A 72,089-nucleotide genomic window follows, 5' to 3' on the forward strand; every position below is an offset into this window, starting at 1 on the left:
AATGTCTAAAAATATCCTGATTTCCAAAAATTTTAATCCTTTAAGCTGAAAGAATGTTCTTGAAATCCAAAGTATTTCACGCTAATTTTTCTTATTTTAAATAAGTTCGTTTGTTTATCTGATACCTACTATGCTTAAAACTGTTTCATTATCTACTAACGTATATTTGTCGTTGTAATAAATGCTTTCGTAGTAATAAATAACAAAAATTTGAAATATAATAAAATAACCTAATCTAATCAACTCTCAACCCTTCTTTAGTAGCCCTAACCTAACCTAACCAATACATCTGACAGCTACTTTATTATCATCATGTAATATACCGAGTAATGTATAGTCATTGGAAGCATATATGAAATCCCATGCAAATTTTAAACTGTCCAATTATTGGCTCCCATTTTAATTTTACAGCGAAGTAGTAAATAAGGTTTTTAAAGGTCTGCCTATGCTGAATACACATGCAAATGAACAATTTCGAACAAACCGATTTTAAATAATTTAAGAAAAACTTCATCTATTTTTAATAACAATGCAAAACCAGGCAAATGCCAACATCCCTTAAATTGTCAAGCGAGCTTTATGGGTGTTAATTACGGATGTCAAAGTTACTGTCTCGGACAATTGCCCGAGGTTATACATACGTTTTACGTTGATATTATTTCTTATTGAATTTAATATATTTTTGTCCCATTTTAAAACGACACAAATATTGTATTTATCTTATAATAAGTACTTAATGTTTTGCAGATGACATTATTTTAATAACAGACAACATACAGGAGGCACAGAATATGCTGGATATGCTGAATGATGCTTCGGAAAAAGTCGGTTTGAAAATTAACTTGTCAAAGACACAATACATGACAAACCTAGTACCAAGTGAAAATTTAAACATTAATAACATACCTTTGGAACAAGTGCATATATATAAATACTTAGGGCATGAGATCGGTATTAGAAGGGATAATCAGACCCACGAAATTCTACGAAGAATAGGTTTGTCGTGGGCGGCATTTGGCAAACTAAGGCATATATTGAGATCTGATATTCCCATATGTTTAAGAAGAAAGATTGAACCAGTGTGTCTTGCCTGTCCTCACGTATGGAGCTGAAACGCTTACTTTGACAAAAAAGAACATACATAGAATACAGGTCATGCAACGGAAAATGGAAAGGTCTATGTTGGGAGTTACACTCAGAGATAAAATACCCAATCATACAATACGAAATCGAACAGGAGTAAGAGATGCGGTGATATCTGTCTTACATCTTAAATGGAATTGGGCAGGACATGTGGCTAGGATGAGAGATGGACGGTGGACAAAGAGACTTGTGGAATGGAGACCGAGACAAGAGGCTTATAGAAGCAGAGGACGACCTCCTAGTCGATGGACAGATGACATTAAGAGGGTGGCTGGAAACTGGATTCAAGTGGCACAAAATAGAAGGAAATGGCTAGAGTTAAGGGAGGCTTTTGTTCAGCAGTGGACGGTATAAGCTAAATGATGATGATGATGATGATGAAGTACTTAATAAACCAAAAATATTAAACAAAACCTTGTTCGATTGTGATACAAAATACAAGGTGTTCCATTTAACACAGTAGAGAAAAATGCAACATTTAGTTCTGACTCGCCCTGAACATATAAAAACAAGATTGCAAATTTTAGCAAACCGAATTTTGAAGAAGACACTATTACACAGTACTCCCTGTTAAAATTTTTCAATTATCGTTATTTTTCGTTTCATAATGACAAGGCGGCTTTGGTGATTATTGTGTACGATTGAATATGCTTCTTAGAGTCAAAGATTGTGCAAAAGTCATTGATCTTGTTGAAGATGGCCGACATTATCAATATTCGCTTGGTCCTTGAAGAAGAATGTGAACACAATATATTTCCAGCCTCATTAACAGTATGTATCGACGTCTATAGGCAGTTATAACAACCGGGAGAGGCAATACAAAGTATTAGAGTATTTTTTACAAGTTTTTGTTCGTTTGTACACTTAGTTATTACAGTAATTTTTTTATTATTATTGGGTTATTATTCTTAGTTCTGTTAGTGTTACTAATATTTATTATAACCTAGCCTGTATCGTTACTTTTTATTACATTTTAAAACAGAGACCTAATCAGTGTCGGTATAACATTACAACGATTATGAAGAGCCACCAAAATACCTCATATTATTAAAAAATAACGTCATAAAATAATGATGGTAGAAAAAAATGCAAATTGTTGGTGGCAAGTTCACTTCGCTCTGAAAGACATGTGTTGACCTGAGCCAAAGAAGAAAATACTCAGGACATGGTTCTGATCGAAAAATAATGTTTTAGGAAAATTTACTCAAGAAGTTATTGCCACAGGATGTTTCAAAATTACGATAAAAAACAACCCTTTAATTAACTCTGTATAATAAGCCAAAGCTAAAGTTGCGTTTTTTTCCATCTGTTATATCACTATTCAAAATCTCTCTCTCTCTCTCTCTCTCTCTCTCTCTCTCTCTCTCTCTCTCTCTCTCTCTCTCTCTCTCTCTCTATTGTTTTTCATGGTTGCTACCTATAAAAAGTAGAGGGAATTATGGCATCTGAAGTTCCGTTAGCAATGTCCCAAAAAAGCTATGACCATGTTATGACTCTATTTATGGTTAGCGTAATTCAGTAAGAAATAAAATCCTAGCCAAGTCGAAGACAGCCATACCATCCTTCTCGAAGGTATTAGCGGCATTTTGGACCACTTTTTGACCACCCTTAACCACCTTTTTGGTAACCCCCTTTTTGATTATAATGACTTGGCAATTGCACGATATAATATTCTATTCTAATTAAAAAAAATATTTTTAAGGGCACTGCTTAGATTTACTTAGTAATCGAGATGGTAGATTATTCTTTTATAATTATGGTACTGTGCAATTGCTAAGTCATTATAATTATTATTACAGAAATAATGATGACTAATATTGATACTAACAATTTATAACAAAATTGTTGAATAGGTGCTTAAAGAGAGACTAAATAAAATAAACTGTCTTGGTTTCACATGAGATCTCACAACTTTTGTATAGTGAAAGAATTGTGGTGCCAGACTTGGCATTTTTTTACATTCTATGTTTTTGATGGGATTAAGTATATATTTCCAAAATCTATACTAATAGGTATATAAAATCCTTAAGTGACTGACTCACTGATTAATCACGATCCTGCTCAAACCACTCAACGTAAGAAGCTCAAATTTGGTATACAGGTTGATTCTAGGGTGTAGAGGTTCGATAAGAAGGGATTTTTCGAAATTCCAGTTCCAAGGGGGTGACACCACCCCTCAAATATTACAATATTTTTGATTTATAAAACGGTCAAGTTTCCGAAAAAACGCTTAAACACGTATATTTTATTTTGTTTTTTTTAATATTTTAAGATTTTTTAAAAATGTATACAGGGTGTCTCAAAAAATCTGGTCATTGATTAATTACGATCCTGCTTAAAGCGGTTGACGTAAAAAGCTAAAGTTTTGGAAAACGGATTGACTTTAGGGTTCCTAAAGAGTAGAGGTGTAGAGGTTTGATAAGAAGGGATTTTTCGAAACTCAAATTCTAAGGGGGTGAAACTTGGATGAATATACCCTCAAATATTAGAATATTTTTTATTTAAAAAATGGTGAATTTCTTAATAAATGGTGATTCTGCTTAAACTGCTTGACGTTTAAAGCTGATTTTTTGCAAACGGATTGACAGTGGGGTGTAGAGGTTCGATAAGGAGGGATTTCTCGAATTTCAAATTCCAAGAGGGTGAAAACGCCCCTCAAATATTACAATATTTGTTATCTAAAAAACGGTTAGTGTTTCGGGAAAACGCTTGGACACGCATAATTTATTTTGTTCTTTTACAAATTTTGAAACTTTTTAAACAATCATACAGGGTGTTTACAAAAAGTTGGGTAATTGATTAACCACGATTCTGGTTAAACTGCTTGATGTAAAAAGCTTATTTTTGGCAAACGGATTTTTCGAAAGTCAAATTCCAACGAGATGAAACTATCCCTCAAATATTACCAAGTTATATAATAATATCGCCATATTGTTTTTTCTCATGCTGACATAAATGTGAGAAAATTTTATCCAGTTGGTATGTTAATGGAAATTCTTCGCGATTAATTCGACGCTACCGAAGTCGTGGGTACACGCTAGTAGTATATAAAAGAATTATTGCGTTTAAATGAACTAAAAGCAAATCTCTCCTTGAACAAGTAAATAACGTATTAGAAAACTTTTTCTCACTGTACCATATGGAATTTTTATAGCTTTTTATACGCTATATTATACCATTTACGCTTAACCAAACAATATATAAACAATATTCCAAACAGCAAGTTTATTAATGAGTAAATCTATAAACTAATTTACCATGTTTATAGATATTTACTATAGGTTTCGGCATGAATCTTTATCTTTTTACCATCTATTTGAGTGTCCTGGTTTATAGGAGATTAAGGCATCTTGGGCACTTTTAGTTTAGACCGTGACCAACTCGGTTGGGGGATCATTAGAATAGGTTAATTAGAAATTATAATTATACTTTAGAAAAATGTGGACTTCTAATTATACGGTTTGGTGTGTTGTGTTTTTTGGATCAGTTTTTAGGGATATATTTTGCCAGACAAGGTAAGCTAAAGGATTTTGAGTTTACTTTGATTTATAGAAGTTATTAACTTATTTGAATTATAGAAATTTTAGTATTCAGTTGATATAGTATCAGAATCCTAGAGTTCTTTTATTATTTTATATTTATGGAAACAATGCTATAAAGTGAAAATAACATTATATTATCGATTACAGTTGACAAAACACAGATTTTAAAAATCAATACAAGCGTAAATTTATGTTGATAAAGTATCGATGATTTATTGTTTATACGGGGTGGTTGTATTGTTCGAAATGTGTCTGACTTCGGGGGGCAAGATATTCTGCAGATAAAAAAATGTAAAAAAGTTCGTATCAATTTATGTCCTAAAATGCTTTCTTTCGGAGATACAGGGTGTAGAAATTTTATTTTATTTCGATTTTTTCCATATAATTTTTTAATTAAGGTCGATATTTGGTTTAAAATTGGTGTCTATGGGGCGCGACCTACATATTTTTTTAACTAATTTGTAAAGTATTTTTTTACGTAAAAAATGACTCTTGATAAAAATCGCAACGAGGAACCGATTTCAAGATATTTGGAATGGAAATAGCCAATACATGTCATTGATAAAAAATAAACATGTTAACTATACAGGGTGCTACAAATTCGAGCATTGGTATATCGGTAACCGTAATAGATACGATCATGGTTAAATTGGGGCAAAGTTGCGCTTTGGAATGTTCACCAAGGTGCCATTAAAAAAGTTTTAAAAATTTCAAGGATTGTTGAGTTTCTTGGAGAAAACGGATTTTTTTGAAAATTAATTTTATTTTTTCCTGTCGTTACTTTTAAGAAAATCAAAAAACTAATTGCACATTCTCATAGCCACTTTATTAGGGCTATCTGATAGTATTTTTAGGTTTTCAAGTTAGCTGATAATTTGTGAGCTACAGAGGCCAATTTATTTTTTTTAAATACGGACCTGCATTTTTTATTTCAGATTTTGAAAGAACTCGGTCTCCTGAGTACAATGATATGCCACACTTAATATTTTTTTTCAGACATTTGAACACAATTTATTTAAACTTATTTCAAGTCCGGCTCTGTTTTTTTTAAATATTTAATCTATTCATCGTTACAATATCGATAAGCTTTCAAACTTAAAAATGACGTGGGGTAAAACATTGAATATTGAAAATCAAATGCAATAAAATAATAAAAAATAATATACAAATGAATACATTACTTCACGTCATTTGTAAAAGTGAAATACAATATTTACATCAATACATCTCAACATTTAGAATAAAGAGTATAAAATGCTTTCGGAAGTATAAGAAGAAAGTTCAAAGAGCTATAAATAAAATTGAACGAAAAATAAATTTGTGCAATAGGGAGGGTTGTAACCCTTTCGTAGAACATTAGAAACTAGTTTGTAGAAGTTTATTTATTTATAATAACTACCATGAATATTACGCATATTATTAGATCGCCACACTGATATTTAAAATTCACAATAAAATAAATAAAAATAATATCTTTAAATTGCCGACCTGGATATAATTTAGTTGAATCTTCCAATTGGCTCGATTTTCCTTATTCAATGTTAATTAGCGCTGATCAATATGTATATTACGATGAATATAATCAGATTAAATAATTAAAAAAAAACAGAGTCGGACTTGAAATTATTTTAAATTAGTTTTTTGTTGTTAAGGTACCAAAACAAAAAAAGTATAAAGTGTGGCATTTCATTGTACTCAGGAGACCGAGTTCTTTCAAAACCGAAAATAAAAAATGCAGGTCCGTATTTAAAAAAATTAAGTTGGCCTCTGGTATCTCACAAATTATCAGCTAATTTAAAAATCTAAAAATACTATCAAATAGCCCTAATAAACTGGCTATGAGAATGTGCAATTAGTTTTTTGATTTTCTTTAAAGTAACGACAGGAAAAAATAAAATTGATTTTCAAAAAAATCCGTTTATTCCAAAAAACTCAGCAATCCTTGAAATTTTTAAAACTTTTTTGATGGCATCTTGGTGAACATCATAAAGCGCAACTTTGCCCCAATTTAATCATGTTCGTATCTATTACGGTTACCGAGATACCAATACTCGTACCTCGAATTTGTAGCACCCTGTATAGTTATTTGACTGAAATAATAAATAAAACTTTCTATTTCTTTAAAGCTATATATATATATCAGATACTGGCGAAGTTTCTCGAATAAAATTCGGATCACCCTGTATAGTAATTAAAAAGAAACGCATTCTATTGTTATAAAACTTGAGGCAAGAACAGAATGTTACTACCTTAAGAAGTTTAAGTTAAAAACCAAAATAATGATTTAATACTTTTTTGCCGTTAGTGCTTATAAATATAATATTATACAGGGTGGTCCAAACTGTATTCCGGAAACTTCGTCAGCATATTCTGCAGATAAAAATAGGTAAAAAAGTTCTTATAAATTTATGTCCTAAAATGCTTAGTTTCGGAAATACAGGGTGTACAAATTTCATATTTATCTCGATTTTTTCTAAATATAATTTATGAATTAACGTCAATATTTGGATAAAAATTGGTGTTTGGGAGTTTTTTGACAAGAGAAATTTGATTTTGATGTCAATATGACTCCCACTTGTAGAGGGCGCCACCTACATATTTTTAATTGGTATGAAGAGTAATAAATTTTCGTCCGTACCTGTATAAAATTAGTGAGTAAAAAAATATAAATTTACGACATTTTTTGCGTAAAAAGATCTCTTGGTAAAAATCGATACAAGGAATGGTTCTCGACATATTTGGAATCGAAATTATCAAGACCTATCATCATTGACATAAATTAAACATGTTCACCCATGGGGCCCTGTTCCCGAGCCCCATGGGCCACCCCTCTCTATCCGCCACTGTTGATGCCTGTCCATTTCTCTGTGCATAAACATTTGGAACGATAATATATCACCAGATATATCGTTCACATCGTGACAGTTCAAGTCTCTAAACTATTATATCAGAGAGTTAAAAAAATGCTTGAACACGCGTCAATTTTATTATTATTTTAAGTAGCTTATATTTTTACGTAAAAAATATTTCTCGAAGGCGACTCAAAAAAGAAAGATGACATCATTTATAGTTTTCAATGGTAACCTTGACGTTTTATTAGAGGTTTTTAATGTGCCTTTGTTTTTTTAAAACGTTTCCAGAATTTTGTTTAAATATTTTTAACCGTTTTTTTCAACCGATTGTCATCTTCAACCAATATATGTAGATGAAACGAGTAAAATTGTTTCCAGTAACAGCTTACTGATGTAGATATTGTTATCGACGAGGGCTTATGATCAAGAAAAATCACAGATCTTCCTGGGTCTGAGTAAGAACAATCTTCGGATTGTCACGGGGTTTTTAACAGGACACTGTCTCCTCAATGAACACCTCAGTAGATTGAAACTAAGAAGAAACGGCGAATGCAGATTCTGTGGGGAAGATGGTGAAACACCAGTACACCTCATCACTGAGTGCGCCGAGACGACAACCATTCGTGGATTATCAACCATTCAATTATTGGACTACTGCAGTAGGAACACTTCAAAGTTAATACGCCTAGCTTACAGAAAAAATTATATTACAGTTAAAATACAGAAGTTAAGATTTTTTTATGTGTAGCCATTTAGTAAAGAAATAAAGTGCCGTGATATTATTATGTATCCTTTGCGACAACGATGTGTGAGAGAATAATTTTCTTGCTAAATTTTAAAAAAATAAATGTGTATTAGTTCACACATGCATTGACAGAAATTGGTGTTTCACTTCCCACTAGGGCATTCAATCCCGAAAGAAATTTTCAATCCCGGGATTTCGGGATTATAATTTTTCGATCTCGAGATCCCGGGATTGGTCCCGGGATTCACGAAAAAATTAATTACGTTGGAATTATATTTTCTTTCTTTACAAAATTTTATTGAACAAAAAAAACATTAACATAAATTAAACGTCATCCCCATTACAAAACAACATAACATGTAAGTTTATTTAACAAAAAAAAAACATAAAAGGAACTAAAATATACATTTTTTATTTAATTTACATAACCAATCGAATACAGCATAACACAGGATTACTAAGATACTAAATAACAACTTATGCAGTAATAGAAAATGAGGATCTAAACTTGAGTTTTTGGAAAAAAGTCCTTTTAAAAAAACAAGCTGTAGCAGGGACCCCGTGACGGAAAATATAAGGTACATTGTTGCCATACATTCAGGGTTGTTTATAAGAGCATATTGTATTATCATAAAAGACTTGTGTACGATTTAAATTAAGGAAAAAAATGTAATGATGAATCCCGAAAATCCCCGGATTAAATAAAAGACAATCGCGGGATTTCGGGATTGAAAAAATGTCCGGGATCCCGGGATACCGGGAAACAGGATCCCGGGATTGAATGCCCTAATTCCCACGCATACTGGGCACATAAAATTAACAGTTTCCAAACATGTGTTGGGTTATAGTTTGCAACTGGTCGCATGAATAAAACGCAGATATTTAACTGTTTTTAAATTTGACAAATGTGACAAAATATTGCTCATTCTGAATGCCCTGTTGGTAGACCCATTACAGCTTTGACTATCTTTCTCTCTTTACTTATCAAGTCTGCTGTGAATTTTGGCAAATGTTCTACTATAAACTACTACCCTGGTGAGTTTCTCCACCATTCTAGAGATTTGTTGGCCACTGGCCACCCATCGTTCCGTGGCTATTCTCGTGACAGCTTCTACAAGGCTGCAAATGGGTTCTGGGCCAAAGAATGGCATTGATGAGCCTTGCTTGGCCATTTTATCTGCCTTTTCGTTTCACGGTTTTCTTTAAATTTTTGTTTCTTCCAATACCGTTTCTTGTAAACCAATCATGCCTCTGGCCACTGGTTTTCTTTCAAATAAAACATTGATTATTTTTGATTAATCAAAGGAACAATGCGCTGCACATATTTAAAGATATACCCAAATAATATTTTCCTTTTCTTTTAAAGGATAGCAGAAAATTGTCCACCACTACAGCCGCCAATGGATAATTTAACACAAGAAGAATTTTTAGCTGCTTTAACATCAAGCTGTCGATACGATCGATTGATTCGTCCACCTTCCGAAAATCGATTAGATGTCGATTTTCAAATTGACGTAAAACATATTGAAAATGCAGGAAACACTGTAAGTATCATTGCTATTTTTTAATGTGTATAACGGGTGCGTCTCAAAAGTGGCTCTTTAACTTTTTTATTTCTTTCAGATAAAATAACGAGATTTGGTATGTATATGATATAAATTAGGATTGATTGATATATTTGATTGTTTTTGGTCACTTCCTGTTTCACCTGAAATGACTACAACTTTTGATTTTTGAATGACACACAACCTGGATATTTTTTTACTTTATTCGATAGAAAATGACACTCTGCAGTTCATAACGACAATATGACTGGAAATACCAAGTGTGTGGTACCAAATTATTCGTACAAAAATGTTTTTTCCAAATATGCTAACCCTCGTTCCATTTTAAAAAAATGAGATACGATTAAAAATACGATTTGGTCATCTTTTAACTGGCCAGGACAAGACACTAAAAATATTAGACAATCAAATCTATTTTTGCAAGGCTTCTTGATTAAAAATTAGTGTTTTTAACACAGATGTAGCACTATGGAATTATGGAAATTTAAAATACAATTTTTTAAGCAAAATGTCAAAAGTTGACATAATAAGATATGTCCATCTATTCAGTATGTCATTTTCTATATACCGAATAAAGTAAAAGAAAAATACCGAGGGTGCCATTTAAGAATCAAAAGTTGTAGTCATTTCCAGTGAACAGGAAGTAGCCAAAAAGAATTGAATACATCAATCCTAATCCTAATTTATGTCATATATACTAACATACCAAATTTCGTTGTTTTATCTGAAAAAAAAAAAGTTATAATAGGGGTGAACCACTTTTGAAATGCACCCGGTATACAGTAAGTAACAGCTAAATCATATAAGTATATTCAGAACAAAAATGCTCAAACAATTCAATCGGTGTTTCTAGTTTCGTATTTTTTCAACCAATTTTTTTTGTACATGAACAAATCATGTAGCAACTTTCATGTTTTAAGGTGCGTATTCACTTGCAACAAAACACTCCGAACAAACCAAACGCGCCGCGCACTCCAAACAATCTGCAACAAAACATTTTCCGGGAGCGCCCTGAACGACCTGCAACAAAACATTTTGCGCGGAGCGTTCCGCCTGTTTGCAGTGTTCGCTGCGTTCCCACCAGTAATCAGTGTGTGAATCAGTGTTAGTGTGTTTGTCGATAAGGATGCATCTGATATTACCATAGACCCTGGTGCTTTTGTAATTATAGAGGCATTAGCAGGTAACAAAAAAGAGAAAAAAAGGAAAGGACGAAAAATGTGGGCAAGACGCCTCTTTTAACGCCGCCAATGGCCTTACTTAGTGACCAAGATTATATGCATAAGAAGAATTTAATTAATTTAATAATTATTAATTTAATAAAATAGGCCGCCTTTCAAACTCATAAATTAACCCAAGTAGCATTTTCACGACTTGCGACCACATGTTTACTAAACACAACGTTGGATTAGTTACAAAAAATAGTTAGCTCCCTACCTTGGGTATTAAAATAAATTTAAACGTTTTTATAACGTTGTGCCGACGTTGGACTAGTACTACAGCAAAGTAGAAGCTTCTACGACGTCGAATAAACGTTGTCTTGTAACCCTTTTTGCTTAAGTGATCTTTAGGTGATTCGGACAACGTAGTTACAACGTTGGACAATATAGAGTTTTCCGCCGTCAGTTTCAGGACTTATTCCAACGTTATGCAAACGTCGTCTGTTTTACTAATTCCAACGTTGTTTAGATTTCCTTATTCTTACGTTGGTAGGACGTCGAGTCACTACCTTTTTGCAACTGTATTGAACCATAACCTTAAATCTTAAATTTTCACTTCATTGTTCTGTTCAGTCAGACAGTTCAGTGCTGTTTTTGTTTTTATAAAAAAAAACTTAATTAAAATGGGACATAAGAAAGGTACATATAAAACTAAATTTAAATATACATCGACATATATTACCGATAATTTATCCACTCCCTCGTTTATTTAGATTATAGAGGGCGGCACAAGCTAGACTCTAGGATGACTAAATTAGGCAATCTTGCGACTAGTATACTACCTGTTAAGGCCGAACTGCGACTTTATTAGTCCAGTATGCGACTACTAAAACTACTTCATCTTAATCTCCAAAACAACAAAGTGAAAGCCGCCATGTTGCTAAATAAGAAAATGTTTCGTTCCTAAAATAGCAATTCCTGCTTTTTGAATACATTAACTTGAAATATTTGACCCTAAAAAACACGCGGAAACAATTTTTTCGACTGCGAATAAATTATTCTCATTTTACTAAAAAAAAAATTCAAGAAAAATTTTAAAACTTCTTTAATTTTAAGGCCCATTAGTATTTTTCAAAGTAGAAACAATACATTTATCAATAAAGTTGTTTGCGTTTAACTTTTTTGCCTTGGGTAACGAGTTACAGAGTCGGTTAAAGTGTTTCAATAATTATGATCTTCAAACATCCTCCACACTTAAATACTTTTGTTTTGTTTTCCTTCACTGCCATCTGACACATGTCTCTAACTAAATCATAAAAATAATATTTTTGCTATAATTATCCCAATTTAGGATAAAACGCGACTTAGACGCCATATTAGTTTTGTATTTCTGTGAATTAGGATTTTAAACAACGTTGCAGTTTGTACTAAATTAGGCTTCTAGCCAACGTCGGTATCCAACGTCGTTTCGACCCAAAAATTATTCTCCAAACTAGTGCAGACTAGGGTTGGCACGAGGTTGTGCCGACGTTGCGCCCCGACGTTTGGTCGCGTGACACAACGTTGTCCCGACGTCCAAATGCTGCTTGGGAACTCTAAACACTTTTCTCTGTTCCACTCCATAGCTAGGTACAGTTTAAAAACACCCCAAACACGACGAACATTCAAAACTGCCGTATCCACTGAACACCGGCCAACGAACAAATTCTTTTGAGCAAATCCCGTTTACCGACAAGCTTCGGAAAATGTTTGGCGCGTTCGGTTCGGTTCGGCGCAACGTACTGACTACACAAACTTGTTACAGCGCGCGCGGCGCGTTCGGTTCGTTCGGAGTGTTTTGTTGCAAGTGAATACCCACCTTTAAATACATACCGTCTATATAATTCAGTTTTGGATTCTTCAGAAAATTCTAGCCATCTTTCATGTCTCCCATACCTATCTTCTAGTGTTTCGGTAATATTAAGGGACCTTAGCAAAGTTGTTCTCTCATGGCAGGACAGTAGTTACTAGTGTTGTACTCATTTGAATTTAGTTAAGTGCATATCAAATGGCATCTTTAAAAGAAGTGCATGAAATAACCATTCTACAAGTGACTGATTATGGAACTAACACCCGATACGAATGGAAGTTATTCGCCCAGAATTCAAACAAAATCGAAATTTGCCATCTACATTGCAGGGACAATTAGCACAATAGAAAAGTAGTTTCGCTAGTTTTGGCTTGTAAGATAGATAAAAGCAGCTGCTAATGCATTAAGTAATTATATGAGATTAGATATTATGCTTGACAAAAGCCAAAACAATAAGACTCTAAGTCAAATCAGGTCTCTTTGGGTTCAATGGACGCCTTTTTTAAATATTATGTTTGAGTTTGAGGAAATCTAACAGTTCTGACATTTAATTGAGATATTACGAGGTTTTCGAATTCAACTCATATTATACATTTCTTATGACTGCAACTCTATTGTGTGCTCCTTTCTTGAGTTAGAACTTATCATATAGTCATTACATATCATATATGACACTCATCATACATGATCACAAGTTATATATTTTCCTCTAGATTCAGATAATTCAATTTCTTATAAACTCATTCCCGTTCTTTTTTTAGCAATTCAAATCGCATCTTTTGGTTCAAGTTTCTTTCCAAGATGACCGATTGAAATTCGCAGACCTTTCACCTAATAGAGGTAACATTCTTGGACAGGAAACTCTAAGAAGTAAAGTTTGGGTCCCCCATATTGTGGTCAAGAACGAACGAAATTCTGGATTAATGGGTTTAGACCAGTAAGATTTCGAAATTATATTATTGTATTTTGTTTTATAATACGTTTTTTTTTTATTTAGGAAAGATGTATTTGTTAAAATAAACCCTTCTGGAAGAGTTTTGTATTCTTTCCGAATGACCACCACGTTTTACTGCGCTATGAACCTTAGAAAGTTCCCGTTTGATAACCAATTGTGTGAAATAATCTGGACAAGCTGTAAGTAAACAAAAACTAAATAAACCACTAATTCAACACAACCGCTAAAATTTAACACAAGTTTTTTATAGTGTCCGTATGCTTGAATTTCAAGTATACTTTGTTTATTTACAGAAATGTGTTTTATAAATCAAGACATTTTTGTTTTGCAAAGTTATCTACCTTATAATTAACATTGCGTTCCGAAATATCCACTTTAACAAAAAAATTATAAATTGAATTGGCTTTGCAATATTTTTAAGAAAGCAAATATCTATTCCTATTATAAGCGCGATTTTAGGGATCGATCACACATCAAGAAAAAAATTAGGAATTTTACATTAACTTAAACGTCAAATAAAAAAATCCCCTTTATCAATTACCTTTTTTTTAGTTTCAGTATTATGAGCGTCGTCACTAAACCATAGGACTTTAAAAATTAAAATATTTGTGAAATATAAAATGACTCTGAAATTTTTAAGTATTGATCTCACTACAAAGATATAAACAATATGTAGCAATTTTATAGCGATCCCAGTAACATAAACTCTAAATTTATGTAGTAAAAAGTCATTGTATTAAAAATCTACAGAGAGAAATAAAAAGGACTAATATTACATTCCTATAACTGGATATCATTTAATAGAAACTTACAAACAAAAACACAAATACAAATTGCATTATTTTATAGCTTTTTGTAACAATACCACATTTATTTTATAGCCAACGGATAGCAATTGGATTTTAGTACTTTCAAATCAAATATTTACAATTTTTATGCTATACTTAATCAACAAACCTATTTTATGTGATGCAAAATAATAAACTTACCTGACCGCTAGATTCGTCATTCAGCAGATTTTAAATTTATTGAAAAATAAATATAGAATCTTATAATAAACAGTATGTGTCTAAATAGACCCAAAAGTACTACTTTTATATTATATCCCATCAAAAACATAGAATGTAAAAAATGTCAAGTCTCGCAACAAAGTTCCTCCACTATAAAAAGTTGTGACAGCTCATGTAAAACCAAGTCAGTTTATTTATATAGTTTCTCTTTAAGCACCTATTCAACAATTTTGTTATAAATTGTTAGTATCAATATTACACATCTTTATTTCTGTAAAAATTCTAATGACTTGGCAATTACACATGGCACCATAATTATAAAACAAGAATCTATAAGCAAGATAAAACACTAAATCACCACATTACACCAAAACACTTTCCTTTTGCACTGGATGCGCGTGTCGCTGACCATTTTAGCATCATTTGCTGATGATGCTAACCATTATGCAAAAGTAAAGCATTTTGGTGCATTGTGGTGATTTAGTGTTTTATTTTTGCTGTTGTAACATCAAACCGTTCCAAACCCCAACTATAATAATCTATCATATATCATTTCGATTACTACGTAAATCTAAACAGTGCCCTTAAAAATAAGTTTTTTTAATTAGTAGAGAATATCATATCGTGCAATTGCCAAGTCATTGTAATTATTATAGAAATAAAGATGACTAATATTGATACTTTATAACAAAATTGTTGAATAGGTGCTTAAAGAGAAACTACACTGATGGCCAAAATTATTGCATATAACGATATTTTTATTTTATTTTGAACCTAATACGATTCTTTTTATATTTTTGGACATATTGGTTTACTACACGACTAACTAATATAAAATTAAAAATCTAAGTCTAACTAGGCTGTTATTATAATTTTATTTCATAATGAGTGAAAATCAATAAAAACAAATTTCATTTTAAACAAAAAATATTGAAAACAATTTTAATTATTTCTCACAACTAATAGTCTGTATTGCGTCTTCGAGCTTCAATGCAAGCTGTGAGACGACGTGGCATGTTCTCAATTAAGTTGTCTAGAAGATGTTGAGGAATGGCTTCCCATGTTTCACGCGCAGCAATTTTTTGAATTCATTTAAGGTACCATATAATATAAGGTAATGGGGGATCATTCCTTTTGACAATATGGCGTTTAAGCATGTCCCAAGCATGCTCGATCACATTCATATCTGCGAACCGCTAAATTGCGATGGGGAGGACCATTATCGTCCATGTAAACAAATTCATCCCCCACTGCCCCTCGAAATAGACGCACAATAGGCTCTGAAATGTCTCTAAGATATGAGGCACCTTTCTTTGTGTCATCAATAAAAACAAGAGGAGTTCGAGCTCCGTGCATTATACATGCCCATACCATAATGCTTCCCCCTTGGAACGGGACACGGGGTTGAGCTGCATTCAAGCGTGCTCGTCTTCCAGATGCTCTCCAGACCAAAGTTCGTCGCGAGTCTGACACTAGGCCAATTCTTGTTTCATCACTAAACATGACGAAATTCCAATTAGGTCCATTTGCTCTCATCTCCTCAGCCCATTGTAGTCGCGTAATTTTGTGCTGTAAATTAAGCTTCGGAACACGTAGAGGCCTCCTTAAATGTAACCCTCTATCCTGGAGTCTTCTTTCTATGGGCTTTCTTGAAATATTTACTTCTTCAAGGCGAGCTAACTCATTTTTAATAGCAGTATTAGAAAGCAGGGGATCGCGTCGTGGCAATAAGGGATATTTGACGGTCGATTGACGGTCTTGCACAGTAGTAATAACTCTCTTTCTATCTCATCCAGGCCGATCTGTAACCTCGTTTGTCTCCCTGATTTTTTTTAATATTCGCAAAACATCGCGTTGGTTAACTCCTACAATTTAAGCTATTACAACTTGCCGGTAGCCCTGTTGAGGCATTATTACTATTCTGACTCTACTAAACTGTGAAATAATGTTTCTAGGCATTTTAAGGCTAAAAAAATGGTCAAATTTCTTCTGAAACCCAAGAGACTACAAATCGAAATGTGCAAGAATTTGTAATAATATTGGGTCTGAACGATAAACATTGTTTACCATATCCATTTTAACAAAAAAATGTTTATTACAGATTATCAAAGCTATGTATAAAAAAAGATTTTTTAACGATATATGCAATAATTTTGGCCATGTGTGTAAATAAAATAAACTTGATTTTACTTGAGATCTCACAACTTTTTATAGTAGAAGAATTCTGCTGCAAGACTTGACATGATTGGATCGGAAATACCTTAGAATTTTGATGACGGTGAGTGAGCATATGAGTGAGTCACAGTCGAAGTTAAAGAAGTTTGAGTAGCACAAATTCATAATCCTTGAATTATTGTTGTTACATTCATATACAAATAAAATCAGCCGAGATCAAATCGATTAATTCTAGTTTTCTACCTTTTTCTCGACTGGAAAGCCAGTTACCGGTAGCGGTTAGACAGATAACTTTTAATCCATAAGGATATTTTGAGATTTTTCATTTTTTACTTTGGTTATAAGCTTAAAGCTACCTAAAATTCAAAATTTGAAGTTTGTAACACATCTAGAATTACCTTAGAATTTTGATGATATCTCAGTGAGTCAATGTCGAACTTAAAGAAATTTGACAAGGGATAATTCATTAACAATGAGGTATAATTACTAGATATTTTGGCAATCTAGCCAGCCCTAGTATCTCTTCATCTTTAGTGAAAATTAATTTATAATAATTAAGTTACAGGGTGGTCGAAACTGCCTCGACTTGGCGGGGACACTACCGTGCCCTCGGATATTTTATTATTTTCCGTTTTAAATTTTATCAAAAAAATATTACTATTTTTAAAGCTGTATAAAAGTATATACCTATACTGCGAAAAATAATTCTAAAATTAACTGAAACATGTTACATGTTATTATGTTTAACGTATTTATAATAAATTACTTTAACTTAACAGGAATATAACTCTAGTTTATTACAATGCACCCAAACACTTTACTTTTAACAATGGGTATGCACTTTCCTAACTATGTTAGCATCATCAGCAGATGATACTACTAATATTTTTAGCAAAACGTACGTCCAGTGGTGTTTTGTTATATATGGTGAACTAGTATTTTATTTTTCTGTTGTAAAACCAAAGGACTGTTAAACTGTATAACAATGACAGTTATTAAACTTTCTGATTGCATATTTTTGATATTTTAGGGGCGTACAATGATACAAATCTACATCTGCAATGGGTGAAGTATGAGCCATTCACCATAGCAAAGAATCTTCATTTAACTGAATTTTCCTTAGATGACATGTGGGTAGAAGATGCTACAACTCAAGACACCGGCACCGATAAATGGGGTCAGTAATTTATTATATATGTATCTATGAGTGTATATTTGAGATGAGATATATCTAAAGTAAAATTTAAAAAATGCACTAAAAATAGATTGACAGATACGTTCAATAGAAGAAGTGATTGATGGAGAGCTCTCTGCTGATTAAATATTAATAAAAATTAAATAATTATAAGTACTTGTTAATAGTAGGGCGCCTACATTAAAATATATCTTAAATTATCTCTTAGGTGATTTAAATAAAAAAATATAATAAAAAAAGATACCCTATAGAGAAGAAGATGGGTAAAAACAGTTTTGTTTATTAGAAACAGATTTTAATTATTTTATATATATTTTTAACTACTATAATAATAAAAAGTATTATACAAATTTGTGCTGTAGATAAAATATACGAAGGAAGGTCCCCCAATTAAAACTATAAAATAATCTAAATCATCTGTCAGCTATTACAAGTGTCTCAGTATTTTTTCATTCACCTATTTATAGCTTCACAACACTTGATAATAACAAATACGTACATTCTATGTTAATATAAGGCAGTTTTACTTCTAGATGATGGATACAGTTCTTTGGTCTTTAAGTTTAAGTTAAAGCGTGAAGTTGGTTACTACATTTTGGACTACTTTTTACCATCAATTTTGCTCGTCATGATCTCATGGTTTTCGTTCTGGATTCAGACAGATTCAAGCCCTGCCAGAACAACTTTAGGTATGAATCAGTATTAAAAATCGTTAAACTGGTAAATACACGCCAAACCAAAATTATTGCATATAACGCTATTTTTATTTTATTTTGGACCTAATATGATTCTTTTTATATTTTTGAACATATTGGCTTACCACACGACTAACTAATATAAAATTAAAAATCTAAGTGCAACTAGGCTGTTATTATAATTTTATTTCATAATAAGTGAAAATCGACAAAAACAAATTTCATTTTAACCAGAAAATATTGAAAACAATTTTAATTATTTGTCACAACTAATAGTCTGTATTGCCTCTTCGAGCCTCAATGCAAGCTGTGAGACGACGTGGCATGCTCTCAATTAAGTTGTCCAGAAAATGTTGAGGAATGGCTTCCCATGTTTCGCGCGCAGCAATTTCCAATTCATTTAAGGTACGGGGGAATCATTCCTTTTGGCAATACGGCGTTTTAGCATGTCCCAAGCATGCTCGATCACATTCATTGAGACATCGGTGGCCACCACAGTTTTCTTATACCCTCTTCCTCACAAAATTCGCGAATCGCTAAAGTGCGATGGGGAGGAGCATTATCGTCCATCTAAACAAATTCATCCCCCACTGCCCTTCGAAATGGACGCATAATAATAGGCTCTAAAACGTCTCTAAGACATGTGGCACCTGTCATTGTGCCATCGATAAAAACAAGAAGAGTTCGAGCTCCGTGCATTATACCTGCCCATACCATAATGCATGCTCCCCTTTGAAACGGGACACAGGGTGGAGCTGCATTCAAGCGTGCTCGTCTTCCAGTTGCTCTCCAGACCAAAGTTCGTCGCGAGTCTGACACTAGGCCTATTCTTGTTTCATCCCTAAACATGACGAAATTCCAATTAGGTCCATTTGCTCTCATCTAATCAGCCCATTGTAGTCGCGTAATTTTGTGCTGTAAATTAAGTTTTCGAACACGTAGAGGCCTCTTTAAATGTTATCCTCTGTCATGGAGTCTTCTTGCTATGGTCTTTCTTGAAACATTTACTCCTTCAATGCGAGCTAACTCATTTTTAATAGCAGTACTAGAAAGCAGGGGATTGCGTCGTGCAATTAGGGATATTTGACGGTCGATTGACGGTCTTGCACAGCAGTAGTAACTCTCTTTCTACCTCTTCCAGGCCGGTCTGTAACCTCGTTTGTCTCCCTGATTTTTTTTAATATTTGCGAAACATCGCTTTGGTTAACTGACGATTTCTGCTATTGCAACTTGCCGGTAGCCCTGTTGAGACAGTGTGACTATTATGACTTTATTAAACTGTGAAATAATGTTTCTAGGCATTTTAAGACCAAAACAATGGTCAAATTTCTTCTGAAACCCAAGAGACCACAAATCGAAATGTGCAAGAATTTGTAATAATATTGGGTCTGAACGATAAACATTGTTTACCATATCCATTTTAACAAAAAAAATGTTTATTACAAATTATGAAAACTATGTATAAAAAAAGATTCTTTAAATACCTTTCCGTATATTTTTAAACGATATATGCAATAATTTTGGCCATAATGCAAAGTGAATATAATTTTGTAAAATTCTACCTACATATATTACTACACTTATACACCGCATTCAAGGTACCTGGCGGAAGCACTCTTTCTCTGGTTTTGAAGTTTCCGGTCTTGGATTTGTTTAAACACTTCTTAGAATTGTTTCATAGTTAAAAATTATTATACTTATAATAATGTTTTCCTATTCGCCAAAATTTTTCTGATGTTCTTTTTAAGTAGTATGGAATCATCATCATAAAACTTATGCACCAATGAGTCTATCTTGCAGTTCGGTATACACTTATCCAGGAACTTCTAGAGTAAATTAAAAAAGTAATTAATTAATCGAAAAATTTATTAAATTTGACGTAGAAAATATTTATATTCATTTACATCTCTTTCAATAAATTGTTAAACATCAACTTGCAATTGTTTATTACATTTTGGACAGATAAAATGAATTTTTATATATGAAATATTAATTTTAGTTTTTGTCTATAGGTACCACAACCATGTTGTCGTTTATCACACTAAACGGAAACGTTATGAAAAATCTACCTAAAGTGAACTATGTGACAGCGAGTGAAGTCTGGTTTTTCGGAGGAGCTACTTTCATATTCTTATCCTTGGCTGAGTTTGCTTTTGTCAATATCATCTGGAGAAGGAAGTAAGACTTAGTTCAAACTTGACAAATTACTGAAGTTAAATATGGAAATCTTGTTGAAATTATTGCTTCATTGTTAAAAGAATTGTTTAATGCAATAATATCTAAAAATCCATATCTACTCCTGTTATAATAAGTATTATAAAAATATATTTTACTATAAATAAAACATGTATATAGGTTGATACATAATAATTATAATTTTTAGGAAGAAGGTCGAAATTGCAAAGCAGAGCAGCAAATACATCCTGAAAGGAGCTGTTTCTCCAAGATTAGCAAGAAAGGAAGTTAGGAAACTAGATTCGTTCTCAAGTGCCGATAATAGATTCTCCGGAAACTTCTCGAATGCTCATGTAAGTTTTCATCTTCAATTTTATAACTGTACTAGCCCATACCAGCGACTTCGTTCGCGTCGAATTAATCATTTGTAATGGTGATGATAAAGCGAAGCAAGAATTTCCATTAACATACAAACTGGATAAAATTTTCTCACATTTATGTCAGCATGAGAAAAAATAAGCTTTTTACGTCAAGCAGTTTAAGCCGAATCGTGGTTAAGAAATTACCCAACTTTTTGGAACACCCTGTATGATTTTTTAAAAAATTTCAAAATATGTAAAAAACCAAATAAATTATGCTTGTTCAAGCGTTTTCCCGAAAGACTAACCGTTTTTTAAATAATAAATATTGTAATATTTGAGGGGCGTTTTCACCCTCTTGGAATTTGAGATTCGAGAAACCCCTCCTTATCCCACAGTCAATCCGTTTGCCAAAAATCAGCTTTTAACGTCAAGCAGTTTAAGCAGAATCGTGATTACTCAATGGTCATATTTTAAGAAACACCCTGTATAAATTTATAAAAAATCTTAAAATATGTAAAACAACAAAATAAAATATACGTGTTTAATAGTTTTTCCGAAAAACTCACCGGTTTTTAAATAAAAAATATTTTAATATTTGAGGGGTGGTTTCACCCCCTTAGAATTCGAGTTTCGAAAAATCCCTTCTTATCGAACCTCTACACCCTAAAGTCAATCTGTTTTCCAAAAATCAGCTTTTTACGTCAAGCGCTTTAAGCAGAATCGTGATTAATCAATGACCAGATTTTTCGAAACACCCTGTATACATTTTAAAAAATCTTAAAATATGTAAAAAAACAAAATAAAATATACGTGTTTAAGCGTTTTTTCGGAAACTTGACCGTTTTTTAAATAAAAAATATTGTAATATTTGAGGGGTGGTTTCACCCTCTTGGAACTGGAATTTCGAAAAATCCCGTCTTATCGAACCTCTACACCCTAGAATCAACCTGTATGCCAAAATTGAGCTTCTTACATTGAGTGGTTTGAGCAGGATCGTGATTAATCAGTATGCCAGTCACTTAAGGATTTTATATATTAGTATAGATTTGTGGAATGTCTGTAAACATTTATATCATTGAAATTTTCAATTCCCTAATATTTTATGATCAAGATTCTGTTAAATTTTGTGTTTATTGTACGTTAATATTTACTTCTTTAATAATTTTAAAATATTAGATAGATATTACTTTTCGATTTTAAGCTGTAGCTTTATTAGTTCTGCTTCTAAATATTTCCCAAATAAGCTATTAAAAAACTAAAAAAAAAATAAAAGTAACATTTTTTTTAGTTATTAATACTAAGAATCATAATTATCACCGAATTATCTTTATAAGAGAAAACACTTTCTTATTACTGTTCAAATTTCCATACTGCTTTAGAGAAAAATGAAAAAAAATGAATATATCTAGAAAAAGATTTGTCTAGGGGGTAGATAAACTTAATTTAATAGTGTTTTGAAGAAACATGAATTCTCTATTGGATATCAGAAAATACACTGAGTGTTCTATTTAAACTAAAAAAGTAACTTGTTAAATGTAACCATTGCAATTTTCAATATTTACTTTTTCACACTGTATTACTTCTCAACTTTAGTTTTAATTGGATGTTTCAAATACATATTAGGCTATACCGAGTAAATTCCAATATAGGCAAAATTTAAGTTATATACTTCTTTAATAAAACTCACCTTTATTTTTTTAGGAGAATCTGAAAATTAATTAATATATAAGGTGTTTCATTACTAAAAACAAAACTTTGATGTGTAACTTTTTTTGGAGACACCCCATCGGACTATATTCTTAAAATATGCTTTAAATTAACCTAAATTTTAATTTCAATACAAACTGTGGTTCTCCTAGGAGCCTCCGCTTCGTGCGAGAGACGCCACCCTGTAGATGTATTAAAAGTACCGTATGATCAAAAAATCCTCATCAAGCGATGGAGTCTGAATATTGCCAAAATCCATACCAAAAATTCGCTTTTCCACATAAAGCCCGGCAGACAGTGGCGCCACTAGGGGTGAGCTAAGGGGTGCTTTGCCCCCTAAACTAGTAGTTTAAAATAAGCTTTAATCTGAAAATAATATTATTTTATAAGTGAGCTGAGGCCACCTAAAAGACTTGAGCCCCCCTGAAAGTGAGTGTCTAGTTGCGCCACTGCCGGCAGATCATATGACTTTCATTGTAGGATATTATGTAAATAATATAAACGATATAGCACATTAGACCTTGCGTAAAATAGCAAAGCGGAGATTGCAAGAGTCAATTGTTTCTGTAAATCATGTGATCTGTTCATTTTCCTAGTTTATGTAAGAACCTCTTTTTTTAATTTAAGATCCTATAATTATCCACTGAGTTTTGCAGACATACATTTACTGTTTTGTGCAATATTTTCCGACTATGTGTTATACTGTTTATTTGGTGTACGAACAGCCTAACAAATCTCAATAAAATGGAAACTTTTGAATAGTTGTTATTATATGTAATTATTTATGTATTTGTTTGTTATGCTTGGACCTTTTAGGGTCTAAGTATTGATGCAAATTCCCTTTTCAAACTTTTTCGTTAAAACAAGCTATTTGAACAAAACACTCCTACATATTAGATAGATATATTTATTCAAAATTATTGAATTAATTAATTAACTTGCTTTTGAAATATACAGGGTGGTTCATTATTGCGAGGAAGTTCAATATCGTCGTCGTTGTCGAAGATATAAAAAAGAGTTTTGCAAAAGGGGCATATCCTTAAAATATTTTGTTTTGTATAAGAGTAATATTTGTGGCGTCGTCAACATCGCAATGTTTAAAATGCTATATCTCATATTTTTAAAAACAACACCCTGCAATTATTATGATCTTTATCTAGTATGGTTACCGTTGAAAACCCCATAAGTAATATAATACAGCGAATATCTACTAAACAGCTAAAAATTTAGGACTTTACTCACTAAAAATGTTGATTTCTTAATTCTGCCTCCCAACGAAAAATAATATACAGTGTGTTGTATTTAAAGAAATAGAGATACATTTTAAAATTTACCTTTTTAAAATTCCCATTTTGGCGATGCCGTGAAAATACCCTGTATAGGTTTAATAATGTAATTTTAATATTCTGTTATTCTTGGTGTTTAAGAAAATAAAGGGGTATTCCAATAATAATTATGTTTGGGATGTTTATAACAAATAAAATAAAAGTTTCATAACATACCTAAATGTTGGCAGTGCGTAGCTGGACAGTGTACAGGGTGAGTCAACGATAGAGTAAAGTCCATTATCTCATTTGTTTCGAGGTTTACAAAAAAATGTTAAATACAAAAGTTATAGGGAAGATTAAGATACACATTTTAAAATTATTATAGAGTATACAGGGTGCTTCAAAAAAGTATGGCGGATATAACATATGTTTTTTAAAGGCAACGCCCTATTTTTTATTTTATTTTTAGATTCTGCGTAAAATTCTATAATTTTTTTATATATAACGTTATATACCTAAAATTAATAGTTTTTGTAATATTTAAATTTGTTTATACAAATGTTAAATTGCAGTGTGGTAAAAAACTGTCAGTGGTACCATTGTTTCTGAAGTTGGAATGCCAAAATTTGGTATGAGCATTCTATAGAGATTAAAAAGAAGATATATGTTAAGATATTTTAGTTAAATGCTACAGGGTGTTCAAAATATATTTATAAATTTCAACTACTTAAAATTAAAAAATCTAAAAATTTTTAAATGGTATACCCTATATATTTTGAATTTTTCTGATAGATTTTGCAAAGCTCTTTGACTTTTATTAAGTATGTCATATACCTATTTTTAATAATTTGCGATTTATTTCAATTTTTTCTATTTTTACCCATATCTTTAATACAATTACGCTATAACATCATAGTTGCCATGACAAAAAATAATAATTATTATCAAAATTTCATATGTCTGTTAAGCAAGTTAAGAACAAAAGGTGAATTTTAGTTTAATTTGTTGTAATAAGTATAAATGGTAGAGGTAGAGGTAATAGTTTCAGATTTTCCTGAAAATGGATTAGTCAATGTGACTGATATACACGAACAAGCCAAAATAAACATATTCTTTGGTTCAGTACTATATATTATATAGTACTTTGCTAAGTACTATAAGAATAGATGTAGATTATCTAGAAAACATTTTCATATTATATTATATTATAATATTTTCAGTGTGTAATGGGACGGTTTTCTGGCAGTAGTAATATTGGCTTTACGAAATGAATTATAAACCAGAATTACTACGAGAAAAAAAACTTTACTCTATGTCGGAGAAAGTTTCAATACCAGTAGTCGTCAACAATTAGGTAATCTAGTTAGTATTACCCTAATCTGTGGCTATTCGGCCCGGAAAATCCAAATGTCATCTTTCATAATATAGAAATACACCAAGAAATTCACGACTACGATTTTAGTTTATTTGAGTAAAGTTAGTTAATTTTGACTAATAATAACAATTGTAACTAATTATTAAACTACTTGTTAAAAATAAGTAATAAATATGTTTGTTTTGTCACGGCAACTATGATGTTTATAGCGTAATTGTATAAAAAATGAGGGTAAAAATAGAAAAAATTGGAATAAATCGCAACTACTATTAAAAATAGGTAATAAATATGTTTTACTTAATAAAAGTTGAAGAGCTTTGCAAAATCTATCAGAAAATATGTAAATATAAAGGGGTGTACCATTTAAAAATTTGAGATTAACAATTTTAAATAGTTGAAATTCATAAATATATTTTGAACACCCTGTAGCATTTAACTAAAATATCTTAACATATATCTTCTTTTTAATCTCTATAGAACTCTCATACCAAATTTTGGTATTCCAACTTCAGAAACAGTGGTACAACTGACAATTTTTTACCACACTGCAATTTAACATTTGTATAAACAAATTTAAATCTTACAAAAACTATTAATTTTAGGTATATAACATTATATATAAAAAAGTTATAGAATTTTACGCAGAATCTAAAAATAAAATAAAAATAGGGTGTTGCATTTAAAAAAACATATGTTATATTCGCCACACATTTTTGAAGGACCCTACTCTATAATACTCTATAATAATTTTAAAATATGTATCTTAACCTTCCCTATAACTTTTGTATTTAACATTTTTTTGTAAACCTCGAAACAAATGAGATAATGGACTTTACTCTATCGTTGACTTACCCTGTACAATTAAAGGTGGAACATAATATCTGCCAAATCGACTTTTCTGGTAGCACACCATTCTTTGGTTGAAATTTTTTATTACTGCTGAACATCTCTGTAGTTAGGTATGTCAAGAATTATTCGCCTAATTTCTTCTTTCAATTGAATGGTTTCATCATCATCATAATCATCATTTAGCTTATTCCACTGCTGAACAAAAGCCTCCCTCAACTCTAGCCATTTCTTTCTATTTTGTGCCACTTGAATCCAGTTTCCAGCCACTCTCTTAATATCATCTGTCCATCGACTGAGGTCGTCCTCTGCTTCTATAGGCCTCGTGTCTTGGTCTTCAGTCCACAAGTATCTTTGTCCACCGTCCATCTGTCATCCTAGCCACATGTCTTGCCCAATTCCATTTAAGATGTAAGACAGATATCACCGCATCTCTTAATTCTGTTCGATTTCGTATGGTATGATTGGGTATTTTATACTCTCTAAGTGTAACTCCCAACATGGACCTTTCCGCAAAATAAAAACACTAAATCACCACAATACACCAAAACACTTTTACTTTTACACTGGACGCGCGTTTCGCTAACCATGTTAGCATCATCAGCAGATGATTATAAACTGTATTCAGTTTATAATCATCTGTATAATCATCTGTATCAACTGTATTCAGTTTATAATCATCTGCTGATGATGCTAACATGGTTAGCGAAACGCGCGTCCAGTGTAAAAGTAAAAGTGTTTTGGTGTATTGTGGTGATTTAGTGTTTTTATTTTGCTGTTTGTCTTGCCCAATGACAACTGACACCAAAGGTTCCAACTCTCAACTGTAATGGACCTTTCCATTTTCCGTTGCATGACCTACTGTATTTTATGTATGCTCTTTTTTGTCAAAGTAAGTGTTTCAGCTCCATACGTGAGGACAGGCAAGACACACTAGTTAAAGACCTCTCTTTTTAAACATATTGAAATATCAGATCTCAGTATATGCTTTAGTTTACCGAATGCCGCCCACGACAAACATATTCTTCGTAAAATTTCGAATGAATGGTTTGCGCATTGTTTTTGTAAGCTTTGCTTTTCACATAGACCCACAAAAAATAATCTGAAATTGTTTGAAATTGCGAATTAAGGGTATTTGTGTTTTATAAAAATGTTTGTTTTATTTAAGGGATCATCAAATTCGCTTAACGTGCCTACTATCAACGCTCCCACAACTTGTGGCGGCAGCGATCAAAACGTTGAAGCTGGTTCACCACCAACACCGACGCCATCTCAGCAATGGGCCGAAATGAACCCACGTGACGTTGCTATCTGGATTGACAGAAAAGCAAGAATCGTCTTTCCTGCCACGTTCCTCGTTTTCAATATCCTTTATTGGAACTTCGTTTATGCATTGTAAAATTGTAACAAAAACTTGAGTTTTAAATACCTATTTGTTTTATAGTTATATATTAAGTTTTTCATTTAACTAATGTAATTCAACTGTTATTATTAACCAGTTATTTATTAAACTTTAGTTAGATGAACATGAATACGTTGTTTTATTTTAATATTCCGGATGTGGCTCAAAAATGGCTCACCCCTATAACTTTCTATTTTTTCAGATAAAAAAAAGAGATTTGGTATTTTAGTATATGACAGAAATTAGGATTAATTGACGTATTCAATTGTTTTGGATCACTTCCTGTTTCACCGGAAATGACCACAACTTTTGATTTTTAAATGGCACCCTCGGTATATTTCTACTTTATTGGATAGATAATGACACTCTGAATGGAATAATATATCATATGTCAACTTTTGACATTTTTGAATATGGTTTATTTGAAATTGTAACATGCAGTTCATAACGATAATTTGACTGGAAATACTAAGTGTGTGGTACCAAATTATTCGTAAAAAAATATTTTTTCTAAATATGCTAATAAGCCACCCGTGCTCCATTTGAAAAAATCGAGATGTGATTAAAATCTATTATTTAATTCTATTTTTCCATGGCTCCTTGATTAAAAATTAGTGTCTCTAACACGGCCATGGCATTCTAGATTGATATTTAAAATACGATTTTTTAAAGCAAAAATGTCAAACATTGACATACGATATATCATTCTACTCAGAGTGTCATTTTCTATCGAATAAAGTAGAAATATATACTGAAGGTGCCATTTAAAATTCAAAAGTTTGTTGTAATAATGCTTTTATTTATTCACTATTCTAATAAAGAATATGCATTCCTTCGGAAACTCTCTATTTAATTATCTAGTAATGCTAAAACACTCTATTTGAAAGTCGATTAGAGAAAATTGTATGATTCATTGGCAAGCGATGTAACGGCACTTTCAGATGGAGCGGACCGTCCGCGACGGAGCGTCCGCCCCTTCGAGCAAGTACCATGAGTTTATATGAACAATTTCACATGGTCACGTATGCTCCGTCCGACGGAGTTCGTCTGAAGGCTATCTTGAAAAAACACGACGGACGGTCCGTCGCGGACGCTCCGCTCCATCTGGAAGCGCTGTAAATATCTGTGATCAGGTAAAATTGTGATATAAGAGGAGGCTTAGCTTGCCGGAGGCAGATTAGTAGTAGACGGGCCGGCCGGCTGTAGTGTTGTGTTTTGTCATTTGGGGGTTGCGAGTCTTTTGACTATAAAAATTGCATGTCCTGTAAGGCAACGGGTCATTGAGAAGAAAACCTCTTGTGACGTCTTGAGAGTTTGAGGTCTCCCTTGTCTTCTCGATTGACACGATACGGCGTTGGGGTAGTGAGGTACCCCAATTAGCCTATTCGATTGGGATGCGAATCTGTTTAGCGGCAGATTTGCGTCCGGAGGAAGCCCCTATACTATTTCAGGTGACACTAGCTAGATGGAAGATATGGAATGGGATATATTAAATAGAATGTCAGTGATGTCAGCGGCTAGGGGGTGGGAGTACCCCCGGGTGAGTTTTACTATTTAACTATCAATTTTATCCAGATCAGTAAATGTTTGTTTTGTTATTTTCATGTACAATGAGAGAGTGCTTGCCAATGACCAACTAAATGGATATTTGAGGTGAATTTGTTGTGAGACCCGGTTGAGTAAGCCCCAGAAATAAGCGATTTTACAAAAGTTGTAGACATTTCCGGTGAAACAGCAATTGTCTTTTATCAATTCCTGTTCCTGTTTTCATACTCTTATCACTTCAATACGTCAATTGACAATTTATTCACAACCTAATTTATGTCATATACCGGGTGTGTCTCAAAAGTGGCTCACCCCCTATAACTTTTATATTTTTTCAGATAAAAAAATGAGATTTGGTATGTCAGTATATGACATAAATTGGGATTGATTGACGCATTTATTTGTTTTTGGTGACTTCCTGTCTCACCGGAAATGACTACAACTTTTGATTTTTAAATGGCACCCCCGGTATAGTTTTGCTTATTCGATAGAAAATGATATTCTGAATAGAATGACGTATCATATGTTAACTTTTGACATTCTCGGTTAATAAAAAATTGTATTTGAAATTTCAATCTAGATGAGTGCCATGGCTATGTTAAAAACATTAATTCTTAATCAAGGAGCTTTAGAAAAATAAATTTGATCGTCTAATGTTTTTAGTGCCTTGTCTTGGCCGGTTAAAAAATGCTCAAATCGTATTTTTAATCATATCTCAATTTTTTCAAATGGACCGAGGGTGGCTCATTAGCACATTTGGAAAAAGCATTTTTTACGAATAATTTGATACCACACACTTGGTATTTCGAGTCCAATTTTTGATTACAATCCGCAAGTTATAATTTCAAATAAACCATATGCAAAAATGTCAAAAGTTGACATATGACATGTCATTCTATTCAGAGTGTTATTTTCTATCGAATAAAGTAAAAAAAATACCGAGGGTGCCATTTAAAAATCAAGAGTTCTAGTCATTTCAGGTGAAACAGGAAGTGACCGAAAACAATTGAATACGTCAATCAATCTTAATTTATGTTATATACTAACACACCAAATCTCGTTTTTTTAACTGATATAATAAAAAAGTTGAGCCACTTTGAGACGCACCCGGTATAAACATCCCAAATCGTTTTTTAGTTGGGTGAGCCACTTTCGAGGCGCACTCGATATTGTTACGTTTTTCGTCGGTTCCGTGTGGATAGAAAGTCACAATTTATTTAAACACTATTTATTTAACACTAATTAACAAAAACAATAACGATAAAAGACTTATAGAACTATTTACAAACGATTTATAACTAAGAATTTATTTTGAATTTTAGCGCGTCAACTGCACTCGTCTATTTATAACTGCCCTCTTTAGGCCACAGCCGCCGGATTTTATACCTACAGCTAAAGGTCTCTAGAATAGTCCATAGATCGTTAGGTGCATAGAGAAGGTTTCGATTGTTCTCGTATGTACCACTCCATTCCAGTAGAACTCGATGCTTCTCGAATCTTCGAATGAATCATTACGGTGTCTATTCTTTAATGCGATGTTAAGGTCATCCGAGGGCGGGACATATAGTTAGGTTAGGTCGAGTCCACACGGGTCCGCAACAATATAATAAAAATCAATAAGTTTGTTTTAGTTTTAAATACTTGATTTTAGCATATAAATAGAATTTCTAAATAGCTCTTACTCTTGAGATTGATATAAACAAATTACCCTAATTAATAAAAAAATACCCCTTTTTAAAGCGCATTTTTCTCAGTTTTGTTGAAAGTAAAAAGTCTAACATACATATATTTAAATCAAATAATAGATACTTTTATTACTCTCATAAGTTTGCAGGACACCTGTATATTTTGTAAAATTTACATTACCTGTAAATTTTATTTGCTATGTTGAAATAAAAACAAACTATAAGTAGTTTTTTTAGGGCACCATTGCATTAATTATACAAATGCAAAGCATATTTAATGCTACTATACAATATTTAATAAATACACACGTCTAGATAACAATATTGATAATTTTGTAAAGTATTTAAAAATGATTCGTATTTTTATTATTTATTTTTAATAGAACAACGTGTCCTATATTAAAAGTAATTTAAAAATTAGTTCGTTTAAAATTTGGATTTGACATCGTCCATAATATTGTTAAATGTGTTAAAGTTCTTCAATTAGTGCGTGAGCTAAAATGGAGTGTCCGTAGTACCGCATGCATTTATACATTCCGTACATGTATACGGCACCTAGCCATCCCATTGGTCAGATTTGAGTTTTAAACCAATTAAACTCCGAGTGCCATACGCGAGTATGGAATGTAAGACAGTACCATATACACTTACGAAATGTACCTTAGACATTACTATTAACGCTTTGTTATAGAGCATTCCAACCAAAATCAAACCAACCCCACCAAATAGATAACCTAACCAACGCAATCAACCCCACAAAATAACCAACGCTACTAACTCCACCAAATAATCAATCTAACTCCACCAAAAAGAGTGAAACCAACGCAATCCGTATTTTGATTGCTATTAAATATTTAAAGCTTTTTTTAAAAGATAAAAACAGTTGTAAAAGATTAAAAAAGTTATGGTCCGGCGCGGCGTGAGATTTGAACCACGGACCTCTCGTTCACGAAGCGATGGCCTCAGTCACGGAGCCACAGCTACTCTTGCAAGATTATCAAGTTATAGCCAGGCGTTACTTTCTGCAACAATCTTAATTACCAGGTACATTCCGTAAGTGCGCATGGCACCGTCTTTCATTCCATACTCGCGTATGGCACTCGTAGTTTTCATATGTAAAATTATATGGGAAATGTCATCGATCGTCATTTCATAGCCATCGCTGACGCCGTTTTTATTCGATCATACGGTTTGAAGTGTGGCTTTATTTTATTTATCAACCTATAAAATTATACACATATTCATAACCTTTAAAAGGCTTGATGTAAAAGTTTACTAGGATGTTCATTGAGTCTTATTTTATTTTATACAGGGTTGTTCACCACATACGACACGGAGTATTGTAGCTAAACGATGAGATTTTTACAAATTGTAAGTTTTGGGTTCGATGAAGGACTATTAGAGGTACAATTTAAAAATAATTTTACAAGATACAGAGTGCCCAAATAAATAGAAAATATCAAAGTTGTATTTTTTTTAAATGGAACACCCTGTATATTATTACATTTTTAGTTTCTACGATTAAAATAAAGGTAAATTTGATTAAGGTTTATTATACTTAAACCTTATCGTTTTTGAAATATTTTCAATTTTGTGAAATTGCAGTAAAAATTTTAAAGCTTCGTTTCTCCAAGGGTATCAATGTTTTTAATACTAAAAATTTAATGAAGTTTATTTATTGATCAGTTATTGAGTTGCAATAATAAAAATAATACTACCTTATACAGAGTGTCTAAAAATTTATTTTAAATAATTATTAGCTTCAAACGGCATTAACTCCTTTAATTTAAATGGAATGCCCTGTATATTTTCGAGAATCAGATGCACAATCAAATTGTCTATCAAGTTGTATTATACCTATATTTTTTACCTATCCCTTCAAGTTTTCGTAGAAAATGCATTTTCTTATAATTTAGACATCATTTATCAATATACCCATGGAATACTGACATTTTAGATGTTTTTAAAGCAACAAATGTACAAAATGTACAGACTAGTAATATTATCGTTTTTAGTAAAGCGATAATATTACTAGCCCATTTGTATGCAAAAAGAAAACTATTTAAATCTTTATAAAAGACTATACCATTAATTAAATATAACACCATTATTTCCGCCCATATACTAATTAATGACATACTTAATTGTGTTCGTTAATAAATTATTATAAATAAAGAGGATTTGAGTACAAAATACAAATGTATTTTATTCACTTGATTAACACATTTTTGTAATATCATATATTAATAAAGATTAGCTTTTATTATGTATTTGAATACGAAATATCTTTAAATATTAATATACTCCTGGAAAGGCTTTACTTGTCATTAAATATGTATCTAAACGATATTTGCAGTTCCTTTGGTTGAATATTCTGATGTTAAAATAATTGAACAACCATACTACTACATTCAGTGGGTTATCTATAAAAATCCTCTCGTAGTTTTCCGTATTTAGAATTAAAATGTTTTTTCATCATGACTATCCCTTTATAAAGTATGTCCCCGGATTGTCTTTAAAAGAGGGAAATATTTTTTATTATTAAAAATGCATTCTTCATAAAAAATTTTGCTTGTTCCAAAATGGTTAATCCCGTTTATACTTTTTCAAATTTCCATAACGGTTTAGAGAAAATTAATAAATACATGAAAATATGGTTGAATTTTTTGCATATTCTTTGTATATTCTTTGTTGTTGTTAAAGTCATAAGTTAAAGTATCAAATTTTCCGAAAACCATCATTGTATTTTCCGTAGCATTGAACTAAATAAATTTTCTACTTCTTTATCATTTTAAAACAACAAAAAATATTACGTAGATTAAAATTCTATGAATAACAATCTATCAAGAAATGAAAACGAAGTTATATTACCTTAGAAACGCGTTTTATTTTTAGGACTTCGAAAAAATTCAACCATATTTTCATATTTTTCTTAATTTTCTCTAAAATGGTATAGAAATTTGGAAAAAATTACTACTACTAATTATTAAATTACTAATTACCAATTATTACTAACTACTAATTAATTAAAAAAATTATGAAGAATGAATTTTTCTCAAAATGTCAATAATAAAGACATTTTTCCTCTTGTAAAGACATTCCGGGAACATACTATAGGTTGATGGTCGCTAAATCGACCAGTTTAATTTAACCAACTAATCAGTCGCGTGTGATATCGCTCAGTTTGTTTGCCATTTTTTTTGCTTCTTTCTATGCGTGCTTTGGCCATTTAATCAACCATATCTACCGGGTGCGTCTCAAAAGTGACTCACCCCTATAACTTTTTTATTTTTTCAGATAAAAAAATGAGATTTGGTGTGTTAGTATATGACAAATTAGGATTGATTGACGTATTCAATTGTTTTCCTGAAGTCTTCCTGTTTCACCGGAAGTGACTCCAACTTTTCATTTTTAAATGGCACCCTCGGTATTTTTTTTACTTTATTCGATAGAAAATGACACTCTGAATCGAATGACATATCATATGTCAACTTTTGACATATTCGCTCAAAAACAAATTGCATTTTAAGTTTCAATCTAGAGTGCCATGGCTGAGTTAAAAACACTAATTTTTAATCAAGGAGTTTTGGAAAAATAGATTTGATCGTCTAATGTTTTTAGTGCCTTATCCTGATCGGTTTAAAGATGCCCAAATCGTATTTTTAATCATATCTCAATTTTTTCAAATGGAACGGGGGTGGCTCATTGTCATATTTGGAAAAAAAAAATTTACGAATAATTTGATACCTCACACTTGATATTTCGAGTCAAATTGTCGTTATGAACCGCATGTTATAATTTCAAATAAACCATATACGAAAATGTCAAAAGTTGACATATGAAGGTGCGTATTCATTATCCGCACGAACGAACGAACGAACGAATGTTCGCTAGTGGTATGGACGGGGAACGCACGATAGGACCGCACGAGAAGACCAGAGGCATTTGTTGGCGAACGCCTTTGATGTACCGACTCGAAACGGATGGTCGAGCGAACGAACGAACGGCCGCATGCGTTCGGTCCCCATCTAAATATACCGCACTTTCATTCGTTCGTTCGTTCGGATAATGAATACGCACCTTGATATGTCATTCTATTCAGTGTGTTATTTTCTATCGAATAAAGTAAAAAAATACCGAGGGTGCCTTTTAAAAATCAAAAATTGTAGTCATTTTCGGTGAAACCGGAAGTGACCGAAAATAATTGAATATGTCAATCAATCCTAATTTATGTCATATACTAAAATACCAAATCTCGTTGTTTTATCTGAAAAAATAAACAAGTTATTTGGGTGAGCCAATTTTGGGACGCATCCGGTATATGTTGGTCGAATTGGCGCGAAAAGATAAGTAAGCATTGGTGACACTGAGTTTGCTGTGTATCATATAGGTAATAATTGTCGTCTAAGCATTTTCTGTGCAAATTTCTTGCGATAAAAATTTAAAAATATATAGAAACAATAATTGTGTCAGTGATGTTTATTATTTCTTTTTACTTAGTGCACCAAATTTACGGTTCGGATGATATTTTCTAAAATCGTTAACATATCCTGTATATTTTCGATCATTTCTCATAGGATACAAATACATACATACAATACATAGGATTTCTCGAAAAACAAAATTTGATTTACTTGATATGGGCATATTTTTGAGTAGAGATGGACTGGATGATACACACAGTTTATACATTATATACATTATATCATTACATATTATCTATTCACTTTAATAGTCTCTGGTTTGAAAAATGGACCACCCCCACCCCCTTACTTTTTAACTTTTTAAAAAATGTTACTAAGAAGATATGCTCCCTTTGTGCTAGTTTATATATTTTTGAAGTCAATTTGATGAAACTAAAGAATAATTAGTATTGCCCTATCAGGGTTATTATAAAAGTACATAAAACCTTTGGTAAAATAGTGATACGTGTCTATAAAGATATAGAGTGTAGTGAGTTCCTGGCTCATGTGTTGAAAAAAGTCTCAGAATTTTGCCAATTATAGAGAAATCGAGATTAAGAATTAAAAAAGTTGTTTTTGAAAATAAATAATTGCCTTAGAATTCAAACGTAATCCAGTAGACATATTTTTTGTAAGCAAGATTGCCTAACCATCCAATGTTTCACGTTTTAAGGGACATATTCACCGGAAATTACTAATAACTTTTAATTTTTAAATGACACCGTTGGTATTTTTTTACTTTTACTCTATAGAAAATGGCACTCTGTATAGAATGTCAATTTTTGACATTTTCGCATATGGTTTAACTTAGCATTACGGTGTCATTTGAAAATCAAAAGTGGTAGTCATTTCCGGTGAAACAGGAAGTAACCAAAAACAATTGAATTTGTTAATTAATCCTAATTTATGTCATATACTAACATACCGGTATGCCGGGTGCGTCTCAAAGTGACTCCCCCCTATAACTTTTTTATTTTTTCAGTTATAAAAACCAGATAACTATACTATACGTCAATCAATCCTATACATAAACTAACACACTATGTGTTAGTATATGTATAGGATTGACTGACGTATTCAATTTTTTCGGCCACTTCCTGTTTTACCGGAAATAATTACAACTTTTGATTTTTAAATGACACCCTTGGTATTTTTTTATTTAACTCGATAGAAAATAACATTCTGAATAGAATGACATGTCATATGTCAACTTTTGTCATTTTCGCATATGGTTCATTTGACATTATAACTTGCGGTTCGTAACAAAAATTTTTTTAACTCCAAATACCAAGTGTGTGGTATCAAATTATTTCTCCAAAAAATCCTATATGGGTATTTCGCAACTGCAAGAAAACCTACAAAATAAAATAGTTATTTTTTGTAAACACTTCTGCGTTAAGCCAAACGGAAACCACTTGTCAGAAGTTATAGGTTTACAATTTTATAATAAAATTATTCGTAAAAAAATGCTTTTTCCAAATATGCTAATGAGCCACCCTCGTTCCATTTGAAAAAATTGAGATATGATTTACTTTGAGAGATATGAAAATACGATTTAAGCATTCTCTAACTGGCCAAGACAAGACACTAAAAACATTAAACGATCAAATCTATTTTTCCAAAGCTCCTTGATTAAGAATTAGTATTTTTAACATAGCCATGGCATTCTAGATTGAATTTTAAAATACGATTTGGTTAGGAAGAATAATTTATTAAGCGAGAATGTCGAAAGTTGACATATATGTCATTCTATTCAGAATGTCATTTTCTATCGAATAAAGTAAAATAATACCGAGGGTGCCATATAAAAATCAAAAGTTGTAGTAATTTCCGGTGAAACAGGAAGTGACCAAAAATAACTGAATTCGTTAATCAATCCTAATTTATGTCATATACTACCATACCAAATCTGTTTTTTTTATCTGAAGAAATAAAGAAGTTATAGGGGTGAGCCACTTTTGCAACACACCCCGTATAGAACTTTAAAATATATGAAAATTAGTGTTCCATTTTCCAGCCTGGTATTTTGTTTGTTACTTTATATTATCGAATGTATTATAACAGGAAGTGAACTTAAGTATACTACCATAAAAGTAACAAGTCTATCATCTAATTTTATCATCCAGGAACCGATCGATGGATGGGTACCTTGCCCGAAGACAAAAACGTTCTCTTCTCGGAGAATCACGTGGAATTCCAAACCAAACATTCATCAGTGTCATTGGACCACTTAGCCACCGATGAAACAAAAGTGAAAAATCAAATTCAAACAGACTTAATCGCTCGCCGATTGGCGAAGCTTATTTGCCATGTTTGTGTTTACCGTCAGTTGAAATGCGGGACTTTGTTTTATCTCTTAACACCTAATTTGAGTACATATATTTCGGATTCGTGAAATTGGAGTGAATAAAAAAGATTACGCGCCAAACGCGCCGTTGTTGCTTTTAAACGCCTGTCGATCTTTTTGTGGGACACTCGAATTAGGAGGATTGATAGCTGGGTACCGTTTGATGAAATGTGGATTTCGGAATGTTGGCTGTTTGTCGTGATCGGTTCTGTGATTTTCGGATATGGATTTTGCCAAAATGGGTAAGAATATATTTTTTTTTTCTTTAAATAACTCTTATAAATAAGAGTTGTTAAATTATTAGCTGACAAATATAAATTTTATACATATACAGGGTTTTTCACATAAGTGATTTATTAAAAGGTTTGCAGGATATAATCTACACTCAGATGCAAAAAAAACTGAGAAATTTTTGGTCAAATTAGAGTGCTATATTTTTGTTATTTTTAGCCCTATGTACATCATTCTTTAGCAAGTTGTATATAATTATATCAATTTTAATTTGTAAACTAAGTTTTTTATAAACTTTAGTATTTGCCATATTATACAGAGTTAAATGGGGGCTTGTTTTTTTACCCTAACTTTAAAACACCCTCTGCAATGATTTCGTCTTTAAATTTTCCTAAAATATAATTTTACGGTGAGAACCATGACTCCTAAGCATTTTGTTTTTTGATTCATGTTAATACATGCTTTAGTTAATAATTATTAAGAGCGAAATGAACTGATCACGGTCAATTTGCAATTTTTTCAATTATCATTACTTTTTGATTTAATTTATTATGTATCTTATATGGTTTGGTGACTCTATACTAAATTAAAAAAAGACGTTAAAGGCTAAAGATACAGTCCTATGGTTTTAATAAACATTAATAATGATAACGGGACTAACGATATTAAAGAAATCATCTGTAATACTCAAGTAGACAAACAGAAAAAAAATTGTAAAAAATATCCTAATACTTTGTATTGCCTCCCTTGGCTGCTATAACTGCCTGTATACGTCCGTTCATACTTCATACTGTCATTGAGGCTGCATATATCATATTGCAATATGTTTTCCCATTCTTCTTTCAGGATCAACCGAAGTTCATTTAATGAATCCGGTACTGCCTCGCGATCTTTAACACTCCTGCCAAGCATTTCCCAAACGTCGAACATGATGGGCAGTTTATAGTAGAAGATAGCTCACAATAGTCACCAAAGCCGCCTTCTCATATTGTAAAATAACTTCAAAAAGAAATGATAATTGAAAAAATTGTAAATTGTTGGTGGCAAGTTCATTCCGCTCTTTAAAGTTTACCAAAGCATGTATTGACATGATTTAAAAAACAGAATGCTCAGGAGACATGGTTCTGACCGTAAAATTATATTTTAGGAAAATTGATACACGAAATTATTGCACAGGGTGTTTTAAATTTGGGACAGAAAAACAACCCCTCGATTAACCCTGCCAAATTCCAAATACTAAATTTGCCAAATTCCAAATACTAAATTTGCCAAATTCCAAATACCAAATACTAAATTTTATAAAAAAAACTCAGTTTACGAATTAAAGTTGATATAATTATATACAGCTTGCGAAAAAATTCATGAAAATTGGGCTAAAAATAACAAAAATAAAACATTTTAAATTTGACCAAAAATTTCTTCGTTGCGTTTTTTTGCATCTCAGTGTAGATACAAATTTAAGGCTATAGAAATACCATTCCGAATATTGGATCATATATTGAAGACCAAGTAGACTAGCGTTTAAAAAAAATATTTTTTTTCAAACGTCACAACAGTATTAATTTTTGCGACGTAATTGACAATATAAAAAAGTCATTTTAACGCCTAGGCTATGGTGTGTTGAGGTAAGGAGAAACAACTCCGTGCATTAAAAAATGGTCAAAAAAAGGGAAGAATTAGGATGGCGCTGCTGTAACAAAAACCTAAAATTTAAGACATGCGCCGAACATTTTTAGAACAGCTGATTCAAAAGACATAAATATTTGACGTGAATCATATACGTGAAGCCGCGAGTTTCAAAAAAATACAAATTTTATTTTCATGTCACATGAAATAAATTACAGATTTTTATTCAGCAGCAATATACTAGGCCCTTTTTTTATTGTTTCTCATAAGTTATTTCGCAAATGTCATTCAAGACGACGAAAAAATATTGTGATCGTTTTAGCTTAAAATTAATGTTAATTATAATTAAAAATTTTTTTATTTAAAGTAATAATTGGTGACGGGTTTAAAATAAATATAATGCAGCTTTAAAATAACTTCATACTTACCTACATTTATTTAGTATAAAAGTAAGTCAATATGTGATTTTATTATTGATTATTCAGAAGCAATAGACTGAGCCTCTTTTTTAATGTTTCTCATAAGTTGAAAAAGTTTGCCATCGTAGTTGCCATTCATTCAGAACAGTGGATTTTTAATGTTAGATAGTCGGATGGCTTAACTACCTTAGACAAGAATCGTGTGCAGTATTATCTTCTTTTTCACTCCCAGCTATTCCAACATGGCTTGCATGGCTTGGGACGTGGAATAATATAATTTTATAGCCCTTCCAGATTCTCATGTCTTCCTTGTAGTTCACCCAAAAGAATCGTTCTCGCAGCTTCCTCCCAAGTTGGTAGTTGCTATTCATTCAGAATAGTGGATTTTAAATATAATTGGTAGTCGGATGGTTTAACTATCGTAACAATAACTACATTTAATAATTCTTTTTCTCAATTCTTTGCACTATAATTTGCATCCCACGTATTGTAATATTTTCCTTTAAATTTTGTTTCCTATTGTCCCATGGCTTGAGACGTAATGTTATAGCCCTTCCAGATCCTCATGTATATGTCCCTTTTCCTTGTAGTCCACCCAATAGAACCTTTCTCTTAGCTTCCTCTCAAGTTGGTAGTTGCCATTCATTAAGAATAGTAGATTTTAAACATGTTTCGTACTCGGATGGTTTAACTACTGTAACATCATAAATAAATTGTATATCAACACATAATGGCCCAACTTCAACAGACTTTAATATTCATAAACCTCATCAGAAGAAAATATTTTTTGATCCAAAGTTTTTTTTTCGTTGTTAAAATAAATTATCTGCAATTTGTTAATTCATTACAACATTGAATAAAAGATGCAAAGTGTTTATACATACTATAATAGATAAATCTTCATTTAAAATTATGTGATAGATCTGCTTGCTTGTAGGATCTAGACTCATAAACTCAATAATTTCTTTTCTTGATATACCTAACCAATAAAGTGGTAATGCTGAAATTTTGTTTTTGATTTGAGCAATAGGGTCCATTATTTCCATTATTTGATGCTGTTATTGCTCTACAAAATGTTAATCTTTATCAAGGGATGTTTATGTGTATAATATTACTATTTATGAATATAATAATACTGTATGATCGAAAAAACACGGCGTCCAGTTGGCTTGGAAATGAACATCTCGATGACATTCTCCATATTATTTTACATATAAAATGACAGCAATCTTCATTTCATAGGCATCGCTGACGCCGTTTTTTATTCGATCAAATTGTACTTACGTGTATAATATTCATTTAATGGTTCCTGTTTTAGTTGCTCTAAGTAGTTTTTATTCTGTTGCTGCTCTACAAAATGTTAATATTTATGTGTATAACATTACTCTTTCTGTGTATAATAATACTTATGTGTATAATATTCATTTAATGGTGCCCTTCTTGCTTGTTGCTGTTGTGGCAACTCAGAATTTAAATTAACCTGAGGTTAACCTGAAGCAGTAGGTAGAGCTTCATCCTCCAATATTTTCCTATGTAAATACTGCAAGTGGACAGTATTTCTGATGACAATTTTATCATAAACTTTAACATCTTGTTCTTTAAAATGAAACTGCCATACCTTATCTGTAGATTTCAAAGCAATATCTAAATGCTTTTAACCATCGCTCTAATCTAATTCTTGTCTGAAAATACCTAATATTATCCTGATTATTTTGATTTTTGATAGATTATTAAAATACAGCACTTACAGTTAACTATATTGTATGTCAATAATCTTAGGAAAAATGTTTACTACACTTTTGATTGACTCTAATTTTTACATATAATACAAATAATACAATACTGAATTATATTATGTATTTTACATACCGTACCGGCTTTGCCTTTGCTCTTTATTTTTCCATCAGCTATTCAATCAACTACGCACCACACACACTTTAACCATTGTTAAATAATAAATAAGCACAAAATATTGATAAACAATAATTATTTTGTATTCTAAAAAATAAAAACAAAACTTTTTTTGAGTAATGTTTGTTTATATTTATTTTTTATTCTCTTATCTATGGTTATTTTTTATTTTTTAGATTTATGCGTTTTTAGCGCCACTGTGGTTATTTGGCGAACCCTTATTCTTCCCGTTTTGTGGCCACTTTTTCAATAAAAGTCCTATAAGAGTTATTTCTCCTTACCTCTACACTCCATAGCCTAGGCATAAAAGTACGAAAATAAAATTACAACGAGCGTAACCATAGTTTCCCGATATATAATAACATACAAGGTATGACTTTTAAATCCTTTTATATTATTTAGAACGTTTGAAATTGTTTAAAAACTTATTTGTGGGGTTTGAAAAAAAATAGCATGTTCTATTCGGAGTAAAACTCAAGAAAGGGGGACACAATAGATCTGTAAGGTCGCAGTGATTAACCCCCTCCCACTCATTCTAAATTCTCATTCTAATTCGTAGTAAAAATGACTTTTAGTAACTCGGCTGTATATCAAGCGTACAGCCTCGCCACAAAAAGTGTCATTTTTACTCCTAATAGAACAATATACTATTTTGATTTAAACAAGTAGCTAAACTTGCTTATTTTAGTTGGTAGGTGGTGTCAATCAAAAAATTAATTTTGGACGATAAACTAGAAATAAGAAAAATGGATCAATAAAAAACCATTAAAAATATATTCGTAGAATTTTGTTAACGTAATATTTGTTAGATATTTATGAGCACGAAGTAGGTATAATGCGTATGGTATAAATTATAATAATAAAATGTGAAAAAGAGAATACATTTTCTAAATGACCGATGTCCGATAACATATGAAGTATCATAAATTTATGAAGAAATATATTTTTGCCAAAAATTGGTTAATTTTCTTTTGCTCTGCAATTTTAATTTTTGACATAAAATTGAAATAATTTCAAAAACACAAAGGACATAAACGAGTGTTATATACAGTGTGTCAATTTTAAAACTTCCCACCTTTAATATCTTTCCTGCAGTTAAAAATATGAAAAATCGAAAAAACACGTCAATTTTATTAGTAAGGGGGACACTTTAAATGACTATTTTTGGCCTTTTTTTTCAAACCCATAGGGGGGGGGGGTTAGATGTCACCCTTGCAATCTTAAATGGGAATGGGGGTCAAGTGGCACATCGTTTTAAAGGACATTTAATTCTCTTTTCAGTGGTATCCTACTTTGTTGCTTTTTGTCCAGATATTTCCAGATAATCGCGTTTCAAAGTTGCAGAAACAATAAAACATGCCTGCATTGAGATTTTGGTTTTCAGGCTAGTGTTTACACAAAAATTATTGCAGTAAATCTCCATGTAGTACAAATGACTAGAAGATTAGGGGTAACAAGGACGTAGCCATTACATTTTTCTAGGGGGTCGAAATTCGAAATACTAATAAACAAAAAACATCATAAATATTAATGTTTCCTTTTTCAAATTCGAATGTGTGGCAACTTCTAATCAGTTTCACAGGAGGATTTGTTAACATTCCAGCAGGACGGTGCTATAGCTCATTATTTTTTTTGTGGTCCGACAGTGGTTAAACTAGAGATTTCCGGGTACATGGATTGGCAGAAGGAGACCAATTGAATGGCTTTCAAGATCACTTAGACTTTTGTTTTTGGGGGGACATCTTAACTCCATTGTTTATAAAACACGATCTACTGATATTGATGATCTTAAATTACAGCAGAATGCCAGTCAAATCCCGGTGAAGTTTTCCGAAATGTTAGGGAGATGTTTGAAAACAGACTTTATTACTGTTTACATTTTACTGTTAACATTTTGAGCAACTTATAAGATAGGACGTAAGTGCTGTAACCTAATCTTCTAATAATTTGTACTACAAGGAGATCCATTGCAATAACTTTTGTGGAAACACTAACCTGAAAACCAAAATCTCAATGCAGGCACGTTTAATTGTTTCTGCAACTTTGAAACGCGATTATTCGGAAACCTCTGAATAAAAAGCAATAAAGTAGGATACCACTGAAAAGAGAGTTAAACGCTCTTTAAAACGATGTGCCACTTGACCCCCATTTAAGATTATAAATGTGACATCTACCCCTCCTAGGGGGTTGAAAGAAAAAGGTTAAAAATATTCATTTAAAGTGTCCCCCTTACAAATAAAATTAAGGTGTCTTTCCAATTTTTCATATTTTTAACTACAAGAAAGATATTAAGTGTGGGAAGTTTGAGAATTGACACATTGTATAACATAATATGAGTATTAAACGCGAAATGAATAAAATAATAAACACATAGAATTAATATGCCGTATATTGGCATTGTCGACCTGAACATATGATTTTAAAAATGATGAATAAATTAGACAGTAGAAAATGACACTCTGAATAGAATGACCTATCATATGTCAAAAGTTGCATTTTCGCTTAAAAACAAATCGTATTTTAAATTTCAGTCTAGAGTGCCGTGGCTATGTTAAAAACACTAATTTTTAATCAAGGAGCCTTAGAAAAATAGTTTTGATCGTCTAATGTTTTTCGTGTCTTCTCCTGGCCAGTTAAACGATGCCCAAATTATATTTTTAATCATATCTCAATTTTTCAAATGAAACAAGCGTGTCTCATTAGCATATTTGGAAAAAAAATTTGATACCACACACTTGGTATTTCAAGTCAAATTGTCATTATGAACCGCATGTTACAATTTCAAATAAACCATTTGCGAAAATTCTATTCAAAGTGTCAGTTTCTATCGAATAAAGTAGAAATATACCGAGGGTGCCATTTAAAAACCGTTAAAAAAGTTGTATTTATTTCCGGTGAAACAGGAAGTGACTAAAAACAATTGAATACGTCAATCAATCCTAATTTATGTCATATACTAACATACTAAATCTCGTTTTATATCTGAAAAAATTAAAAAGTTTTAGGGGTGAGCCACTATTGAGACGCACCCGATATATAAACATTCATTATTTACATCAACAAAACTCACCTCTTGAACAGCACTTAAGGGACATAAAGGCCATAACTACCGCTTTTCCGTTCAAGATATTTTTTTCAAGATTATAAGGTTTCGATGAGTTTTTTGCAACGGCTATTAAGTTCTCTTTACTACTTCACACTAAAAGAGGCTCTAAAAAGAACAATGTTCAATTGCAAGCTCTGCTAGTAAAGATTTTTAATCTTAAAATATCACAACACAATTCATTTAAACCAAAACCTCGTAATACAAAACTAAAGTGTCAAAACGAATGACAATGTCGGAAAATAAATAATTAAATGTGGCAATTTGACATTTTTTACAGCAGAGCAACCACCTGAATCCCCAGCGGGAAATTTAAATCCCAGTTAGTCAGCCCGGCGCCGAATATATCCCTAGTTGGCAACAATGAATTTAAAAATCGCGCCTTCGATTACGTAACTAAAAGTTTAATTGGTGTCGCTATACCGGGTGCGTCTCGAAAGTGGCTCACTCCTAGAAAATGACACTCCGAATAGAATGACACGCCACTAGAACATGACCGTTTGAATAGAATGACAGATCATATATGTTAACTTTTGAGATTTTCGCTTTAAAAAAATCGTATCGTAAAAAATCGTAAAAATCGTAAATTTCTCACCTTAGTATTTCGAGTCAACTTGACGTTATGAGCCGCCATGTTACAATAATTGAAATTATTTCAAATAAACCATATGCGAAAATGTCAAAAGTTATATAAAATGTCAGTCTATTCAGAGTGTCATTTCTTATCGAATAAAGTAGAAATATACCGAGGGTGCCATTTAAAATATAAAATTTAATTTTGTAATATGCCATCGATTGCTATTTCTAAACTAACTTGACGACGACTTTCTGATCACACCGTATACTCAGGTGCTAAGATTCAATGTACTGTACGTACAATTAATGACTAAAAATAAACAATAATGTATTACATATGATCATTATCTATTTTCTTACTATATAATAAAAAGGATATGAAATTTATTTAAAACAAGTCATATTAAAAATGTAATTGACATAATTATATTGTTACTATTTATAAAATATAATCTTATACCTACTTCTGGAAAAACCCACCTAATAATAGATAGATTAGACAGCAGAAAAGTAAATTAGGACATATAGACATGTCAATATTTTTGCCGAAAAAATTTTACAATCAACAAACGTTACAAACATTGATTTTATCTTAAATTTTCGACCTTTCCAATCTTTATTTCACATACCTACCACTTAAAAATTTAAAACTATAAATTATAAGTGTTTTAATGGAAACACTAATAGAATTAAAAAGATAAAATGAATTTTAATTGACAACTGATTAATTAATTTTAAGATCTTATCACTTACCGTTACATATTAAAACTTATCAGACATATTGTTTTAAAAAACATTTTATTCAAAATATGTATACAGTTTATCATGTTATAAATAAAAACAGAATAATTAATAAGTATAGGGAAATTTGTACTACAGAATTATAATATTATTAAAAATATATAATAATATAGAGTGTAATCAGGAATAATGGCTAGAAGTGAAAAAAAAAATTAAAATACGTAATTCACTTTTAGAAGTTTAAAATAAAAAAGTTGCTGTCAACTTCCGGTTTTTCCGGAAGTGGCCGTCATATTGAAAATATTTTTAATTGATAGATCTTGTTGTGAAACAATGATGTGCAAAAAATCTCCGATCAAGATATAGTAGTTCTCCAGAAACTTCTAATACACGCTCAACCTGGAACACCCTGTATATGGGACCGGCAATTGTGCGTCGGGTATATGTAGCTCCTATACCAAAAAAATTAGAAATTGAGGTGCAGACCTAAAGCATAGCTTTTCTAAATAAAACGGTATGTTAGTTTTATATCAAGCAGACACTTTTAAGGTACATTCAGGCTGAGAGCGTCGAGTGTCTCGCGTTTGCGTCGCGTCCGCGTGTCGAAATGGAATTAATTCACTTAACTTAAATTAGACCGTTCAAGCAGACAGCGTCGCGTTTGGCGTTGCGCTAGCGTCCGCTGAGCGTCGGGGTTCGAGTTCATTGGGGCGGACGCGATGCAAACGCGACGCGACGCTCGACGCTCTCAGCCTGAATGTACCTTTATGAAGAATGCATTAAATTAACAATAAAAAAGTATTTCCTCTTTTGAAAACCGATTTGAGCTCATATTTTTTTATTACTGCATATAATAAATTTACAGATTTATATAATTTAACTGGTATTTTTTTATATAAAACAAAAATGTTTAAATGGAATTGACCCTCACAGGCAACGACGGTTATATCCAAATTTCTCTCTGTGGTATTTTTTTTTCTCTAAATATTTCCTGAATGTATTATATTCATTATTGATTATACAGGGTTGTCCGACCTGTATTCCGGAAACTTCGGCAGCATATTCTACAGATTAAAATAAGTAAAAAAGTTCGTATAATTGTATGTCCTAAAATGCTTAGTTTCGGATATACAGAGTGTAGAAGTTTCATTTTTATTTCGATTTTTTCCAAATAATTTCTGCAGTAACGTCAATAGTTGGATGAAAATTGGTGTCTGGGTGTTTTTTGACATGAGAAATTTGATTTTGATGTCAATATGATTCCTACTAGAGGGCGCCACCTACATATTTTTTAACTGGTTGAAGAGTAATAACTTTTCGTCCGTACCTGTATAAAACTACTGAGTAAAAAAATATATATTTACGACGTTTTTTAACTAAAAAATGTCTCTTGGTAAAAATCGCTACAAGTATCTATTAGGTGTATTTCAGAAAAATATTTAAACTTCTACAGAGTAGCTCAAAAATTGTGTGATTGGCATTATTTTTTTTAATGGAACACACTGTATACTATTTCATTTTGACTTCCTTTCTTACCATTTTACTTAATCCTAAAACATAATAATTAACTTAACCTTAAAATACGTTTGGATCGTTTAAGAGATATTACGAGTAATAAATAATTAAAAAAAATATTTTTTAGCCTTTTTTTAAATATTAAAAACACAAGAATTGTCCTGAAATCAACACTATACTAGATATTTACTATACTTGATCTGTACTTACTTTCTTAAAAATATCGTAATTCTAAACCATACAGGGTGTTCAAAATTCTATGCCAACATTTCTAAAATATAAAATAGTTTTTCTTTGTTTTTTAAAAGAACCCTCTGTATATTATTCTTTTAATAGATGGGGAATTAAAAAATAAAAAAAAAAATATTTAAAGTATTTCAAAATTATTTAAACGGTTTTGCGGATATTCTTAAAATTATACTATCTATACATATGGTTTTTTCAACAGTAATTTTTTATCAAAACCATCTAACCACCTAACCTAACCTAACCGTTGAAAGAGCCATATGTGTAACGCGAATATTTGCGAAACCGCTAAAAAATTTAAAACACTTTAAATAGAAAAATTACTAATTTTCTAATTCCCCATCCAACAAAGATATAATATACATGGTGTCCCATTTAAAATTTTGTTTTGCATAGAATTTTCAACGCCCTCTATGGTTTAGGTTTACTCTCCGGTTTACTATTATTTAAAAAAAAAATTATTTAATTATTTATTAATATATCTAAAACTATCAAAACATATAGTTTTATTTAGTATAGCATCATTTTCTTTCAGAACATCTTCTTGGTGCAATACCAATTCTACTATCAGCTGCACGCAAGTTTTATATTATACTATAAGCCACTATATATTAATCATTTTTAATGAATTATAGTATATACTATACTAAGGGCTGGCAAAGGTTAGTCTTGGGTCGAGATTTCCATATTAAGAAGAGTACAATGCGTTTATAATGTACTGAACAAAGAGAGGACAGTAAACACGTTGCCAAACGTATGAAATAAACCGAGAAACTGTGCACATCGCTAAGAGACGTGGGAGGAGATATAGCAGATTTGTCGCAGTTGACCGGTCGACCCAAGACCTAATCAGTCCTGTGTCAATTCAACCTCTCTCAGTACTTAAAGTTCTAGGGAATGGTGTACGTCATGCGTTCAGCTTCACGATTTAATTACGTTTCGTGATACTTGATTTGTTTATTTATTGACGAGTCGTTGTAATTTTCCCTATAGCTTGAATTGTTTTAAGTGCAAGCTAGAAATGATTGCATTTTTGGTAAAAATAAGTGGAACTGAGTGGGTGTTCGATAGTGGTCGCGCTATTAGAACTTTGAATTCAAAAATCGATATCTCGGAATCTATTAGAAATAATAGATTGTAGTTTTTTCAAGAACTTTGTTAATATTTCTGCTGTATTTTCTTTGTAGACAGTATGTGAAAATCTTTATCATTAAAAAAATTACACGATTGCTGAAAATTGCTATGTTCTAAAAGTAAATGGATGGATTGTTTACAATTTTTGAATGGAAAAAACAACCTTATCGAAATTTTCTTAAAAAAACTCAAAGTTTAAGTGAGGATGCAGTCAATAATCACCACATAGACTAATAAAACTACTTTTTCAAATTTGTCAAGCTTTCGAGAATTTTATTCCCATCATCAGGACAGTTTGACTGAGTCAATTAGCAAAAAAACATCCTTTGCACAAAAAGGCCTTAAAAACTAGCATCGTATGACATTGGACTACAAGGACATTTCCTTTATAAAATATTAAAATACATACCCAACGATATTACTTTTCTTTTAAACACAAACAAAAAGATTTTTTTTAAATTTAATTTCTACATTGTTATTTCGAGCTCGATCAAACAGTGATTGTTTAATAAAATACCAATCATTGATTGGTTTGTGATACCAATCATTATGTACATAAGCTTGGAAAACGATGCTAGTTTTTAAGGCCTTTTTTTGCAAAGGATGTTTTTTGCTAATTGACTCAGTCAAACTGTCCTGATGATGGGAATAAAATTCTCGAAAGCTTGACAAGTTTGAAAAATGCATCCTCACTTAAATTTTGAGTTTTTTCTTAACTTAGTCAGTCACGACTAACCTGCTATTTTTGAATTTTTCTTATGTAAACATATTGTAAAATATCCGATCTTGAAAATAAAAAAGTTTCAATATCTAAAGTGGTTCTTGAGTTATGGCCTGTTATGTGTTAAAAAGTTGAGTTTTTAAATTATCGCGATTACTGATGTTTTCTCGTTATAAAAAAAATGACACCCTAACGATATCCTTATAATTCCATTTCAGATGCTCAGAAACATATCTAATGATTTTATCTAGTTATCTCTTGAAAAAAAGTCTTTTAAAAATAAGCGGTGTGCGATCGTGATTTTACTTTACTTAATAGGGAATGGCGTATCGGCAACGCCGCAACAGCACACCGTCGCGCGTCGCCTCGGTCGGTCGCATTTCTCTCACTCCGACTTAATAAGATCCCTATGCGATTTACTTCCACACATGTAAATGCCGACCCAAAAGTAACAGTTGCCAGCACGGTATACTATAAGTTGCGTACAAAATGTTTTAAGGCTTTACTATAGCTTTAACAAAATGACTCTGTATTAGCGTAATTTGGCGTCATTATAATTCTATATTTTTGTTATGTTTCAGATTATCTTCAGATAATTGCCAATCTCTCGAACCTCCAATGGACAATTTAACTCAGGAAGCTTTCTTATCAGCTCTAACAGCCAGCTGTAGATATGATCGTTACATTAGACCAACATCAGAATCGCCATTAAAAGTTAATTTTCAAATCGACGTTAAACATATGGAAAATGTTGAAAACACGGTAAGAACTTACATTTTTGGCTATTTTAATTGTTAATAATATTATTCGATAAATTAAATATCTGTCATATAAAATATAACCGATCCTATTATAGCCAATCATCAAGCAAATAAAGGAATATTTTCTCTAAACTTTGAAAATTTTGTGAAAACATTATGAATTCAAATATTCATTATGCATTATTCATAAAGGAAAATTGATTTTATTTGTTTGCTAACAATTCGTTAACCAATTATTGTATTGTTCTAATTTGGTTAGAACCTGGCATATGGTGATAAATATTTACTTAAAGTATTTCAGTTTTCCCATATTTTTTTTAATGTAAGGTCTTAAATATTCTTTTAATTTCTTGGATTGGAAACATCCACTTCCAATCAAATTTTTTTTAATAAATTATCTCATTATTTTTTATTTTATTTTTCAAAAAAAATATTGGATTTCAAGGCACTGTTTGCCACTTAATTGTGGCTTATTTTCCGATGTCCATTATGATGTATTTTTTCCGATGATTTTTTTATTCCGATGTATTTTTAACTCATTTAAAAGATATCTCTATAATCCTGTGATATATATTCACTTTATTGTTTAATATTCTATTTGTAAATAAACAACTGTATTTTCTGAGATTAAATGATTCTAAATATGACAAACATATTTTCTTAATTATTTGTTATTTAATTCTATCTTTAATGCAAAAAATACATTTTTTGAACAAGATATTAAATTTAATTATGATATTAAAAGACTTCCAAACTTTTTTTTTCTGTAGTTACAAATAATTTTAATTGATCAAATTTAAAAGATAATCTTATATAAACTGATTTGTCCAATTTTGCGATCTTTTTAGCTTTTCAAATCGCATATTTTAGTTCAACTATCGTTCCAAGATGACAGGTTGAGTTTCTCCGACATATCTCCTAACAGAGGTGACATACTCGGCCAAGAAACTTTAAGAAACAAGATTTGGGTTCCTCACATAGTCGTAAAAAATGAAAGAAGTTCAGGCTTGATGGGACTCGACCAGTAAGTGGATATACCGGGTGCGTCTCAAAAGTGACACTTTGGTATGTTAGTATATGACATAAATTAGGATTAATTGATGTATTCAATTGTTTTTGGTCACTTCCTGTTTCACCGGAAATGACTACAACGTTTGATTTTTAAATGGCACCCTCGGTATTTTTTTAACTTATTCTCACTGAATAGAATGACATATCATATGTCAACTTTTGACATTTTCGTATATGGTTTATTTGAAATTGTAACATGCGGTTCATAACGACAATTTGACTCGAAATATTAAGTGTGTGGTACCAAATTATTCGTAAAATAATGTTTTTTCCAAATACGCTAATGACCCACCCTCGTTCCATTGAAAAATTTGAGATATGATTAAAAGTACGATTTGGGCATCTTTCAACTGGCCAGGACAAGACACTAAATTTATTTGACGATCTTACTAGATCAAATTTATTTTTCCACCGCTCCTTGATTAAAAATTAGTGTTCTTAACATAGGGATGGACCTCCAGATTGAAATTTAAAATACAATTTTCTTTAAAACGAAAATGTCAAAGGTTGACATATGATATGTCAATCTATTCAGAGTGTCATTTTCTATCGAATAAAGAAAAAAATACCGAGGGTATCATTTACAAATCAGAAGTTGTAGTCATTTCCGGTGAAACAGGAAGTGACCGAATAGAATTAAATACGTCAATCAATTCTAATATGTCATATACTAACATACCAAATCTCGATTTTTTATAGGAAAAATTAAAAAAGTTAAAGGGTGAGCCACTTTTGAGACGCACCCGGTATATACTTTACTTTATGTTAAATTCTGAGAGTTATGGTTAAAAATATACATATACACTATATTAGAAAAGATTAGAAATAACTTGCAAAATAAGATTGTATTACACTAAGATATTGATAAACAAAAGATCTAAGTTTTTGTTTATAAATTGGAATATTGATTTTTAGTTATAAGTATTACAGTAAAAAAAATCTTTTTGCTTATAGTCTAAGAGCTGGCTACATAAAAAACCTTATCATCGTTACATGGCTAATTTTTTGTGTGAAGTATCCTTTTGTGTAGCCATTATGAAATAGTCATGTCTGCAAGCGCGATCCCGGGGCTTAAAGCGGGCCAATCGAAAGGGTGAAATTTTAACACTAAAAATATTATAAGATACATGAGTTATAATTGCGAAAATAGCTTTTATTTATTATTAAGAAACGTGGAAAATTGTTGGCAGACATTTTTCTAGTCGCCAAAATGCCGACAGACAACGCGAAAGAGGCATGATATTTTAAAAATTATTAAAAAATGAAATTTGAAGAATGAAAAAAATTATGGCATATTTTTATGCCGATTGGTGAAATGTCATATTTATTTATTTTAAAAGCCGTATGCAAAAGGGCAGACAAAAAGATCGTGGCTGAATCAGCTGCAGACAGTTATCAAAAGCGCTATATTACTCTAGCGCTTTCAGGGAACGCTCGCCGCCTCATCCATTTAAGTATAGATAAATCATATAATATACGATTATATTATAAATATAGTTTTTTATTATTTCAATAACGATTTTTTTGTCTGCCCTTTTGCATACGGCTTTTTAAATTAACTAACAATAAATATGACATTCCACCAACCGAGATGCATGTATGCGATGATTTTCTTTTGTCAAAATTATATACCTCTTTCGCGTTGTCTGTCGGCATTTCAGCCACGAGAAAAATGTCTGTCAACAATTTTACACGTTTCCTAATAATAAATAAAAGCTATTTGGTAATTATAACTCGTGTACCTTATAATATTTTTAGTGTCAAAATTTCACCCTTTTGATTGGCCGCCCCCGCTTTAAGCCCCAGGATCGCGCTGGCAGACATGACTATTTCACAATGGCTACACAAAAGGATACTTCACACAAAAAATTAGCTATGTAACGATGATAAGGTTTTTTATGTAGCCAGCTCTCGATCTATTACTACGAAACAAGGTGGTGTTTACTGTCTTTGTTAACTTTGTGAGTCCGTTTCAATGACTTTTCTTATACTTTTCCAATAGACCAGTAAGAGTGTCCAAACCTTTTTATTAACCTTGTAATTGCCTGTTTAATTGGTTTATGTATTAAAATTTATTTTAGGAAAGATATGTTTGTTAAGATAAGTCCAACGGGAAAAGTGATATACTCTTTTCGTATGACCACAACATTCTACTGCTCTATGAATTTAAGAAAGTTCCCTTTTGATAATCAGTTATGTCAAATAATATGGACCAGCTGTAAGTACTACAAAAAGCAGTTAATATATTAAATTAAATTCCCATTTAATCATAGTTACCAGAACCACATTAATATTTTACTATTTTTTTTTAATATCAAACTAATCCAGCAATATAATACAAAATAGATTATTTCTTATTATTGTATCAATAATTTAAGACGTTATTTTCAAATTAATTCTTTTATATTTAGGGGCTTACAATGAGACTGATTTACAACTCCAATGGTTAAAAGATGAGCCATTTGGCATTGCTGATAATCTCCATTTAACAGAATTCTCTTTATATGAAATCTGGGTTGAAAATATGACAAGCAGTACTAGTGGATCCAGCAAGTGGGGTAAGCGATAATTATGCTATTATATCTTAATAATAATATCTTAAAAATAGATTAGCATTATAACGCATTAAAATATTATACAGGATGGCGCACCTCATTCGCCTCGGTTGATTATACGAAAACGGAAAGATATAGAAACAAAATATATATGGGTATATGTGGGGAGGCAATGTGCACAATTTAAATTTATTTTGAAATATACAGGGTGTTTCAGAACTAAGATCCATAGCAAAGTTATATTTTTTCTTATGGAACACCCGGTATTTTATTTCATTTTTGGATTTGTGGGCCCAAAAAAGGCATTTTTTATAAGGGTTAAATATGTTTAAAATCTTTGGTTTTTGAGATATTTAAAGATATTTAAATTTGCATGCTACTATAGAATAGATTATTAAAACCCTGTCCATTATTTTTCAGAATTAATTCTTGTGCTGAGGTTAAAGGTAAAGAAATAAACTTTACTGGAAAATGTTAACACTTCCTTAAATTTATACAGGGGTATCAACAATTGCTGATTTAATTTAAGGATTTATTTTACATAAAAACTTCGTGATTTCAAATACAACACCCTGTATTTTTTATAATAAATCGAAGCAGATTCAAATGCTCTTTCAAACTATATTGCGGTTTCTTATATCTATCTAGCTCAGATTTTGAATAAAGAGCAATTTTTCATGGCAGTTTTTTTATTGACAGTTAGTAGCTATTTTCAAAATCGAAATTAGTTTCTGGACTTATTTAAATTTATACCAGTTTTCTTTTATTTAATTTACCTACCTACAATAGTTTAATAAATAATATTTATTAAATATGTATTTATTATTCTATCAAGAAAAACGAAGAAGTAGTTCTTTGATTTGTTCTACGATGACTTGTAGATATATGGATTTTCTGTAAAAGAGACAATTACAGCAAATTCATTTTCTTCACTCCCAACGACATGTTTCTGCCACTAACAGGTTTTTTATAAACCACATTACCAGCTCTGCGAAATAGGGCAAGTAGTTTTTCAAAAGAACGCTTATCAGGAAGATTCCTATTTTTGGATACCTTTAACCATACTCTCTTGAGGCCAAGAAGCAATTTTCCTCACAAAATAAAATCACTAGAAACATATCAAAATAATGAATACTTGTTTATTAAACTATTGTAGGTAAATCTAAGTAAACTGTTACAAATTATAAATAATAATGTCCATAAACTAATGTCGACTTTGAAAATAGTTACTAACAGAACTGTCACTAGAAAATTGCCATAGCGACAGCAGGCATCTTGATTGTAATTTTATTTAAAAATCGCTTTTTATTCAAAAATCTGAGCTCGATAGGTATAGGAAACCCTAATATAGTTTGAAAGAGCATTTGAATCTGCTTCGGTTTATTTTAAAAAATACAAGGTGTTGCATTTGAAATAACGGAGTTTTTATATAAAATAAGTCTTTAAAATAGATCAGCAATTTTTGATACCCCTGTATAAAATTAAGGAAGCAATGCCATTTTTCAGTAAAGTTTACTTCTTTATCTTTAAACTCAGCACAAGAATTAATTCTGAAAAGTAATGTACAGGGTGTTAGTATTCTATTCTATTGTAGCATGCAAATTTAAATATCTTTAAATATCTCAAAAACCAAAGATTTTAAACATATTTAACCCTTATAATAAATGCCTTTTTTTGGGCCCAAGAATATAAAAATGAAATAAAATACCGGGTGTTCCATAAGAAAAAATATAACTTGGTATGGATCTTAGTTCTGAAACACCCTGTATATTTCAGAATAATTTTACATGGTGCACATTGTCTCCCCACATATACCCATAAAATATTTTGTTTCTACATCATTCCGTTTTTGTATAATCAACGGAGGCGAATGAGGTGCGCCACCCTGTATACTATAACGCCAATTTAAGGACATAATTTTTTATCGCTTTCCAATTTTGTTGTTCATGGTTGTTGTTCAGTGTTTTGTTTTTCAGTCGTTCATTTATTTCACTTTAGTTATTATTTATTAGTTTAGTTATACTTTTCTAAAAATATTGCTACTAAAGCAATAACTTAAAATAAATATATATATATATATTTTTAGAAGATCAATAAAAATCAGACTTTTATATAAGTATGTACTTGTATTAAGTAGCGTTATTTCTAAGAGTCTGCCGCAACTACAATAAGTCTGCCACAAGGATTATATTATTCAGTATTAACATATTCATTGTATCACACATAATCGATACTTAAAACTCATCTTAAACCTTTAATCTGCATTAATCGTAAAGACTCGTTTTGTTGACTTTTCTTAGATTTTAACAACTCTTACTAATTGAATATATGAGAATTTAATCTTTTAATAGATCGCATGTGATTGTACACTAATAAGAGCCTATTTCTACTAAGATTGTACTTACTCTTTTGTGATAAACAGTAAAAAATAGGTATTAAACACTTCATTTTATTATTCTTTTTTTTTATTTCTATAAATTACTATAAACTCATTAAATAAGAGCCGTTTTATCTGGCTAAAATAAATTTGAAATCTAAAAAAAATCAAAATTTATGTTTCAACTTATTATGAAAATATGTAATGTATTTTTGTTAACAACTGTAGAAAATTATGAAGAATAAATTCCTTCAATGAAATAATACTTGTTTACCATTATGTTACTTTTTTATTATCCATAATATATTTTTACAGATGATGGTTATAGCGCTCTATCGTTTAAATTTAAACTCAAGAGAGAAGTGGGTTACTATATTCTGGACTATTTTTTACCATCCATATTACTAGTGATAACTTCATGGACATCTTTTTGGCTACAGGCAGATGCTAGTCCTGCTCGAACCACTCTGGGTATGTATTGTTAGATCAGAAGTATTCTTGTATTTATTTATACCAGATGATCGAAAAAAACGGCGCCAAAGACTGCTGCGGAATGACAATGGATGATAATTTCAGCGAGGTCGATCTCTAGATGTCATTTGTTAATTACACCCTTTTAAAATTATTTTTACTCAATATAAAAATAAAAGGCAACCTTCTTAAGACCAACTTAAGTAGCTTAAGAATAAAGAAGAGTACGAGCCAAGTAAACGACGTCTAGGGCTTGACCTCGTCAAAATTCTCATCGATTGTCATTCTCCAGTCCTCTTTGACGCCGATTTTTTATCGTATAGTATAAAATATACCTCAAAGTTATTAGTGTCTACAGGGTTGTTCACCACATTGGACACGGACTATTGAAGCTAAACGATTAAATTTTTACAAATTTAAGTTTTGGATTCGTTGAAAGACTATTAGAGCTACAATTTAAAAATAAGATACAGAGTGTCCCAAATAAGTAAAAAATATTATAGTTGTATTTTTTTAAATGGAAAACCCTGTATATTATTCTATTTTTAGATTCTACGATTGGAATAAAGGTAAATTTCATTAAGGTTAATCACAGTTAAACCGTACCGTTTTTGAAATATTTTCAATTTTATGAAATTGCATTAAAAATTTTAAGGCTTCATTTCTCCAAGGGTATGGAAGTTTTTAATACTAAATATTTACTGAAGTTTATTTTTATCGATCAGATATTGTGTTGCAATAATTAACAAAATACTCCCTGATACACAGTGTCTAAAAATTTATATTAAATAATTACTAGCTTTAAACGGCAATAACTTGTTTAATTTAAATAGAACACCCTATATATTTTACGAGAATCAGATGCACAATTTAATTGTCTATCAAATTGTATTATGCCATTTTTTACCTATATCTTCAAGTTTTCGTAGAAAATGCATTTTCTTATAATTTAGACCTTATTTATTAATATACCCATGGAATATTAACATATTAGATTATTTCTAAAGGTGTAACATATATTCAAAGAGTATACAGATACTAATATTGTCGATATAGTTCGTTTATTTCACTGAAAAAAACTGCTAAAAAATATTTTTTGTTAAAGAGAACCAATTAATATGACCCCAGTATTCAAACTACATTATTTTATTGACCGTTTACGTTGATTAATATTAATTGCTCCAAATACTAAAAACTGAATTTTTTATGTGTATTAGACAGTGTGGTAAAAAGTAACACCTCATAAATTTTATTTCATTTTTTGACGAATGCTTATTTATAACAACAGAGACGTTTCATAACTTATTATTATATTGATTTCTGAGTCAAATCCACATTTATTTAGGATAATTTATTAATTAAGTATGTATTTAACTAATTTTTGGGCGGAAATAAAGGTGGTATATATTGGTATACTCTTTTCTAAAGATTTAAATAATTTTCTTTTTGTAAAGAAATAGGCTTGCAATATTATTATATTTACCATCTGTACATTTCGTACATAATATGTTGCTTTAAAAAAATCTGAAATATCCATATTCAATGGGTATAGTGATAAATGAGGTATAAATTATAAGAAAATGTATTTTCTACGAAAATTTGAAAAGATAAGTAAAAATGGAATGACATAATTTGATAGACAATTAAATTGTGCATCTGATTAACGTAAAATATACAGGGTGTTCCATTTAAATTAAACAGGTTATTGCTGTCTAAAATTAGTAATTATTTAATATAAATTTTTGGACACTCTGTAGAAGGTAGTATAATTTTTATTATTGCAACACAATATATGATCAATAAGTAATCTTCAGTAGATATTTAGTATTCAAAACTTTGATACCCTTGCAGAAATGAAGCTTTAATTTTTTTACTGCAATTTCATAAAATTGAAAATATTTCAGAAACGGTAAGGTTTAATTCTGATAAACCTTGATTTTATCACACTTAAAGATAAACCTTAATCAAATTTACCTCTATTTCAATCGTAGAATCTAAAAATATAATAATATACAGGGTGTTCCATTTAAAAAATACAACTATAATATTTTTACTTATTTGGGACACTCTGTATCTTGTAATGTAGTGTAAATTGTAGCTCTAATAGTCCAAAAAATCTCTAATAGTTCGCTAAATATCAACGAACCCAAAACTTACAATTTGTAAAAATCTAATCGTTCAGATACAATATTACTCCGTGTCGAATGTGGTGAACAACCCTGTATAAAGGTTTTGCTATTGGAGAAAGTGCATTTTAATAAATTATTAAGCTCTTTGGAATGTTAATTGTATGATGTTAAAATACAAAATACATGAAAAAAACTGCTTTTTTAATACTATATAATTACCACTATTCTTAATGCTATTTATTTCAATTTCTTTACTCCTACAGGTACTGCGACTATGCTGTCGTTTATTACTCTAAACGCCAATGTTATGAAGAATTTACCAAAAGTCAGTTATGTGACTGCAAGTGAAATATGGTTCTTCGGGGGAGCTACATTCATATTTTGTTCCTTAGCTGAATTTGCGTTTGTAAATGTTGTGTTTCGAAGAAAGTAAGTTATTTATAAATGTAACTAAGTTATTTACAATATAAGTATTTACCCTATGATCGAAAAAAAAACAGCGTCAGAGATGGCTGGGAAATGAGAATTGATGATAATGTTAGCGGGGTCAATCTGTAGACGTCATTTACTGAAAATTGATATAAAACTGGTCAACAATTAACACTAGTTATAGAAATATTTAAAAAGGATATATTAGAACGTTTCCAGACACACAAATCTGCTCCAAAAAAATATATTTCTTTTCCCGAATTTTAAACTACACCATTTGAAAATCATTTAGTATAATGTATTGTGTAGTAGACGTGGGCAAAGATTGAACGAGTATTAAAAATGAATCGTGAGATTCGATTCACTGCTTAGAATACGGTTCGTTCAATTGAATAAAATGATGAAAAGAAAGTTATTTACAAGAAAAAAACTTATTTATACTGTGATTAGTCCGGGACTATCTGTCAGGTATTTAATTTTCACGTTAATATTTTTGTTAAAATAATATTACCGACTATAAACCATTAATTATTGTCGGTCTAAACGACGAAATCCTGTTTTTATGCAACTCCAAATAAATATTGTTGGCCTCTGCCCAATATGATAAAAAAAACGACGTAAGCGATGGTTATAAAATGAAGATCGCTGTCATTTTATATGTAAAGTATACGTATAGTTATATGTAAGCCAACTGAATGCCATTTTTTTTTCTATCATGCATCATATACTATTTATTATGATTATTAAATCGGAAGTAAAATATGGTTCTAAAAATATTAAATTGGTATTAAAAAGTCTTAATAATAATAAGATAATTTAATATTATTGGTAAAATAAAATCAATCCAATTACGCCAGTGTCATAAAGTGTTGAAAAACAAATGAAATAACTGTATATTTCTTTTTCTGGTCCCTTAAGTAATTGTCCGACCAAATTATTGCCGGTAGTGAAAGTTACGATATTTGTTTTTATGAAACGTAAATTGTGCATGTGGTTCGTTCAAATGAACGAATCGTAGGAGTCGAGGCAATATAAGAAATTGAATATTGTGATTCGATTCACTAAAAAGAATTGTACTGCCCATCACTATTGTGTAGGTACCAATAATAGGTTGAATAGTCCAACGTTTTTGAATTTTCTGATTAATGACTTTTGGGATGCAATACATAATTTACCATGCCAAACCCGTTTGAATATAAAATTTCAATTGGACGGATCACCTGTGCATAACGCGGCAGTTGTCAGGGAATGGTTAAATGAAAATTTTGAAAATAAGTGGATAGGTCGAAATAGCCCGCTAATTGAGTGGCCACCGAGATCCCCGGACCTAACACCCCTTGATTTCTTTCTTTGGGGTTTCTTAAAGCAACAAGTTTACAAGTCTAAACCTCAATCTGTAGATGAATTACGTATTAGAATTACAGAGGCTTCTGCAAATATTACACCACAGCAGCTTAGGAATGTAACTGTTAATCTAAGAAAAGATGCGACAAATGTATTGAACTGAATGGAGGGCTGGTAGAAGCAACTAGAATTATTTGAATATGTTTAACTTATTATTCGGTTATTGTGTTGCTTGTAGTATTTTTTATCATTGTTTGTAATAAAACTCGTTGTCGTGGATTGTTTTTTTCAAGGGTTACTTGATAACTCATCGTTAAATTGGCAAAAATAGGGAATTATTTAATTTAACTGCAGAATTATTAATAATTAATATTTTTAAACGAAATTTGGTACAGAAACTGTTTTGGGGATGCCGAATGTAGGGGTGTACTCAAATTTTTGAAAAAAAATCGCTAATATGATTTTGCAAATTTTTCACCACAAAAACTTTATTAAGTAGGCCTTGTTTTTTGTGAAATAACATGACATTGAGCCCTAAAGTACATTTTTTGAAACTTTATATTTGAAAAAAAAATCATCAAAATCGGACTATAAACACAGATTTTATGGAGGGTGCCCGGTCTTGAGTGGGTCACACTGTATATTAAATCTTTTTATCTTTATCTAATAATATCTTATATTAAAGGCCTACTTATTATTACCATTAAGTTTTCAGTTAACATATAATTTATATATAATTTTCAAATTATAATCTTGTACTTAGCTTACTACAGTCTCAGACTTGTTTGTTTAATCGATTTTGTTAAATTGCATCTAATTTTACGTTTACACATTCAAATACTCTTTTTTCGATGTTATAATTCATCTAATTTGCTGTCAAATTTCGAGTATATCCGTTAAATATTGGAATAGTAGAGTAGTAGAATAAAGTTAAATTTACGTTATTTTTTTTATTTAGCATTAAATATAATGACCAAACTATTTACTTTATAATCCTTTATATTATGTAGATTGTAGAATGAGTGGGAGGGGGAGGGTAATAATCGCGACCTAGATCTATTGTGTCCCCTTTTCTTGAGTTATAACTCATCATACATGGGGATTTTTCTGTTGTAGGGGGACAGGGTATTTCCCATCCTCCTCTGACAATAGATGTTCTTCCTTTGAGGAGTGGACTATCTCCTTCGACGTTATACACACTTCGGATCAGTCTCCATTTTGTCCACTTTTTTAACTTGGTCTTTCCTTAGAACCGATACTGGTATTGTCCCGAATCTACAGGGTGTTTCAAAAAATATGTAACATCTCTCATTGGGAGATTCCTCACGTAAAAATAAGATTTATTTTTCATATCAATATAGGTCCAATTCTGCTTTGTTTCGTAGCTACAGGGTGTTAAAGTCTTAATATTTTTTCGATTTATTATAATTTTCTTCCAAGTACTTTTAGGGTTTCGAATGAAATTTTGAGGTTAAAAGTTACTATAAATGCGACATGTTTTAAAGCAAAAAAAAATATCGACATATTCACCAGTGACGTGCATATGGGTTAAAAATGGAATATTTTTTAAAAAGCATGTACGCATTTCGTTAGCGAAATAGGGAAATAGTGTAAAGTTTGAAAATGCCAGAGATTAAAAAGTCGTCTTGATATTTTGTCGATTTCGGCTTCATTGATGAGAGACCAACCGCAATTTTATTAATTTGAAGAAAAATTAAGTTAAAAAAAAATAATAATAACTTTTTTATTTTGAAAGTTTTTAAATAAGTACTCATTGATTCTTTTATCCAAAAATATCAAAAAAGCGCCTATAAACATGGATATGGAAATGCACAATTTTAGAATTACAGGATGTTAAAACTTTTTTAAAATTAGTTTCTTTGTAATTATCTTAAATACCATTATTTTTTATATGAAATTTCTGTAGATCAGATTAATAGTAATAACAACTAATAGTAATAATATTTAATAATAAATTTGGTAAAATATATAATTTATTAATTTTATTTTAATTTTATTACATAATTCTGATTTCTGATCAAGGAGACCGAATTTGACAAATCAAAGAGATTTTTTTATCACCATCTTCTGGTGATAAAAGTTAATAGATCAAAGAAAAATGCGAGCCGCAAATAATTGAAAACCTTGCAGTACAGTGTGGCGCCTCTCATACACGACGCGACGCGGAGATTTAAAGGGACGACAGTTTGTGATGAAAGCTAGATTTTTCAAATGTAAGATCTACGACGCAAAATCATAAAAATTAAAATATGTAAGAAAATCTTTGTCTGAGGGGTAGGCAACTTGTAATAATATTTTGAAGATACATAAATTCCACATTGAACACCGGAATATTATACTGGGTGTTTCATTTAAAATAACTTGCTTTTAAAAGTGACGAATGTGTCATACTAATTTTGTTTAACCCTGTATAAATTTTCAGGGTCAAATTTTAATTTGGTTTAACATACAGTGGTTATTGTAATTAAATATCAGGGCTGTACAGGGTAAATTAAAATTTAGGTAGCTGTTATTGGATTTTAAAATTTACTCTTCGTTTTCATAAATGTGAAATATGTCAAAATCCTTACATTTTAGACGTTAATGAAACCCACTTTTATTTTTTTTTTCCTAGAACTGAAACCACCATCATATAGGATATCTTATTTAAAAAACAAATTTTTTTTTTTAACTTTTTTTTTTGTGACACCCTGTATAACTCATAATATTTATAATAATTTTATAAAGTCCTTTTAATTAACCTACATATTATGCTACCAAAATTTTCGATATAAACTACCTTCCTTGGAGCCGAGTCGTATGAGAAGCGCCACCCTGTATGTGGACGTATCTGTAAAAAACAGAAAGTGGAAAAAGTCGTGGAAGTGGAAAGTGAAAAAAGCTGGAAATGTCAACGAAAGAAGAAGATTCGTTTAAATGTGTCATCAGCAGGGTTCGGAAAACTACATGTTACTTTTTTAAAATTACATAAACTACATTACATGTAGTTAATGTAGTTTATGTAACCTATGTATAAAATCTTTCAAATATCAAAGGTTTAAGTTGAGGTTATAATAAGTTGAAGCTTTAGAAAACACAATGTATTTAAGAAAAACAGAAGAAATATGGTTTAAATATAATATTTACATATCATATTATTTAGACTCCTCACACAAAGCAAAATTATTCATAATATCAATACATAGTTTATTAACGTAGTTTTCGTATAGTTTAATGAACGGGAAAAGACGTAGTTTTTGAAGAAAAACTACACGTACTTAATCAGGTAAATTACGTCTTAAGTAACTACTTATCCCTGGTCATCAGTCATACCACCCGGTGCGAGCGGATAGCAAATGTGCGAATGGCTGCAATGCGAATAAATGCTAACATTTCACAGGTCTGTCCTCGGCTTAATAGATTTATTGACACACGTGCGGCCAATCATTTTATACAATATGTTTGCAAATTCCTGAACTACTTTGCAATTAAAATTCATATTCTTTAACTACACTTACCTTAAATTGAACTGCAACATTATTAAGCATTCTGAAAGACCTCTTTAGAACTATTAGCACCACATTATCTACATAAAAGCCTACTATTTTCTTATTTGTCATGTCAATCGTTTGTGTGGCATGCCGGGATATATTTGTTCTGTTTGGAAATTGTTTTGTCTAAAAATTATCACTTTAGGGAGATGACGTTTTGACAATGCCGCTATTACATTCGCTAACTATTTCTACAATCAATGTGTGTATTTTTAAATTATCGCCTTTTTTAAAAATAATACCATTTACTAGATATGACAGCTAATTGTATTTTGCTATAGGAATAAAATTATTTTGGTAGACTAGTAAGTAATACAGATCATTAAAAAATATGCAATAAAACAATACTACTTCTAGTCAAGTTATTCATAATAATTCTGATGAAAATATAAGTAATTTAAAATGATTAATAGCTGAAACCATTGAGAAATATATAGGAGAAACATAGGTGGTCCGAAATTGTATTCCGGAAATTTCGGCAGCATATTCTAGAGATAAAAGTAAGTAAAAAGTTCGTATAAATGTATGTCCTAAAATGCTTTGTTTCTGAGAAAGAGGGCGAAAAGTTTCATTTATTTGATTTTTTCCAATTTATGAAGTAACGTCCATATTTGCATGAAAATTGGTGTCTGAGAGTTTTATCACGAGAAATTTGATTTTGAAGTCAATATGACCTACATATTTTTTAACAGGTTTGAAAAGTAATAACTTATCGTCCGTACCTGTAAAACTACTTAGTGAATAAATATCATATATTCCGTAACTTTTACGTAAAAAAGCTAAGTTAACGAGCAACGTAAACGAGCAATCGCTCTCAAAAGATGAATGGAAATGAAGTGCCATTGCTGTATGAAAGGCCACCTGTATGGACGTATCTGTAAAAAACAGAAAGTGGAAAAAGTCGTCGAAGTAGAAAGTGAAAAAAGCTGGAAATGTCAACGAAAGAAGAAGATTCGTTTAAATGTGTCATCAGCAGGGTTCGAAAACTACATGTTACTTTTAAAACTACATAAACCACATTACATGTAGTTAATAGAGAACATAAACCATGTAATTAGCCGAAGTTAATGTAGTTTATGTAACCTATGTATGTAACTTTCAAACATCAAAGGTTTGAGGTGAGGTTATAATAAGTTGAAGCTTAGAAAAAAAATTCTAAGTGAAAACGGAAGAAATATGGTTTTAAATATAATATTCTCCACACATCATGATATTTAGATCCCTCTATACAAAGCAAAATTATTCATAATATCAATACATAGTTTATTAACGTAGTTTTCATGTAGTTAATGAACTGGAAAAGACGTAGTTTTGAAGAAAAAACTACACGTAGTTAATCAGTAAATTAAGGTCTTAGTTAACTACTCTGATCCCCTTGGTCATCAGTCACAATAATGTACAAACAAGTTTTTAGTTTGTTACATGTCTTTTTATATATAATATATGATGTCTGGCCTATCATCACCGGATTCCCTCCCGTTCAGGCCGGATAGTTTTTTTGACGCGTAATTTTTACGTTCCCTAGTCGCCAACCCTATTATCCTTTCACTGCTCTGAGGAGGCGCTGTCAACATCGCTTCTGTCAACTCTCTCCGTGCTTAACCTCACTTTGTGTGCTTAACCTCACATGGTGATTATTTAAATATTGCTGCATAATTTGAATCAGCTGCTATTTCGAGGCTACAGGGTAGAGTTACGGATGTCCCAACTTGTATTTGTGTTTTGCTGGCACGTTTGCGTCCCTTTTCTTTTGTCCTTCAGAATGTCACATGGAAGAAAGGACATGTTGTTTATTATTTATTGAGCCCACGGAAGTAATTCGAGGGTCCAAGGTACGGACTGTGTCCAAGGTACGGGTAATATCTTATGTACAGACATTATCTTATGTACGGGATGTCCTGTGGACGAGTGTCCCCAGTAAGAACGATTTTTTCAATATAAGTGCTAAGCAAAGCGTGGATGTAGCTCTGAGTCCCATGTTGCTTCGTTCCCAGCTGTAAGCTAATTAGTTACGGCTGTACCAATATATGGTGTCTCATTCTGGCCCCTTAGGTTGTGTTGGATGGCTGAGTACAGAGATGCGAGACCACCCCACGCTGCTACTGTTTGAAGCAAGATTACATAAAGAACAGCTAAGTGTGTATTTAAGTTCTAGTTTTATGTTTTAGATTTTCTATATTTTCAGTCTTAAACAGTAACGTACATTTTAAATAATATCGTACAGACTATATTTAGTGGTTAGGATTATTTAGAACATTTTATGTCGATTCAGAATATACGTGATTTAGATTTCAGGGTTTTATTATATTACGCCTTGTAATATTATTACTTTCTATAGATATTATTAATGCGCCATATTAACAGATGAATAACGAGACATAGAATCTAGAATCTACAGGTTGCATCACATCTGATTTAACACCGCATAAAATTTTAACAATTTAAATAAAGTAATGCTACTTTTCTTATATTTTCTATAACGTTAATCGCATTGTATTTTTTCATAGTCTTTTCATAGAACGCATTTAATATTATTTACATACATAGTTTCACTCAACAAATAACCACTATACAATTATTAAAATTGTACAATGCTATTTACCATCAGAATTCATCATGAATAAATATAGTCATTAGTTTTAAGTAATATACAACTGTGTTTTCTTTCTCTGTACATGCCTGGCGCCCAATATCTATTTTTTTGTTTATTGTTCTTAATTAGTTTTATCCACGACTGCTCTCCGATGAAAAGCTGCCGTTCGCAGTGGTAGTTGTTTAAAAAACGCTACAGTGCGGCCAATCATTTTATACAATATGTTTGCAAATTCCTGAACTACTTTGCAATTAAAATTCATATTCTTTAATCACACTTACCTTTAAATTGAACTGCAAATATTATTAAGTATTCTGAAAAGACCTCTTTTTAGAACTATTAGCACCACATTATCTACATAAAAGCCTAATTATTTTCTTATTTGCCATGTCAATCGTTTGTGTGGCATGCCGGAATATATTTGTTCTGTTTGGAAATTGTTTTGTGTAAAAAATTATCACTTTAGTGAGATGACGTTTTGACAATGCCGCTATTACATTCGCTAACTATTTCTACAAACAATGTGTGTATTTTTAGATTATCGCCTTTTAAAAATAATTACTTTTTTTTTTTTTTTTTTTTTTTTGTTTTTTGATTAATAAAATTATTTTGGTAGACTAGTAAGTAATACAGATCATTAAAAAAATATGCAATAAAACAATACTACTTCTAGTCAAGTTATTCATAATAATTTATAAAATACAAGCAAATTTAAAATGATTAATAGCTGAAACCATTAAGAAATATATAGGAGACACATACAGGGTGGTCCGAACTGTATTCCGAAAATTTCGGCGGCATATTCTAGAGATAAAAGTAAGTAAAAAAGTTCGTATAAATGTATGTCCTAAAATGCTTTGTTTCTGAGATACAGGGTGTAAAAGTTTCATTTTTATTTCGATTTTTTCCAAATAATTTATGAAGTAACGTCCATATTTGCATAAAAATTGGTATCTGGAAGTTTTTTGACATGAGAAGTTGGATTTTGGAGTCAATATGACTTCTACTTGTAGAGGGCGCCACCTACATATTTTTTAACAGGTTTGAAGAGTAATAACTTATCGTTCGTATCCCTGTATAAAACTACCGTATGATCGAATAAAAACGGCGTCAGCGATGGCTATGAAATGAAGATCGCTGTCATTTTATATGTAAAATTATACTGGAAATATCATCGATCGTCATTTCCAAGCCAACTGGACGCCATTTTTTTTCGATCATACGGTACTTAGTGAATAAATATACATTTCCGTAACTTTTTACGTAAAAAACTAAGTTAACGAGCAACGTAAACGAGCAATCGCTCTCAAGATATTTAGAATGGAAATGGTAAATACACGTCATTATTGACAAAAAATAAAAACGTTGATTAATTTAAAAAAATAAAAATTTCTCAAATTAATTATTTTAATCATAAATTTTTCTATGAAAAAAAAAATGATAAAACAGTTTCTGTTGAACTTTTGGCACAAAAAAATTTAAAATTTTTCATGTCGGTCTAATACTATTTAGTCAATGTTTAATTTTGTGTCAATGATGACAGGTATTTATAATTTCTATTTCAAATATCTCGAGAACCATTACTAGTAGCGATTTTTACTAGGAGACCTTTTTTACGTAAAAAAGTCGTAAATGTATAATTTTTTACTCAGTAGTTTTATACAGGTACTGATGAAAAGTTATTACTCTTCAAACCAGTTAAAAAATATGTAGCTGGCGCCCTCTACAAGTAAGAGTCATATTGACTTCAAAGTCAAATTTCTCATGTCAAAAAACTCTCAGACACCAATTTTCATCCAAATATTGACGTTACTTCATAAATTATTTGGAAGAAATGAATGAAATTTCTACACCCTGTATCTCCGTAACGAAGCATTTTAGTACATACATTTATACGAACTTTATTTATTTTTATCTGCAGAATATACTACCGAAGTTTTCGGAATACAGTTCCGACCACCCTGTATATTGAAGAGATTATTTTTGAAGATGTATAGAAATGTACTAATACTGTATTTTTTCTGTGTCGAAATAAGACTCGATAAAGTTTAATCAATATAAGTTAAAATACACTATTAAATTATACAGGCAATATCATAACACTCAGTATCATAACTCTGATTATATGTTTAAACTTCTTTTCAACTTCATTTTATTCTTTTACAGAAAGAAAGTTGAGTTGGCAAAACAAAGCAGTAAATATATCATTAAAGGTGCCTTATCTCCAAGATTAGCCAGAAAAGAAGTTAGAAAATTGGGATCTTTTTCGAGTGTGGATGCCAAACTTTCGGGAAATTACTATGTGAGTAGTGAAAAAAATCCTAATAATAAATATATTATGTTTAAGTATGAGTATAAATTCTTAATTCAGATAAGTACTAAAACTAAATTACTAAACTACAATTCATGAGTTGCAGTGTAGATATTCAACTGTGAAAAAATCATAGATACTTAAAATTGTTGCATGAGTAAACATCCATACATATACAGGGTTGTTCACCACATACGACACGGAGTATTGTAGCTAAACGATGAGATTTTTACAAATTGTAAGTTTTGGGTTCGATGAAGGACTATTAGAGGTACAATTTAAAAATAATTTTACAAGACACAGAGTGTCCCAAATAAGTAAAAAATATCAAAGTTGTATTTTTTAAAATGGAACACCCTGTATATTATTACATTTTTAGTTTCTACGATTAAATAAAGGTAAATTTGATTAAGCCTGTTTATTATACTTAAGGCTTACAATTTTTGTGAGCATTTTTTAAATATTTGTGCTTCATTGCAAGGTAAAAATTTGTATACAGCTTCATTTACTCCAAGGGTATTCAAAGTTGCATAATTTAATACCTTATACAGAGTGTCTAAAAATTATTTTAAATAATTATTAGCTTCAAACGGGCAAATAACTTGTTTAATTTTAAATGGAACACCCTGTATATTTTACGAGAATCAGATGCATAATTTAATTGTCTATCAAATTATATTATACCATTTTTACCTATCTCTTTAAGTTTCCGTAGAAAATGCATTTTCTTGTAATTTAGAACTTATTTATCAATATACCCATGGACTATTGACATTTTAGATTATTTTAAAGATGTACCAAATTTTTAAAGAGTACAGATACTAATATTGTCGATATAATTCGTTTATTTCATTAAAAAATAAAAAAAACTGTTTAAATATTTATTAAAGAGGATCAATTAATATGATTCCAGTATTCAAACTACATTAACTGACTGTTTGCGTTGATTAATAATAATTGCTCCAAATACTAAAAAACTGAATTTTGTATGGGCATTAGACAGTGTGATAAAAAGTAACACCTTAAAAATGATATTTCATTTTTTAATAAATTCTTATTTATAACAACAGAGATTTTAATTTGATAACTTATTATTATATTGATTTCTGACTCAAATCCACATTTATTTATAATAATTTATTAACGAACACAATTAAGTATGTAATTAATTAGTATATGGGCGAAAATAATAGTGTTATATTTAATTAATGGTAATTACTTTTATAAAGATTTAAATAGATTTTCTTTTGCATACAAATCGGGTTAGTAATATTATCGTTTTGCTAAAAACGATAATATTACTAGTCTGCGTTATTTTGTACATTTGTTGCTTTAAAAACAATCTAAAATGTCAATATTCCATGGATATATTGATAAATGAGGTCTAAATTATAAGAAAATGCATTTTCTACGAAAACTTGAAGAGATAGGTAAAAAATGGTATAATACAATTTGATAGACAATTTAATTGTGCATCTGATTCTCCTAAAATATACAGGGCATTCACACATTAATTATTTAAAATAAATTTTTAGACACTCTGTATAAGGTAGTATTATTTTTATTATTGCAACACAATAACTGATCAATAAATAAACTTCATTAAATATTTAGTATTAAAAACATTGATACCCTTGGAGAAATAAAGCTTTAAAATTTTTACTGCAATTTTACAAAATTGAAAATATTTCAAAAACGGTAAGGTTTAAGTATAATAAACCTTAATCAAATTTACCTTTATTTGAATCGTAGAAACTAAAAATGTAATAATATACAGGGTGTTCCATTTAAAAAAATACAACTTTGATATTTTTTATTTATTTGGGACACTCTGTATCTTGTAAAAATATTTTTAAATTGTAGCTCTAATAGTCCTTCAACGAACTCCAAACTTACAATTTGTAAAAATCTCATCGTTTAGCTACAATACTCCGTGTCGTATGTGGTGAACAACTCTGTATAAAAGCTCAAAGGATTTTTTTGTTACGTCCATCCCGCCGAAACCGCTTCACCAATCTTGATGATTTTTTTTAAATGATGGTTGCATTTCTTTATTCAAAACGAATAAATATTAAAACAAACCTGAAAAACACCTACACACTATACCTTGAGAAATGATTTGTCCTTGTATATATTATGTTTATCATTTCTATCCTAATTAATATAAGTATCATCTACATTAAAATGTTAGATCTAAGGATCAACTAATCTAT

The 72,089-nt window shown here is 30.9% G+C and overlaps 2 protein-coding genes across 2 annotated transcripts in view; both read left to right on the top strand.

Annotated features, from left to right (window-relative positions):
- Nucleotides 1-4,355: 4,355 nt before the first annotated feature.
- Nucleotides 4,356-28,151, top strand: LOC115881808 (glutamate-gated chloride channel-like). Its single transcript, XM_030899479.1, has 9 exons — nt 4,356-4,658; nt 9,649-9,826; nt 13,618-13,793; nt 13,854-13,990; nt 18,027-18,173; nt 18,725-18,880; nt 20,899-21,064; nt 21,270-21,414; nt 27,788-28,151. The coding sequence occupies exons 1-9, from the start codon at nt 4,582-4,584 to the stop codon at nt 28,016-28,018; spliced, it is 1,413 nt and encodes a 470-aa protein (XP_030755339.1). The 5' UTR covers nt 4,356-4,581; the 3' UTR covers nt 28,019-28,151.
- Nucleotides 28,152-37,860: 9,709 nt separating this feature from the next.
- Nucleotides 37,861-72,089, top strand: part of LOC115881807 (glycine receptor subunit alpha-2-like) — a 34,676-nt gene continuing 447 nt past the window's right edge. Inside the window, exons 1-8 of the mRNA XM_030899478.1 lie at nt 37,861-38,303; nt 50,866-51,046; nt 51,894-52,069; nt 54,198-54,334; nt 54,528-54,674; nt 57,364-57,519; nt 59,912-60,077; nt 69,732-69,867. Coding sequence (XP_030755338.1) covers nt 38,230-38,303; nt 50,866-51,046; nt 51,894-52,069; nt 54,198-54,334; nt 54,528-54,674; nt 57,364-57,519; nt 59,912-60,077; nt 69,732-69,867 — 1,173 coding nt within the window. The 5' untranslated portion in view covers nt 37,861-38,229. The remainder of the gene's footprint in view (nt 38,304-50,865; nt 51,047-51,893; nt 52,070-54,197; nt 54,335-54,527; nt 54,675-57,363; nt 57,520-59,911; nt 60,078-69,731; nt 69,868-72,089) is intronic.

The sequence above is a fragment of the Sitophilus oryzae genome, unplaced genomic scaffold, assembly GCF_002938485.1.
Source record: "Sitophilus oryzae breed Bouriz unplaced genomic scaffold, Soryzae_2.0 scaffold_1740_pilon_pilon, whole genome shotgun sequence".
NCBI lineage: Eukaryota > Metazoa > Arthropoda > Insecta > Coleoptera > Curculionidae > Sitophilus > Sitophilus oryzae.

Excerpts from the sequence above, each read along its gene's own strand:
- LOC115881808 (XM_030899479.1), top strand. The coding sequence starts at position 4,582 with ATGTGGACTTCTAATTATACGGTTTGGTGTGTTGTGTTTTTTGGATCA. Across the intron at positions 18,881-20,898 it reads CCCTGCCAGAACAACTTTAG|GTACCACAACCATGTTGTCG; the intron begins GTATGAATCAGT and ends TTTTGTCTATAG. Across the intron at positions 21,415-27,787 it reads GAAACTTCTCGAATGCTCAT|GGATCATCAAATTCGCTTAA; the intron begins GTAAGTTTTCAT and ends GTTTTATTTAAG.